The sequence below is a fragment of the Microtus pennsylvanicus genome, chromosome 5 (genome assembly GCF_037038515.1).
Source record: "Microtus pennsylvanicus isolate mMicPen1 chromosome 5, mMicPen1.hap1, whole genome shotgun sequence".
NCBI classification, from domain to species: Eukaryota; Metazoa; Chordata; class Mammalia; order Rodentia; family Cricetidae; genus Microtus; species Microtus pennsylvanicus.
The window spans coordinates 134,440,414-134,509,135 of NC_134583.1; the positions used below are offsets into that span (position 1 = coordinate 134,440,414).

Here is a 68,722-nt window from a genome sequence, read left to right on the forward strand (position 1 = left end):
TCACTTAACAAACCCTGAATTGTCATTGGGGCTTGTTAGGTGGGAAGCTCAGCTCATGTTGTGCAAACACTCAGTACACACTCCCTGTACACGCACATAATTCCCTCCAGGACGCACACATCCAGGAAAGTGGTGAAACAGCAGAACTTGGGACACAGCAACTTGAGAGCAAACGGTCCCATTCAACTCCAACAGGTATACAAAAGCCTTTGCTATAGGCTGTTGTTCCCAGGGAACTTAGAATCTCTCTGAGAAACTGGGAGAGACACAGACAGGCAGTGCATGGAGAACCTCAGCTCAGCATGTATAAAAGAGCCACAAAGTAATCATGGACGAGAACAAAGCCCTGTGGAAGCTGGAGGGAAGGCTGGGGTATGGAGAAGTTGTTTGAGCTGCGTCTTAGCATGTGTGGGAGACTTACTTTCTTATTTTATTTGTATATGTATGTGTATCTTGGAAAGTAGCCCTCAACCAATGTGGGGTTGGTGAAGATCTTTCCCCATTCTGTATGCTATCATTTTGTCTTGTTGACCGTGTCCTTTGCTTCTGAGAAACAGAAGCTTCTCAGTTTCAGGAGGTCCCATTTATTAATTGTTTCTCTCAGTGTCTGTGCTACTGGGGTTTTATATTTAGGAAGTGTTCTCCCGTGCCAATGCATTCAAGTGTACTTTCTACTTTCTCTTCTATGAGGTTCAGTGTGGCTGGTATTATGTTGAGGTCTTTGATCTATTTGGGCTTGAGTTTTGTGCACGGTGATAGATATGGATCTATTTTCATTCTTCTACATGTTGATATCCAGTTATGCCAGCACCATTTGCTGAATATACTTTCTTTTTCCATTTTATATTTTTTTGCTTCTATGTCAAAAATCAGTTGTTCATAGGTGTGTGGATTGATATCTGGGTCTTCTATTTGGTTCCATTGGTCCTCCTCTGAAATTTTTTATATATATTTCTAATTAAAATCTAATCACACCACTTCCCCAATTCCCTTTGTTCCCGCCAATCCTTCCTTGGTTCTCCCTCATCCATTTTCAAATTGGTGGCCTCTTTTTCTTTGATTTATTAGTGTTATAAACATGCAAGCACACACACATGCACACCCATATATATTATGTGCATACCCACAGATGCACAAACATATAAATATATATAAATACAACTTCTGAATCCTTTTTTTATCATTTATGTAATAAAAGGGCTGATCCCTCTGTATTGAGTAACCAGTTAAGGGGCTCCTTCTCTACAGTTATCAGTTCCCTGTAGTTCTTGGTATTAGGGTGACACTCCATGAGATTTCCCCCTTAAGGATTAGGACGTCTCTGGATATTGCCATTGTTAATATCTTATTTAGACTGCCATTTCTAGGAGATTCAGTTTTACAGCAGACTTTCTAGTCTTTTGGCTCTTACAATCTTTCTTTCCTTTCTCCCTGGATGTTTCTCGAGACTTATGTGTAGGTGATGGAGAAGCCTTGTTAGCCAATTATCTTTAAGAGGTGGGTCCTAGCTAAGGCGTGGCTTCCTGGAGCTTGGGAAAAACTGGGGCACAGACCAGGTATTTTTTTCTCTGTGTGGTTCTCCCGTGGCACAGCTGAACTTAGACTTTCTGTTTCTGTGGCGTGAGTTTTCCCCAGATAATAATAATGGGTAACAGAGTGGATACTTATGAGCTATTATTTATGGATAATTTACACTGGCATAGTTTTTTTGTATATCAATACAAGTTCAAATTGTATTTGTTATTACTGTTTACAATATTTGTACACCTATGCAAAGTTTTTCTGTCAGATTGTGTATATGCATGTTTCTACCTCTGTTTAGGACATTTTGTGTATTGATACAACTTTTAGGACATATTTTTATATTGTATTATGTATTATTCTTACCTCTGGTCAAGATACTTATACATTGTTTACATCTTGAGGTCATTGTCCTCATTTGCTGCACATTTGTTTCCAGATTACTTAATATTCTGACATAAAGTTTTAGTCTTTGAGTTATACAGGTATTAATTATTATAGGTCAATAATTGTTCGTGTTTGTTATACATATAGTCAGATTAATTAGGTTTTTTAGATATATAGAGATTGCATTCTGCCTAGATAGGTAATCTTCAACCACTTCAAGGATCTGTAGAATATGGCATTTAAATAACTTAGGGTTCTGTTGACATGAGACATGATTGCTCCTGAGAGCACCAATCTATTCCCGAGAGAATGTTGAGCACCAAAGACACTCCACTCGGAGTTTGTTTTCTTCTTGGCATAATTGGCCTTTGGCAAGGAACTGACAAACCTTGCCAAAATAGGGTAAGGGTAAGATGGTGCTAAAAAATTTCCTGCATCTGAAAATGGTCTGTCAGTCATGCTAGGCCTTAGCCAAAGGTGGTTGCTTCAACATTGAGATGAGACTTTGGGTGATTGTTCAGGTAGCCAGTTGTCTCAGTCTTAAACTGCTCACTTTGGAAGTTGCCTGATTGCACTTCTATCTCCCTTCTCAGGCCTTCGATGGGGTTGAAGATTAGATAGTCATAGTTAGCTTCTTCTTTTGATTTAGCCAAGCTTTTTTCTGATGCAAGATTTAGACTCTTTGGAATAGAATGTTTTTTAAAACATTTATCATGTGTTCCTTGCTTAATATTGTTTAAGTTGTTTGTAATTTTATACTTGGTATCTGTTCCTTTTGGATATAGCTTTGCATTGGGTTTGGATCACTCTTGTATCCCAGGCTGGCCTTAAATAACCTCCTGGTCCTCCTGCCCCCACCTTCCAAAGATTACACACACACACACACACACACACACACACACACGAACCACCATGCTCTGTTGATACGACCCTGAGGATTGAACTCAGGGACTCATGCGTCCAAGGCAAACACTTTGCCAGCTGAGCTCTATCCCCAGCAACTAGTTTATCACTAAGTAGGAACATCTGAGATGCACCTCTGTTGTTGCATATATAAACGGCTTATTTCTTTTTCACTCCTAACTCGTATTCCTGTGCATAGATCTATCACAATTCGTTATTCCATTGACCTTCAGTGAACCAGATCTCTTCCAGTCTTCTAGTCTTCGAGTAAAGCTTCCTTGAACATTTGTGAAAAACCTGTATGTGATCACATATCCCTTAACGTTAGAACATTTCATTTGTGTGTGTGTGTGTGTGTGTGTGTGTGTGTGTGTGTGTGTGTGATGCTAGGGATCAACTCAGAACTTTTCCCATGCTAGCCAAGCACTCAACCTCTGAACTACAGCCCCTCCTGCCTTTAATTTCGTAACATATTTAAGAAAAGTGTAATTTAGTAAGACGTAGTAGAGTCACAATGCTGTGCTTCACAGCACCAACCAAATGCTTTTTTTAATATTTATTTTTTATGTATACAGTGTTCTGCATGCATGTCTGCCTGCAGACCAGAAGAGGGCACCAGATCTCATTACAGATGGTTGTGAGCCACCATGCGGTTGCTGGGAATTGAACTCAGGACCTCTGGAAGAGCAGCCAGTGCTTTTAACTGCAGATTCTAAAGCATCCTGTAACTCTAGAATAGAAGTCCTTCCCTACTTCTAGTGTGGGCCAGCCAGCTGTCTGTCATGGTCAGAGACAAGTCTTTTCTCCCATTCCCATCTGCTGAATCAATGTACTGGTTTGTAGAGCCCAAACTCAGTATTTTGCGCATGAACACACGGTGACTCTGGAAGGGTTTTGCTAAGGGGATTGTACTTTATCTATGTAATAACCTTGGGCACTGGCGCATCAGCTTATTTCTGGTTTCTCCAATCTATTACCTTGGTCTGTCGTTCTGTCTTCACACTGTGCTCTTAATTCTTACAGGTTTGCAGTAAGAATCTTTTAAAAAATATATTTATATTTCCTTTATGTGTATGAGTGTTTTACTAGCATGGATGTAAATGCACCATGTGCATGTCCAGCGCATATATGTGCATCTTATGCGTGTCTGGTACACAGGGATACCAGACATGAGTATTGGATCCCCAGAAATTGTAGTTATAGCCAGTTGTAAGCTGCTATGTAGGTGCTGTGAATTGAACTTGGGTCCTCTGCAAGAGTAGCAAGCCATCTCTCGATCTCTCCAACCCTGGAAAGTTTGGTGTTTTATTTGTTTTTGTTTGTTGTTGACATCTGAATATTCTTTACCTTTCAAAATTGTTTTAACTATTCAAGGCTATTGAGAAATGTACATGATAATATGAATGAGTTGTGCACATCCACACACAGTGACTCACACACTGGAACAGGCTCACGTCTGTGCTCCTGCACACACAGTGACTCACACACTGGAACAGGCTCACGTCTGTGCCCCTGCACACACAGTGACTCACACACTGGAACAGGCTCACGTCTGTGCCCCTGCACACACAGTGACTCACACACTGGAACAGGCTCACGTCTGTGCTCCTGCACACACAGTGACTCACACACTGGAACAGGCTCACGTCTGTGCTCCTGCACACACAGTGACTCACACACTGGAACAGGCTCACGTCTGTGCTCCTGCACACACAGTGACTCACACACTGGAACAGGCTCACGTCTGTGCTCCTGCACACACAGTGACTCACACACTGGAACAGGCTCACGTCTGTGCTCCTGCACACACAGTGACCTATCTCACACACCCCTGAATTTGTCCATTAACTCTTATTGTGTCTGTGAACTGCTTGAGATTTTTCTACCACAGGATCATGTCATCTGGAAAGATATTTTTACTTCTCTCTAACCCCTGATGCATTCTGTTTCCTTTCTTTGCTCAGTGGCTCTGCATAGGGTAAATGCAAACACTTTCCTCTTGTCCTTGAGTTTAGAGAAAAGGTCAAAGTCTTCAGTGTTCTTTATATATTGAAAACAGAAGTAAATATCTTGGATTTGGTTGAAGGATCTTTTCTTTCTAGTTGACTGAAGTCTGTCAAGAAGTGTGGGACAGTGGTCTGTACCCTGTCACTTGTATTTTAAATAAACACTGATTGGTCAGTAGCCAGGCAGGACATATAGGCAGGATGACGAGGCAGGAAGTAGAAGCAGGGCAACAAGAATTCTGGGAAGAGGAAAGATTCAGTCTGCAGTCATTATCCAGACACAGGGGAAGCAAGATGTGACGGCCTTGTCAAGAAAGGTACCAAGCCACATGGCTAACACAGACAAGAATTATGGGCTAATGTAAGTTATAAAAGTTAATAAGAAGCCTGAGATACTAAGCCAATCAGCTTATAATTATGGTAGACCTCTGTGTGATTTCTTTGGGACTTAACAACTGCCAGAACTGGGCAGGACAGAAACCTCAGTCAACAAAGAAGAGCTATGCTGTACACAGGGCAACAGGACCAACCACTCTGCCACTGTCCTCTATAAATGCTCTTAACCAACCAGATTAAGCCATTGGTGATGTTTCTCAAGCTGATGTATCCTGGCTGATTTTTCCCTTACGTGCTCTCTCTGTTATTGAGAGAAGGCTTTTTAAGTCAGTGACTGTCATTTTGCTTTTGTTTCTAATTTAACTTTTTATTTTTTGTGAATTTCACATCATGCATCTCGATTCCATTCACCTCCCTATCCTTCACATCTGCCCTTTGCCCTTGTGACACCTGCCCCAAGATAAAACAAAATAAAATTTAAAAGATAAGAAAAAAAGAAAAAGAAACCTCTTATCACAGAAGCTGTGCTGTCACAGTGAGTCACATGATGTGCCATTTAGCACATTCATCGTGACTAGCAAGTGTTCACTGCAATGAGTCGTTGGTCTAGTTCAGAGCCTCTGGTTTCTGCTACACTATTGATGCTTGGCCCTCACAGGATATAGTTGTTGCCCTGTGTCATAGAGATCCTGCAGCTTTGGGTCTACAGGACCAGTATCTTCACGTGCTCCAGCAGATCATAGATGGAGTAGATGCTGGAGTGAGCCCGCTCAAAGCTCTGGTTCTGGGCCTGGGTGGCTGCTGGGTTGGCCAGTCCACCAGCTCTCCCTCATCCTCACCAGCAGTGTAACCTCTCCAACACTGCCCTTGCTAGCTCACCCAAGGCAATAAGCAGCAAGTGAGGCTACTTCTCCTGTTCTCACGCCCTTAGGGATGGCTCACACACACCTACACCAGCAGGGTCAGCTCTACTGTGTTGTCCAGACGAGGTGCAGGCCGCTCTCCTGAGCACTGCATCTGGTGAGAAGCAGGGACTCTCCTGACCTCAGGACCAGCTCCTCCACCTGCCACAGGCAGCCAGGAGTGGGTCAGGGAAGGCACCTCTCCCTTGCCCCTGCTAAGGTATGACAGATGAGGGGCAGGACCCACTCAGTTGGTGGGGGTCTGGGTCAACTCTCCTGCCTGTTTCAGGAGATGGAGGACAAGGGGCGAGGGTGCGTTTCATTTTGAATATGTTTATTTTATTTACATACTCAGGAGAGCAGCCTGCACCTTCTCTGGACAACACAGTAAAGCTGGCCCTGCTGGTGAAGGTGTGGGTGAGCCATCCCTAAGGGCGTGAGAACAGGAGCAGTAACCTCACTTGCTGCTTATTGCCTTGGGTGAGCTAGCCAAGGCAGTTTATGTTATTCCTTGCAATTCTGTTAGGTTTTGCTTCATGTTTAAATCTCTGTTATTGGGTACACATATATTTACTGTTATTATATTCTCTTAGCATTAATTGACTCCTATACTATTATAAAATGACTTTTTTTAATCCTGGATGGTATTCCTTGCTTTGAAATCTACATGTGATTCCTTGTGATTCAGGTTAACACGGTGTATTATACTGCCTTGGGTTTTGTTCATTTGTTTGTTTGTTTTTTTCTACCTGACCTAAAGTCCTCTGAGAAGAGAAAACTCAATTGAAGGAATGCCCCCCATCATATTGACCTGTTGGGTACATTTTCTTGACTAATGATTGATGTGGGAAGGCCCAGTCTATTGTGGGTGATAACAACCCTGGGCAGATGACCTTGACTTGTAAAAGAAAGAGGCTGATCAAGCCATGAGGAGCAAGCCTGTAAGCAGCACCCCTTCATGGCTTCTGCTTCCTTGAGTTCATTCCCCGACTTCTTTCTGTGATGGACGGTTACCTGATGTGTAAGCTGAATACACCCTTCCAGAGCTCTCCAAGTCACTTTTGCAATGGGATCTCTTAGACATGGGATGATTTTTCTTTTACTTTTGCTTCCTACACCTGTGTTTCTCCTAAGCAGCATAAAGTTGGATCTTATTATTTGATCCAATTTGACAACTTCTTACTTTGATTTCTGGTACTTGGACTATTTAGATTTTATGTGACTGTTGTAACGTATTATTGTTTTTTATTTTTCTCATTTGGCCTACCCCCCCCCCCACCCACACACGCATGTTTCTGTTCTCTTGTGAATTAATTGAGCACTTTTATGACTCTACTTCATCCTTCTAATTAGCCTGTTAAACTGTACTATATTATTTTTAGCCATTACTTTAGGGTTTATATGTTTTTAAACCTATAACAGCCTAAATAATAGCATATTAGTTCACAAATAATCCAGGCTCATTGCAGTGATGTAATCTCATTGCCCACCCCTAGCTTTTACACTGCAGTGTTGACAGAAGTTTCTGTCCTGCCCAGTCCCACAGCCATCCAGTCCCAAAGAATCACACAGAGGTCTACATTAATTATAAACTGGTTGGTCTAGTAGCTCAGGATTCCTATTAACTCTTTCTTACACCTTAAATTAGCTCTTTATTCTTGTCTATCTATATTAGCCACATGGCTTGGTAACTTTTATCAGTGAGGCATTCTCATCTTGCTTCCTCTGTGACGACTACAAACTGAGCCTTTCCTCTTCCCAGAATTCTCCTGTTCTGGTCACCCCACTTATACTACCTGCCTGGCTACTGGCTAATCAGTGTTTATTAAAATACAAGTAACAAATCTTTACAGGGTACAAGACCATTGTCCCACAGCAACTACTCATACCCATAAATAAATTTTACAAAGAAACTGAGCACTTTTGTTGCTTGTCTTTGCTGTGTGTGAACTGTCTTTTCTCCACTGTCTACTTTTGAGATGTTTCTCTGGTGACATGGTTTTGAACATCTTAATTTTGAGGAACCTCAGGGTATGTTACTTTTCCCATATCTTGTATTTCGTGAGGTTCATTGGATTGATTGGGTCTTGGTTTATAGTTTTAAGTTTGTAAAACTTTTAGAATTGTTTCTTCAATTTTTTTTTAATTTTTTGTCTTTTCCCCTCTTTTTAAGGAATCCCAGCTTCTTGCATACTGCGCCACACAAAACTGCTCCTAGTGCATGAGTTCTCTTTTTATGCTTTGGACTTTGCTTTGCTTATTTTGATTGTCCCTACTACTACACATTCAGGTCTCATGGTAATTTTCCTCTAAAATATTCGGTCTTCTCTTACAGCCTATGGTGTAGACCTCTCTGCCCCCAAGGTGTCATTGTTTTTGTCTCTCGGAGTTCACTCTGGGTCTCTCTAACTCGTGTATCTCCCGAGCTTTTGCCAATAACAGTAAATCTCTGGCATGTCTCACACCTGTGCCAGTTCAAGGTCTGCCTTGATTGATTAGTTATCCCCTGTATTATTGTCACGTTTGTCTGCCTCTTCTGCGTGCCCAGCTACCTTTGACCCGTTGCCAGGCATTACAAATTTTACCTTACTGGGACCAAATATTTCCTTATTCTTATAAATCTTGGGTTTCTTGGGAACAACGGGATCTTCTCGATGATTTGTTAGGCGGGTCTGGCATGGTTCTCAGTGCTCTACCTAACGTCCCATGAATTACAATCTTTTCCAGCAGAGCTGGAGGGAATCGGCATTTGTCTTGTCTTATGTGGGTGCTCTAATATTTTCTGTGACACATACACGTGTAGATTAATAGTCCTGGTATGTGAGGAAGTGTGTGTGCGTATGTGTGTACACTAAACATGCACACACAATTTGACAAATAAAAGCAGAAATACCTGCTGTGGAAATTTGGGTGGCAGAAGCAATAAAGAGGCTCCCAAATATTAGCTGTTTCATCACAATTCCTGGAATTAAAGGTAGCTTTCTATTATTATTATTATTATTATTATTATTATTATTATGTTGTTGTTGTTGTTGTTGTTGTTGTTAATGTTGTTATTGTAGTTTCTAAACTGTCTAAATGAAATGCAGGGACTACTTTCATTCAGGAAAACAGTGCTGTTAAAATTGTATTTAAGAGCACATTTTAATCTCACATCCCAGGGTGTTGGTCTGGTTTGCCTTGAGGTTCAGAAAAGACAGACCTTCCCAAAGGCTTAAAGCCTGTTAGGTGAAAATGGAGTCGGGGTTGTTTAATAAAGTGGCTGAGATCATGATATCCAGTCACGCTGTTGAGGCCCCTCTCCTGAACTTCCTTCTCTGAGGCCACCGAACCTGTTCTGGCAACAGAGAGATTAGTGCCTCCTGCCTTGTTCCCACCAGCACGTGGTCCTGCCTTGATTGGCTGTGCCAGAGGGTGATTCACACATTACCTCACTGTCAAAATGAGAAAGGAAACAAACTTTGCTCACACCGAGGGACCCAGGGCCAAACTGCAGAAACCGAGTCAGGCAGGTGTGAGCTGAATGAAGCCACCTCTAGATGCCAGCTGCTGCTTGTTCTACAGTTGGTCTTTCATTGGGGCTGGGTGGGGGAGCAGCTACTGTACATGTTCTTTTGAATGGTGGAATAATTTGGAGATAGATACTGTTTTCCAAGTGAAGCCATTCTTTTCTGAAATTTATGAGAGAACAAACTGAACCCTCTTCACTTTCTTTTATTAGGCAAACAATTTACATTTTATTATGGAAATGAAGTTCACAAACAAGATTACTTCATTAAATCGCCACCCCCTCAGCTTTTCTTCAAGGCAGTAAGTAATTGCTATAGTTTAACCAGCCTCTCACCAGCCTCCCACCAGCCTCAGGAGCAGTTGAGAAAAGTCCCTGCTCATCTTCTGAGGTTTAGCTAAACAGCAGAACCTTCTCGTTTTCAGACCTCCTGGAAAAGGCGGCTTTTCATCCTGTCCCAGAACGGGGAAAGGGGCCTGAGCCTCTCCTATTACAAAGACCATCAACACCGAGGCTCCATCGAAATCGATCGGTGTGTATCCAAACCAGGAAAACTGAATAGCAACAATGTGCCCAAGTCAAACGCTAAACAAGCTGCCCAGAAACTTGAACCTGAATCTCTAACAAAAAGAAGCCAGGGCTTCAGACCTGCCATAGGTTTTGTGTCTCTAAAAAACCGCCATAACAAACCGCGTAGGTAAAAGTGAAATAGCTGCTTCACACTGTGTGTCATAGGCGGTAAATCTCTAATTCCTGATCCTTCGATTGAGGACTTTGTCTCACTTAATTTTTTGATGAGAAAGAGCTCTTTAAATTCAATTTCATAGAGCCAAAGTGGACTTTAAGAAATATTTAGATAAACTATTCTTTGTCTTTTCTTCAGAAATCACGTACCAGAAATATTGGAAAATATAGTGATTTGTGGACTCAGGAATCCAACCCAAATGGAAACTTCTGAATTGAAATTCCAGCTGAGCAGAGTGTTTTCAATTACTGATGAAGCAGATCCAGAGTTATTTTCTAAAATAGAAAGAATTCAAATGAGATTTATGATGTGAACTAGACAGTCTTTAAAGGGTGGGTCAATGAAACCGTCAGTTTCATTCCTAATTTAAAGTAGGGATCTGTTTTTATCTTAAGTTGCTCTCTGTATCAGCCTGGTTCCTTTGTGTCTGTAGAAGCACCATCGTAGACGTTGGTATAAACAGCCCGGAAAAGATGCAGTCTGTGCAGAAGATGTTCAAATGCCACCCGGATGAAGTGATGTCCATCAGAACCGCGAACAGGGACTACTTCCTCATTGGCCATGACAGGTGAGGACATGATGAGAGCATGTCTGCTGAGTGTGAAATTAAAGCATTATAAACCATTATAAATCTATAGATGATGAACAGGCTGAGAATGGAAAGCAGGCTGCAAGCGCAAAGCAGCAGTCTTCAGTGTTCTAAAATGGTTTTGTGTGTGTGTGTGTGTACATCTGAGTGTGGCCTGTATGTGAGTGTGTGTATACGTGCCTATGCATGTGTGCGGCTGCACATGTGTGTATGCACATATGTATGGCTGTAGATGTAAGTATGTGTGCACATGTATGTGTATGACTGAACATCTGAGTGTGTGTACATGTGTTTGACTGCACATGTGATTGTATGTGTGCATATGTATGTGGCTGCACATCTGAGTATATGTGCACGTGTATGTGCATATGTGTGTGGGTGCACATGGGAATATGTGTGGACATGTGAGTGTGTGTGCATGTGTGGACTGCATGTGTGAGTGTGTGTTAATGTGTGTGTGCAATGTCTATGGCTGTACAACTGAGTGTGTGTACATGTGTGTGGTTGCACATGTGTGTGCATATGTGTGGTTGCACATGGGAGTATGTGTGTACATGTATGTGGTTGCACATGTAAGTGTGTGTATGTACCAGTGTGCATATTGTGTGTGGCTGCATATTTGAGTGTGTCCACATGTGTGTGGTTGCATATTTGAATGTATATATGTATGGGCATGTGTGTGGCTGTACATGTGAGGGTGTATGCATGTGTTGATTGCACATGTGAGAGTGTGTGCACATGTGTAGTTATGCATGTTAGTGTGTGTGTATGTGTGCATATGTCCATGGCTGCACATCTGAGTGTGTGCACATGTGTATGGTTGCATATTTGAGTGTTTACACGTGTCTGTGTGTGCACATGTGAGTGTGTGTGCGTGTGTGTGTGGACATGGAGGCCAGAGGACAACCTTGCCCGTCACTCCTCGGGAGCTGTCTACTTTGGTTTTTGGCACAGAGCCCCTCACTGGATTGAGTTAGGTTAGGCCAGAAAGCTGCCAGGATCCGCCTGTCTCTGCTCCGCAGCTGGTGTTGCAGACACTCCACCGTGCCTGGCTTTTCTGTAGGGATTAAATTCATATCCTCATGGTTGCGTGGCAAGTGCTAACTAAGCTTCCTCCTTGACTTTTAAAGTAGTTTTCAGAATCATTCTGCTAGCTGCCTATGCATGTTATAACTGTGGTATAAACAACAGGTTTCTAACCTCACTGTTCTGAAGGCTGGGAGTCAGAATGAGGAGTAGACATGGCCTCTCCCCTGAAGCACTGTGGACGGAAGGCTCTTTTCATCCCTCTCTCACGGAACTGCTGCTGGTCCCTTGGCTACAGCAGCCAAACCCTAGCTTTTACATGGTGTTCCCCATATGCACACATCTCTGGGTCAAACTTCTCCTTTTTTCGCCCTCAGATAGCAGTCTCACTAGCGTAGGAGGTATCTCTACAGTATGACCTCAACCTAACCAACTATTTCTGCAAGTAGTCCCTTTCTGCGCAAGGTAACAGCTGAGGGCTGGGAGCCGGAAAGACTTCGTACATGAGGAGAGGGTCACAAAGCAAGCCATGACAGTCGCTATCGCTCAGATGCCTTCTGTGAAAACCTGTGAGCTACAGGGAGGGACTGCTCACCCTCAAGGCATCTGCGGCTTTTAAGAGCAGCTCCTGTGGAATCTCCTGCCCGCTTATCTATTGGAGAGAGGTTAGAGAGGTTACCGCGTGGGAGGAGGCAAGGCTGAAGTCGAGCGTGAAGCCTTCGCGTGTTTCCAGTTGACCCAAAGCTGCAGTTTTCTTTTGAATTGCCACCCAAGACAGCAGAAAAGAAGATGGGAATGTGTCAATTTGCGCAGACGCACTTGCGTCGTTCACTTTTCTGTCTGCTGTGATGAAACACTGACTCCTGGGGACAGGGTTTGCTTAGCTTACACGTCCTGATTACAGACCATCATTGAGGGAGGTCAGAGGAGGAACTTAAGGCAGGGACCTGGAGGAGGAACCGATGCAGAGGCCCCGGGAGTGTGCTGTACTGCTCACTGACTTGCTCTCTATGGCTTGCTTAGCCTACTTTCTTAGAGCACCCAGGCCCATCTGCCCAGGGGCGGCACAGCCCACAGTAGACCAGGCCCCACTACACTGATATTTAATCAAGAGAATAGCCCCACAGACCTGCCTACAAGTCAACCTGATAGAGGAATGTCTTCAGTTGAGTTTTCCTCTTTCTAGATGACCTGTATTTATTTATGTCAAGTAGACAAAGAATGAACCAATACAACACTCTTCCTAAAAATGCATTTCCTGGGGGGGGGACGACCAGAGGACCAGAGGATATGCAATTGGGGCTGACAGGCAGAACACCTGGGAAAGCAGAAGCCCTGTCCCCATGTTCCTGCTGCTGTTTCTGAGTTTCCGTACTGGAGGAGTCGTGAGGGTTAATTCAACTGTGCAGATGCAGAGACAGCGAGGGAACAGTGGGCCAGGCTACTGCCTGGGGAAAGAGTTCTGATCTGTAGGCAGATGATCCCAAAGCTGCTCCGAGTGCAAAGAATCTGCTGGGTCCAGAACACGTGTGGGAGAGGTTGCTACCAATGTCATCTGAAGCTCTCTTCCTACCCTCAGGGAGACGATCAAAGACTGGGTCTCCTTCATGTCACCGTATTGCCAGGGTGCGCACGCAGCTCATCAGAACACAGAGGTAACTCGACATCACTAATGATGGCATTCAGGGCACCTGGACACTGCCTTCTTTCCTTAGAAACAACAGCGGCCCTTTCTTTCCCCTTAGCAACTGGTGCTAATACAAAGAATAAATGAGCGAGGACACGCATGCCCTTGCTACTTTCACAATTAACAAAAGGAAAAATACTTTTGTGTTTTGTAAGAGAGCTAAATTATATTGTCATTGTTGCGGCACGGGGAGTGAGAGTTAATGGCGGCAATTTTCATAGCAGCGTGCAGTATACTATTTTCCACCATTGTGATTTTAGTACATAGCCAGCTTCCCTTTGAATGGCTAAGTCTAGGGAGGCGTCTCAAACATTGTTTCCACCTGCCCGCATTGTAATATAATGTCTCTTGTGTCAGGTAAGCAACTGAAGGTTTTAATTGGCTTCATAAGGAGCTTTGTAAATTTCTCCCGGTCCTTTTTTAGAGCCTGCCACAGAAGGATCTTGGGTGTAACTACATTTATGGGTATATTTTCCATGTTGTTCCATGCTGACAGCATACACCCAAGAGAAGGAGAGATCAAGGCATGTCTCCCAGTAGATTCGATGATGAGAGAAGAAACGACAGGGCGTGAAGGGAGACATGATGGGGGGGGGAGAGGCTTGGGGGGCACTCAGGGCACCTGTTAAAGTTAGGCTAGGTGTCTCTGGGGACTTGTTTTAGTGGTACAGCCATGGCTAGGCCAGGCTGGGTGTCCTTGGGGACTTGGGAGCAGGAGAAAGTGTCATTGATAAGGCTGATCCTTCTCTTTGTATTATGACACTGGCCACTGGGCAGTGCAGCCGTCAAAGCCCTGAGGACCCTGGAGAAGGGACGCCCAGGTGGTAGTGGAGGGGATGACTGTAACAGGAGGGTGATTGCACTCTAACTGCCAAACGACTTTTGTCTAAGCAGGAGAAGCCTTCGCCGGGTGACAGAAGACCAGTTTCCGACCCCAGTCCTTTCTTTGGTCTCTATAGTGCTCCGGAGAATGTCGGCCTAGCATTGCCGAGGGCCAGTCTTCCAGACATGGTAATCCAAACCTCCTCCTACTGTGTCAGGACGCTGCAGCCGGGAGCGGCCATTGCTGAATAGAACCACTGGCTAGCAGCAGGCATTGACCTTGCCCATCTTTCTTCCTGGAGGAGATAGCTGAGGAGACAGGTCCCTCAGAGCAGTGTTTGCTATGTAAACACAAGGACCGGCTTTGACTCCCCAGAACTGGTGTGGTGGCACACCTCATAACTCTAGTACAGAGGAGGCAGGAGCAGGTGCATTCTTGGGGTTCTCTGGCCTGTCAGCTTAGCCGGCTTGGTGAGTTCCAGGCCAGTGGGGAAAAACAAACAAACAAAAAGCATACACACACACACACACACACACACACACACACAGAGAGAGAGAGAGAGAGAGAGAGAGAGAGAGAGAGAGAGAGAGAGAATGATTTCTGATCTTAATATTTATTCATACTTGCTCATTTCCCATTCTATAGGTAGGCTTTAACGCTTGTCTAGCTGATTCTAAAGATTTTAGTTCTGTTTTGAAAATCTTGACAGATGGCAGTTCCTTCCCTAAGTGTGGCCAGCAACCTCCCCTCCTTCCACACACAGGGCACAAAGTCCCCCAGTACCCTGTGATCTCCTGTTGCGCTGTCCACACCCTCAGGCAAGGTGGAGTTCCCTTGGCTCACCCCAGCTGTCTAACTTCTCATTCTGGGGGTCAGATCCTCTTCACTCCAAAGGCAATCTGTTTGAGGAAGTCAGATAGCATGCCTGCCTCCTGAAGGTCACAGAATTGTGCCCTCACGTCTTTGGGTTTGTTGTGTGTCTAGATTTGGCTATTCTCAGTAAACAGGCTGGGCAGTTTATTTCCCTGAAATCTGTTATTTCATCCCTTAGAGACACCCCACTGGCTCCTTTCCCTCTGTGGGTACCAAACACAGGCAAGGCTTCTCATTTTATCTAGCTGGCAGCTCTCCAACATTTTAAAAGCTTTTCCGGCATATCAACACCACCAGGCCAAATGCCTCATCTCAGCCATGAGGAAAACCAGTGGCCTGAAACAAGGCAGGCAGACTGACCTTGAACAAAACTCTCACTCGGAGGAACCCTTCCCCACAGAGGAGCCTTGTTGGCAGCTTTTACCTTTTCCCATTATTTATTCAGATCAAGTAATACTGTTTTTTTCAACCATCTCAAGTGAAAGACAACCATGTGTCTTGCTGGGATTTGTTATTGATGTTGTTGGTCCATCAGGAACCCTTCTCTCCCAACTCAGCCTAATCCCGCTCCCGAGTGCATCTTCAGCATCCATAACAGAACACTGCTGTACTCTAGGAGTTTCCAAACAGCAATAACAATTGGTTTCCCCAGCTCTGACAGTTGTGAGATTCAGGATCAAGAGAGGGATCTCATCTGGTAGGGGCCTTCTTGCTGGCTCATCAGGTGACCAGCAGACAGGCGAGCAAGGCAGAGGACAACCAGGGTGGAGCAGCCTTCCTCGTCTCAGACATGGCATTCAGGAACATGCTATCATGACCTGACTATCCTTAAAGCTCTACCATCACTGCTCTAAAAATGACATTTCAATTTCAATGTGTGTTTCCGAGGGGAACATTCGTATCACAGCAGAGAGCTTTGGGATAGAGAAGTGGACATGACTTAAGTATGTAGAGATGCGTGTGGGCTTCTCAGCGGGGCCAGTCCTGAAAAACTCATAATAAATGGAAAGCAGCATGAGTGGAAAGTGCATCTACCACGCCTGACTTTCTGAACACCACAGCTCAGCAACAAACATGCAGTGCAGGGTCTGCTGTTCCCCGGTGACTGCAGGGCTGTCGAGGAGCTGTGGCCACTGATGCCACCAGACTTACAAAAAACTTATCTTACCCTTATTGGTGGCCCACACAAAGACTATAGTTCAAAATCTGCAGTACAGTTCCCACTGAATGTGTCTTGCATTTGTATTTTCTCTATGAGAGAAAAAATCTGAAAGTTGAACCATCCTGAATCATGGTATCCTATCTATCTATCTATCTATCTATCTATCTATCTATCTATCTATCTATCTACCTAACTAACACACACACACACACACTTACCTTCCATGGAATTCCTAACAAACATTCGGGGCTTATGCAAGGCCTCACCACCCAGTCTTGTTCCTGGAGTAACCAGATTGCACTCATAACAATCCTTAGGCTACTCAGAGCAGCTGCCTTCGTGGGGTATCTGGTGTCTGTTAGGGGAGGGAAGGCAATAATTAGTTGCTCGTATCTACCTCACCTGGAAACCTATAATTCACACTGTCACGGAGCCAACACTACCTAATTGCACTGCTATGGAAACAGAGGAGGCACAACACAGAAGAGGAACCCTGGAGGTTCAGTGACTCTGGGCTGATTGCCCTCTCAGAAGCTGCTGAGATGACAGGAATGAGATGGGGTGGAGGCACCATGACAAAGCTCCATGCCTTGTCACGCCTCTCACAGCAGAAAACTTCTTGTTCTGAGTTGTACTTCTCCACAGTTGAGAAAAATTCCAGACATGAGCTATGCTTAAACATTCACACCATTAGAGGTGACCCAGATTGAAGAGGCAAGTCCAGTGTGTGGGTTTCCGCATGTCGTACTGAAAGAGACTGCGACCTTGTCAACGCTACTCATCTACTAAAGCTTTTCTAGAAAGGATTGGTTTAATTTTATTGAAAGAAAGGAGGGAAGGAGGGAAGGAAGGAAGGAAGGAAGAAAGGAAGGAACTCATTAATTCCTTTTGCATCTTTCTTTCTCAGCATTTAATACAAAATAGTCTCCAAGAACTCAGGCAAGATCATAATCATCATTATGAAGACCATTTATACTCAGAACCCCCTCAAGACACAGAAGAAGAGAATTACTATCAGACTCCCCGAAGCATCCTTTCAGAAGTGAGTGCCCACACCCACTCATCATTCATCTCTTCACCACGTCTGCCGAGCCTCTGCCACACACTGCTGCTGGGACAATAGGCTGAGATCAGGAAGGCACAGAGGTGAAGCTGGCAGAGACCAATGGCTTGCTCATGATGCTGGCACCAGCCTAGGAGCAAGACACATACCTATAGGATGCCTGGGTAGTACCAGGGGTGGGAAGAGGAAGCTGGTTTCCAGGTCGAAGACCAGAGAAAGTTCTACAGAGGAGGTGACATTTGAGAACTCAGTAGATAACGTTTGGAATTTAGTAGTCTTTTTGTTTCCTGGACTGGAAGGAAAGGGGTGACAGTCACTGGGTAATCAGCTGTGAGTGTGTGTGGAACAGCCTATTAATAAGCAGATGCCCTCCGGGGTGCTAGACACTGCACTGTGCCCAGCATGGTGGCTCCAGTGACGAGTGGGCCTCATGGTCTCCACAGTTCAGAGCCCACAGTCTCCATCACCAAAGATAATGCCACACAAAGAGGCATGCAGTGGTCTAGGGTCATCAGACATAGGGCAGATTTTTCTCTTTCCACTTGAGTCAAAGCAGGCTTCAGGGACCCCTGGCATCTGCCATGTCTGATGAATTGCTCAGGTAGACAACACTGCAGAGTGTGTGAAGGAAAGGCAGAGTAGAGAATTAACAGGACAAAAGACAACCAACCAGCCTGTGATGGGAGAACCAGCCAGCCCATGACGAGTACTGGATTTCAAGCCAACTTCACTCTGTGAGAAGCATAGAGACAAAGAAAGCTTCTAAGCAGGGAAGTGACAAAACACGGATTGACTTCCTGGAACATTGGCCAAGGAGTTATATGTATGTTAGCCACAGACAGAAAAGGTGGAATGAGGTGGTAGACAAAATTAGGGGAGCAGAGTAGCATCATCTCCAAAACTGGGGGGTTTCTACCAGATGACGACGTTATAATTTGAAGATGCATGCTGAGGTCAAGTTGGTTATAGAAATGCTAAGTCACAAGTGGTTTGAACAAGCTGTCCATCACAGTGAAGTTCTCAGAGCCCCTGGTACCTAGTTCTGCATTGTAAGCAGCCAAGTGCATAGCACAAGGCATGGCCCATGATTTCTTAAGCATAGAACACTTTCTTTCACCAAGAATACTTCTGCATTAGTGTTCTCTAGGGCAACCAACCAATCAGGTGTGTAGAAAGGAAGGCTGTAGACCCCTGTGAGATATGGTATCTGGGGAAGGAGATAAAGCTGTACAACAGCTGGCAGGCAGGCTGAGGTGATTCAGGAATATGGGGAAACAACAGGACTTCACCGGGCAGGAGAAGAAAAAGGCATGTCTGGCGAAGAAGACCACACGAGCGTGAGGTCTGGAAGAGAGCCTTTGGTGAGGAGACAGATGCACATATGACTGGCTTGACGGGAAGGCGATGCTCCACTTAGAAGTCAGTGGTGAACTAGAGAGGAAGAATCCGTGGATATGAAGAGAAGTCAGTGGTAAACTAGAGAGGAAGAATCTGTGGATATGAAGAGAAGTCAGTGGTGAACTAGAGGGGAAGAATCCGTGGATATGAAGAGAAGTCAGTGGATATGAACTAGAGGGGAAGAATCCGTGGATATGAAGTCAGTGGTGAACTAGAGGGGAAGAATCCGTGGATATGAAGAGAAGTCAGTGGATATGAGCTAGAGAGGAAGAATCCGTGGATATGAAGAGAAGTCAGTGGATATGAGCTAGAGGGGAAGAATCCATGGATATGAAGAGAAGTCAGTGGATATGAACTAGAGAGGAAGAATCCGTGGATATGAAGAGAAGTCAGTGGATATGAGCTAGAGGGGAAGAATCCATGGATATGAAGAGAAGTCAGTGGTGAACTAGAGGGGAAGAATCCATGGATATGAAGAGAAGTCAGTGGATATGAGCTAGAGGGGAAGAATCCGTGGATATGAAGTCAGTGGTGAACTAGAGGGGAAGAATCCGTGGATATGAAGTCAGTGGTGAACTAGAGGGGAAGAATCCGTGGATATGAAGTCAGTGGTGAACTAGAGGGGAAGAATCCGTGGATATGAAGAGAAGTCAGTGGATATGAGCTAGAGGGGAAGAATCCGTGGATATGAAGAGAAGTCAGTAGTGAACTAGAGGGGAAGAATCCGTGGATATGAAGAGAAGTCAGTGGATATGAATAGAGGGGAAGAATCCGTGGATATGAAGCAAGAATTACCTCCAGTCTTTGGCCCAATCAGCTTCCGAGGTTCCATGATAGAATTAATCCCCTGGAGGAAAGGCTCAAGCAGTGAATGACTAGGAATGGGCAGACAGGAAAATCCAAAGCTTCTCAATAGAATGCATGTCTGGAATGGGACCCAAGAGCTCCCAGGAAGGGAAAACAGGCTTTGAATCTGCCAGAAACTGTGGCTCCATCTCCCTTGGTTAAGGCCAGGTGATATTCTCTGAAGAGCGGCTGTCCTTGCGATGAAGATGTGTGATTCTATTTTAGAGTAGTGGGAGGTGAGGAGGGGCCTGGCCGGTGGCAGACATGTATCCTTACATCTTCTTTTCATGCCTTTAGTTGAAGAATATTGCTGACTCCAGTGATTCCGATGACTCCATTGAATCCAGTAGTCCAGACCAAGTTTTCAAGAAATCTGAGAGCAATTACATGTCAATGAGATCCTGGTGAGTGTAAATGCCTTCTAAGTACTGCTATTAACTAACCTTTTTTTTTTTTTTGAGACAGGGTTTCTCTGTGGTTTTGGAGCCTGTCCTGGAACTAGCTCTTGTAGACCAGGCTGGTCTCGAACTCACAAAGATCCGCCTGCCTCTGCCTCCCAAGTGCTGGGATTAAAGGCATGCGCCACCACTGCCCAGCATAGCTAATCTATTTTTAATAGAGCAATTACCACCAATTCAGCGTGTTAACCTTTGTGTGAGGATATATGCACATACATACATACATACATATGTATGTATGTATGTATGTATGTGCATATATGGATAATGTGTGTGTGTGTGCACGAGCACTTATGCACGTGTGGCGTTGACATGAGCCATAAGGCACATGTAGAGCTCAGAGGGCAACCTTGGGTGTTGGTGTCCTCATCTTCTGCTTTGTTGGAGTCATTCTCTTGTTGTTTGCCACTGCACATACCACATGAACTGGCCCGTGAACTTCCTAGGATTCCCCACATCCCATTTTGCCATGGAAGCACGGGGATTGGAGAAATGCTACCACGCCTGGCCTTCCATGGGCCCTAGAGAGCCTGCGGCCCTACTGTTTACAAGGCGAGCACTTTACCCACCGAGCCGTCTCTCTAGCCCACAGTTCATTTTTGCTTCAAAGCATCACAAAGACTCCGCTCTGCACATTGATTGATTCAGGTCGATGTCCTTTATCTGAAATGCTTAGGATTATAAACATTTCTGGTTTCAGAATTATTTCTTTTTTCAGATTTTGAAATGTGTGCATATCCATAATGAGATGTCTTGTGGAACAGAAGTCATCTAAATAAAATACATGCACGATTCATATTTCCAAATGTACCTTATATATATAACCTGATGATAACCTTAGGCAAATGTATTTGAAATTGACTTTGTTCATGAAAGACAGCGTGATGGTGTGGACTTACTCCACACGCGGCATCTGTATTGTCAGGTAGCATTTCAGGTTTCAGATGCTCAAGGGACGGGCATTCAACCTGTGGACTTAAGAGAAAGGAATGTGGCGATGGTTTTTTCACCCACAGAAAGCCACCTGTGACATCAGGACACTTCTGTCTTGAGAAGTCTTCTGGGTTTTTGGATTTTATGTCTCTCATTCTCTCACCCTGTTTTCCCAACCCTGTAAAATGTTATTTCGATTCCAAGTCCATATTTAGAAAGAAAGCTTGTTCAGTTTGACTCTGCCTCTGGTGGGATTCTGATGGCTGAACGTGTTCCAAGGCTTTGTTAGTCTTCTTACGGCTGTTAGATGACAGGTAGAGTGGAAAGCTGCCACCGTGGGTGCTTAAACAGACCCTTGTTCAACTTCTTATACTCCAGCTTCTTCAAACAATCAACCCCTGCATCTGCTGATGGCCAAGCTGAAACCCAGAGCTCTCCGGAGACTCCAGAGCAGGCAACTTCTCTGCAAGAACTCGGCACAGGGAGTTATCTGTATCTTTCACTTGCTGACCTGGAAGCACAGACCGCAGAAGACAAAACGGGGTCCGCCTCCCTAACTGTTGTGAAATTGTCTATATTACTCAAGTAAAGCCCTGATTTCTAAAACTTTGTGGGCCCTAAGAACAAGACAGATGCCTTGAATGCACTCAATTTTATAAATTTCAAAGTAGTTCCTGAAAATTCCCAAGTCAGACAAGCATGGCAGGCTTACTCTGTGTGTCATTGAGGCTGTGACTCTTCTCTGGTGTTGTGACCATAGACAGTAAATGATAGAGTTGGAAGAAGAGTGGTCCCCAGGGGTGGCCCTCCCAACAGTTTTTCCCTTGGCTAGTCTTTCGGGCCCTAAAACCTGGACCACGCTGATCCAGCATCAGCATGCATCACCAGCCTCACGCACTAGGGTCGTGTGGGCAGGCAAGCCTCCTGAGGTGCTGAGCAGATGAGAAGGGGAGAGTTTAGGTCCTAGGTGACGTCAAGGGCACCTGACAAGATAGTTGCGATTTTTAGCTGTTTTCCATGCCCTCCTGTATGAAATAATTTCCAGAAAACAAACATGTAAATTGACTGGATGGAGATGGTTATAATCCCACTTGGTCCAGTTTTGCCTCCTTCTGCTGTCTGCCAACCACTACCACATGCCAGAGGGGCAGGAAGGATTAATGAATGTCTTTCCGTACCTTAAATTCCTATTTCTTTCTTGGTATGTTTTGGGCAAGCTTTAACTGGAAAATGTCATCTCAGAAGCAGAAGGCCAAAAATACACTCTGAAAGGATAGCTCAGAGCGAGGTTCCGTCGGCTGTTTGACGCGACTTACACAAATGTTTTCTGTCCCAGCAATGTCCCCGACGAGAGCCAAGTGGAGACTCTGAATGTGTTCCTCACTCCTCGAGATGCCATCGACTATCTTGCTCTTGTAGAAGCGGCGGGACGGATATGGTAGGTGGAGCTTTGAACAGACATCAGAGATGAAACGGCACCCTCGTTCTGAACACTGCATCTGACAAAACCAACGGAGCACCAGGGCTGCTGTTGCCAGAGAGAGGGCTCGCCAGCAGAAAGATTATTGTTCTAGAGGAGGTCAGCTTTTGAGGGGGTCTAAGAGAACCAAAAAGTCCAGGACTCAGGATGTTTCTGATCCTTCAAAGGAGAATGGATGGCAAGGGGCTGGTCCAGGCACCACGGAGTGAATATTTAAAGAAGGAAAGAAGAGAATGAGGTTATAAGATCGAAAAGAAAAAAATATATATGCGGGCCTAAGAGTCCCACACCCCACTCAAATTTCTATTCCAAAGCACAAGCACAAAATTCTGTGTGGCAAATATTTTTTGTTTTGCCTTTTGAGACAGGGTTTCTTTGTAGCTTTGGGGCTTGTCCTGGAACTCACTCTGTAGATCAGGCTGGCCTCGAACTCACAGAAATCCTCCTGTCTCTGCCTCCCATAATTACTATTTATCTAATTCTACATCCTCTTAGACTGTGACTGGACATGTTGGCACAGGCCAGTAATCTTAGTTCCCTGGAATAGACCTCAAGGCCAACCTGAGCTTCATAGTAGATTTAAGGCCAGCTTTAGCTACATAATGAGACGCTCTCCCCTCCCCCATCTTAAAATAAATAAGCCAACATGTTTAATTCATTTTGGTGGAAGACTGAATTTTTACAAGGTAACTCTTTAATATAAATAAGATCCCATACTGCCAGAACTTTCCATTTTTACAAAATTTTTGTAATTTAAGACTGCTCAGCCTATGGACTTGTCTGTGACCAAGCTTACACATCCGTTCATTCATCCACTTATTAAATATTGACTGCAGCTCTGTGTGCTCAGTTCTGGCAGGTGTTTGTTGAGCATCCTGTTTTCTTAGAACTGTGCAGTTATCAATTTTTAAACAGCAGCTAAGGAAACAGAAAGGGAGTTCTGTACTCCCAGGTCATAAAGCCAGATGAAAAGAAGAGGCCCGTGAGTCAGTAAATATAAAAAGTACATCTTATTCAGAACTACAGTTAAAGTATTCCCACCGTGCATAATTATAAGTCCTGGGACAGGAGAGATTAACTACAAGCAAAACAAGGGACTGGACTTGGCAGGGCCTTGCGAGGGTGATTAGCTTGGAGCAAAGCTTCTGAGGGAAGGGAGGCAGGGAGGAAGTTAGTCCAGACAGAAGGAGAGGATTGGCTTCCAATATGGGGCAACTTGGCACAGAGTGAGGTAATCCCACAGGCCCCATTCCTGCCCCCACAAGGAGCCAATGAACTCTGCCTCACTTTCTTGTCGGATGCTGTGTTCCTACTGCAGTGTGGCTCAGTGGGAAGGCCCTCCCCGACTAGGGTGCATATTCTGCCATGGAGACCATATCTTGGCTGTCAATGACCTGAAGCCCCAGAACCTGGAGGAGGTTTCCCTGTTTCTTACCCGCTGTAACCAGAAGGAGGTGAGTCCTATGAACCAGACCAGGCCAGATCAAGTCAGGGCCAGGAAGAAGATCCAGCTCTGGGAGGAAGTCTGGGAATGACTCAGGACATGAATGAAATTTTGTCTTTTGTTTCAAATGCTACTGGGGAAAGCACTGGGCTAGGAGAGAGGGCTCAGGGCTTTTGACCTCAGGCACTGTGGGGTGCAGAAACAGTACCTTGACTCAGACTAACTTGCAGACTGTAGATAGCCCCTTTAAGCAGTCTGTCTTGCCTTTCTGTAAAATTAGGGACAGTGATTGCAGCAGTTGTTGAAGAACAAAATGATATAGCATGCTAACATGTTCGTAATGTCCCAGACACAATTACTATGGCTTTGCCTCTACCTGCAGGGCCATGTGACATGGAGTGGCTCACTTTCCTGAATGTCAATTTTCTCATCTAATAACTCTCTGTATGGAGTTATTATTAAAAACCAAGATCATGTTACACACATGTAAATGACATTCCTGGGTAGTATAGTTTTCATATTGTTCATTCCTTCTAAGCCAAATTTATTTCTAGCCCCGTGACCTAGGGAAGGCCGCTGCCTTCTCTGTGTTTAGCTTCTTTGCTCTAAAGCAAGGAGCAGAGCAAGGGCTCATTCCTCCCTATGGTTTCCAAACTGTGCTTCTTGGATCTTTGGACTGTGACTAGGGAGAAAGGAGAGGAAGGGCTCAACATGTGCTGCTTCTGTTAGGGACATTCACATTTGTCTTCTATTAAATAGATACATCTAAAATACTGGACCACACCTTTAACAGATAGATACATCTAAAACACCAGATCATGCAGTTAACAGATAGATACATCTAAAACACTGGGCCACATAGTTAACAGATAGATACATCTAAAACACTGGACCACACAGTTAACAGATAGATACATCTAAAACACTGGACCACACAGTTAACAGATAGATACATCTAAAACACTGGACCACACAGTTAACAGATAGATACATCTAAAACACTGGGCCGCACAGTTAACAGATAGATACATCTAAAACACTGGACCACACAGTTAACAGATAGATACATCTAAAACACTGGACCACACAGTTAACAGATAGATACATCTAAAACACTGGACCACGCAGTTAACAGATAGATACATCTAAAACACTGGGCCATGCAGTTAACATTCTTAGAAAGCATAGAACCTTGACTTGAAATTTCTATAAACAGCAACAGTAATGGGAGTCTGTGGTTATGTGTCATGCGTATTAAGGACTCAGTTTGTTTCTTCTCCATCATTCCATAAGCCTGACAGTTGGAGAAATTCTTATTGTATTATCTAAAAGGGTAAGGCCAGTCAGGCATGTGTCTAAGGTAGACACAAAACTAGTTAGTGGCAGTGCCAGGGTTCATCATTCATCTGTTCCCTCGCTATTATTGAACATCTCCCTACTCTCTACTAGCTACTGTTGTGCTCTAAGGCTACAAAGGTGGTCTCAGCTTACACATAAGTAGCTCACAGGTTAGCGGGTAAAGCAAGTATCGTCAGCAGTCTCAGAATACAGTGTGTGCTCTGGGATGTGAGCCGAAAGTGTTGGGGGAGACTAGATGGGTCTTCTGAGGATACCCTCACAGCAGGCAGTGTTTGGCTTGAGTTCAATCCTTGATAGGAGTTTTCAGGGTAGATAAGAGGTTGGTTTGAGGGATCTAGCCCAATAGTCTGGCAACTTATAATTCATGGCTTCTGCCAAAGGTCCATCCTACAGCCAAAGGGTGAAGAAAACCATGTGCAACTTCTGGAAGTTACTATTATTTTGGCCCAAAGATCCATACATGTGCTCAGCAATCAAGAAAAGTGTTGTATTAGGCTGCTTGTTCATACCAGCCACCCAGAATTGAAATAATCACACAGATTATTATTTAAAACACTGTTTGGCCCATTAGCTCTAGCTTCTTATTAGCTAACTCTTATATCTGAATTTAACTCATTTCTATTGATCTGTGTATTGTCACATGGCTTACCTACTAAAGTTCCTTCCGGCTCCAGCAGGACTACATGGCTTCTCTCTGACTCTGCCTCCTTTCTCCCAGCATTCTGTTTAGTTTTCCCCACCTAGCTCTGTTCCCCTATAGCTCTGCTATAGGCCCAAAGCAGTTCCTTTATTTATCAGTGGAATCCCACATCAGAAAAGGGGTTGTGAGCAGACACACATCTAAATCTCCACCTGGGCGCTCACATATGCACCATCATGACAGCCATTGTAGACCTCACCTCTCCTGTGCTCCTGCTGTCTTCTGCATGCATCTGAGAACAACTCCCAAATAATACTGACCACTATCAACCCCCACCAACGTAGGTCTCAATCCCATCAAACGACCTTTTCACAGATAACCTACGTATTAGATATGTATATTACCATTCATAACAGTAGCTAGATCACAGTTATGAAGTAGCAATGACAATAATGTTATGGTCGGGGTCAGCACACATGAGGAACTGATTGTAGTAGAGGGCTGCATTAGGAAGGTTGAGAACCACCGGTCTAGAGGAGTAGAAAACTCTCTTTCCCACCACTCCTGACTTCTTTCTTTTATGTGAAAACAGATGGCCAGTCCTCTTTTAAAATGCAAATACTTGTTTCTGGAGAAGGGCATGTGGGAGCAAAGGCATCTCCTGGGTCTGAGCCAATGGCATCCACCTTAGCCACAGTGCAGAGAAGGGGGAGGCAGGCAGAGGGAGGGGCTAGAGACAGTGAGAGGAAAGTGAGACAGCTTTTTAGAGGCAGAGGAGATGGTGTGTGTGTTTAGAGGGATAAGAAATGCGAGCTGCAAGAGAAACGTTCAATTTCCGTTTCCTTCTGCATTTGGCTGGGGCTTTCCTGGATGGTGGTCTCCTTTGGATACACAGGGTTCTACAGGCCTTTTGAGCTACTGATCCTCTGTGGCTGTCTTAGTAAGATTTCTACTGCTGTGATAAAACACCACCGCCAAAACAACTTGGGAAGGAAAGGGTTTGTTTCTCTTACACTTCCATCACAGCCCATCACCAAAGAAAGTTAGGGTAGGAACTGAATCGAGACCATGGAGGAGTGCTGTTTACAAGGTTCCTTCCAAAACCCTGCTTTCTTATAGCATCCAGGACCATCAGCCCTGGGACATCACTACCCACAGTGAGCATCAGTTATCAATCAAGAAAATGTGCTACAGACTTGTCCATAGGCCAGTCCCATGGGGGCATTTCCTAACTAAGGTTCCCTCTTCCAAAGTGACTCTAGTTTGTGTCAAGTTAACATAACACTAGCCAGCACAGTGGGTCATCAGCCCTTTCCGGAGCCTGCCTAGAGGCTTAGGCCTGTGGATGTCAGAAAATCAAAGTCTGTGTTCCGCTTGAACATACAGATCACCTGCAACTGCCTTTGGCTCATCGTTCGATTTCTTTCAAAAACAGATTCAAGAGGTATGAAGGACGGGATCCTAAGGATACTCTGGTCATTTAATTATCTCCTATCTTGTGTCCTAGAAAGTGAAACTCTCCATTGGCCGGATCCCACATTCAGAGAAGTTCCATGCCCCCTCCTGTGCATGCCCCTTAAAATACCAACAGGGTTTGCCAGGGAAGGCACTGAAGAGGAGTCCGGCCATCAAAAAGACCCAGAAAGAATCAACTGGAGAGTAATCTGCCTCGGGCCCATGGCAGCAGAAGAAGGATGGAGCCCTGGATCATCATGATCGGAGACAAGACAGAATCCTACTTGAGTCACTGTACTGTCCTAACAATGGGGGTCACTAGCCCCTCTGTGGCTGTTGCATTGAGGTCACATGGGGTAATGACTGAGGAACAGAGTTAGAATGGAAGGCCTTATTATCTGAGACTTGGCATCAGACACGGCAGGCATCGATTGAGTAAATCTATGGTCTAATTAGTAGTACTGTGTGCTTTCTGAGGTCACAATTGCTTCTTTGTTAGGAATTAGAATTATTCATTCCAGGGAGGCAAGAGATGAAAGTCTGTAGCTGTCCTCGCAGACACTTCCTGTGACTCAGCAGCCCAGGGGCCGTCAGGCCAGGCAGAGTTACTGGTGTTCTTACCAGGCTCAGTAGACCTGCTTTCTTAAAGATGTGGTAACTATTTTGGAAGCTAAGGAAGTTTGGTGCTGTATCCAGCCAAGAGCTGCTTGCTCCAAATGTAAACAGGAAACTATGTTTATATGTTCTTAATTGATTGGTTTATTACCAAATTAGTCCTGTGAAGTCAAAGAACCAAAGGCCTTTTAATCAGGAAAGCAGGAGCCGGCAGCTGAAATCTAATCAGCTTGGGGAATGTCGGTACAGGGGGGCGGGCGGTCAAAGGACACATCTCAGTAGACTGTCCTTTCGCGTGGAAAATCGAAGGCTTTGAAAGCTCAGTGATATTCAGTCTTCATGACTCGGAGCTCAGTAGCTGTAAGGGCAGAACCAAGAATCTAACCCAGCTTTAGAAAGAAGAGCCCCTGACTTCTGCCTTGTATGTGGGTTTAGATTAGTAAAGACCTTTGGCACGCAGGAGAGACATTCAATGTATTTCATTTTCTGTTATCTAGATTGTTGCCAGTATAACATGTATATATGTGTACAAAACATATGAAATAAATAAATGTCTATACATAAATATTTCAAATCTCATAACTAAAACAAAAAGAAGAAGAAGAAGCCATTTCAGTGAGGAAATAAAGAACCGTTAAGGTAAAACTGCCTGAAGCCATCTGCGGGATGAATTCCTGGGCTCTGAAATCCAGCTGTCCTCTGAGGACCCAGGGGTCGATCATCCACCCAGCTTACAACAGCGCTGGGTGGGACAAGTAGACAGGACTGCAGGTCCTTCCCAGTACACTGTCCACCCACCCTACCCCAACCCCAGAACTTACCTCCTGACACAGAATGGAGGGTGAGGACCACACTCTGGGTGCTTCTCGGCATCTGAATGGCACTTTCAAGGGCTTGGACTGAGGAACCCAGGTTTCTGTTGTATCATCCTAGGGGGTCAGTGGAGACCCCAACAGTCTACAGGAGAGCACAGAGCATGCGTTCATCCTAGGGGGTCAGTGGAGAGGTCCCCAGTCTATAGGACAGCACAGAGCATGCGTTCATCCTAGGGGTTCAGTGAAGAGGTCCCCCCAGTCTGTAGGAGAGCACAGAGCATGTACTCATCCTAGGGGTTTAGTGGAGAGGTCCCCCAGTCTGCAGGAGAACACAGAACATGCGTTCATCCTAGGAGGTCAGCGGAGAGCCCCCCCCCAGTCTGCAGGACAGCACAGAGCATGCGTTCATCCTAGGGGTTCAGTGGAGAGTCCCCCCAGTCTGCAGGACAGCACAGAGCATCCCCTCTTTCAGGAAAGGATCTAGTTCTCAGTAGTGCTGAGAAAACAGACGGCCACCCACCTGCCTCTAACAGGAGCCTGAGGAGAGCATCTGGCTCCTCTCTGGCTTCCTCTTCTGTGAAGAGCAACTGAACCAGGGCCTGGAGGAAGCAGCCTCCTGACTGAGCCCAGGTATGTGCTGCTGGTGGCTGGAATGGACAGGGGAACCCATTCTATGCCATTTTCTGTGCTGCTCCTCAGAGCCCAGGTCCTCACATCCTCTGTGCCTCCCCTTCCCCAGAGCTGGAAACAACCACGTGCTCCTAGTGCTCAAGGTCACTTCTTTATCCTAAGAACAACAGTGACCACAAGGAGAACTCTAGACCTAGGAGAGGTATCTGTCCTTTTCTGTCACCCAGGTGAGAATACAGCCAAGAATCAGCTAGAAGAAGGCCAGAAAAGCCATCAGGCCAGGCCTGACAAAGACAGTACCTTGTGGTCAAGTTGGCCAAAGAGAAGAGCACACTCCCTGCTACCAACAGATGCGAGCCCAGGAAGCCTCAGGGAAAAACCCATCTGTGATCTCCTTCATTGATGTCCATACTGACCACATTTCAAGTAAATGGCTGTGGCCTATGCTGCAAAGAAACTGGTCCAGCTGTTCTTAGGGAAGATAGCCCCTCCTGGATCTGCTTAGACAGTGAAGGAGAAAATAAGGGGGGCTTCGAGCTGTTCTTGGCTGTCTCTTTTTTGTCCATGTCCCATCAACTTGACTTAGCTTAGAGTCGCATGAGAGGAGAGCCTCAATTGCGGGATTAGATTGGTCTAATGTGGGCGTGTCTTTAGGGGGACCGTCTTATTTTTTTCATTGATGTGGGAGGGCCCAGCCCACTGTGGGCAGCACTAGGGGATTGTCTTATTTGTTCATTGATGTGGGAGGGCCCAGCCCACTGTGGGCAGCGCTAGGAGACTGTCTTATTTGTTCATTGATGTGGGAGGGCCCAGCCCACTGTGGGCAGCACCATTCCCTAGGCAGCTGGTCCTGAGCTGTGTAAGAAAGCAGGAGCTTGTAAGTGAGCCAGCAAACAATAGTTCCTCCATGGTTTCTGCCTTATGTTTCTGCCCAGGCTTTCTCCAATGATGAACTGTAAAGTCCGTGCTAAAATAAATCCTCTCCTCCCTGTTGCTTCCTGTTGAAGTGTTTGATCACAGAGGCCTCGGTCTGATGTGGCGGAGGAAGAAGTCAGAGCTCAGAAACAGGAAATGATTTACTGAGGGTACCCCAGCTCCATGCTGAACCCATGCTTCCTCAACCCATACCTTCTCTACATTATGGCATTTCAGTGGGACTTTGTCTCTCAGCTTCCTACTGGGTGCCTTGGGTCTCCAGACAGACCGCAGGGGTACCCAGAGGTTTTCATTTGGTTCTCTCTGCTGAGATGAAAAATATTCAGAAGGAATTCCAAATAACAGCTGGTTAGGAAGGAGAATGAGCGCGCAGGGCCAAGGCCACGACGTCACACTCAAGCTGTTGACATGTCTGCATTCCGGGAAGGTTTCTTTTCTGTGTGGAGAGCAGAGGACCACGTTTACGTGTTTGTGTGTGGTACATGTGCACACGTGTGTGCCAGGGAGTGAAGACAGATGGCTCTGTCACTAGTCTGCTCCTTCTCTTCAGGGTGTGTGCCAAGTGACTTTCCCTTGGGACGGTGAGAAGAATAGAACGTGATAAACGGACCTCAAGGCTTTTGGACTCAGCTGGATCACATCAGGGTTCTTTTCTGAAGTTGGACTGGTGGCACATGGACTAAGTAGCACATGTGTTTTCTTGGAAAAGCTCTCCAAAATGTTGAGTTACTGAAATCTTTGCCGAATGACCGACAGTCCCATGGGATCTTGGGGCCCTTCTCCAAATCACTCTGACTAGATAGTTCTGGAAAACTTGGCACTCACAGTGCTAGACCCTGGGACTGACTGACCTGCCTGATATGGTAGCCACCAGCCAAATGTGCTGTTTGGCCTAAAATTAGTTAAAATTAAATACACCTAAAATTCCTTATCAAAGCACTAGCCACATTTGGGGTATTGATAACCTTTGATGGTAATTAACTACAATATTAGATAACACAGAAACAGACTTTTTCCACCATCATAGAAGGTTCTAGCAGATACTTTTCCCAATCTTATGTCCCAGGAGAAGAACAGTTACATCTTATTCACCCCCATATTCCCAGCCAATAAATACAGTGAGCGGCTTATAGCAAATGCTTGTTAAACACATGCTAATGAAAGAAACCACTACAATTCATAGTAAGTATTAATTCATAAACATTATTCAATTTTGATATTTTAAAATAAAATATTAACATCCCTAACCCTGGTAACATTGGCTATTCTTTTTTCTTTTATTTCTGTCTCTCTCTCTCTTCATTCTTGCCTGGTGTCATAGAATTAACTTGAAAGATCAGCTATAGGACTTTTCCATATAAGTTGTTTCCTCAATAGTTAGTAAGTTTATGTGGAGTTGGCAGCACACTTGGGAGTTGTTATACAAACAGGAAATCAAACAGAGTGTCTACAACTCTCCAGCAAACTGCTGACCACAGTGAAGAGAAAGACGAGTCTATATGATCTCAGTGCTAAGGTCATTTTCTTTTGAGGAGCACCAATGTATAAGTCTAGGTTTGGAGTTGTGTTAATTATAGTTGCTCCAAATTTTGAGCATTTCCTGGCATTCTTAGCTCCTCTTTGTTTAAGTGTGGACTTATAAAACAGATATCAGGGCTTGTTGCAACTGTACACATGCTAAGAATCAGCAGTGCATGGTGTCAGAGGTTTTTACATGGACATCAGTGTTTAATCCAGGGTATTATGGGATGTTGATTTGGGACTTGAGGGCAGGGTGATGGTAAGGTATTGTCATGTATTTGCCTCTTGGCCTCTTTTAAATGATAGACGAGCGTTACAAGTAGAGGGCCCCCTGTTTGTCCCAGCTGCCTGGCTAACTTACACCCGGAATAACCACACAAAAACTGTATTAATTAAATTACTGCTTATCCCATTAGCTCTAGTTCCTTATTGGCTAATTATTACATCTTAATTTAACCCATTTTTATTAATCTATATATTGCCATGTGGCAGTGGCTTACTGAAGATTCTAACCAGCATCCATCTCAGGAGGAGGATCCATGGCTTTCCTCCTCTGCCCTTCTTCCTCCCAGCATTCAGTTCTGTTTTCTCCACCTACTTAAGTTCTGCCCTATCAACTAGACCAAGGCAGTTTCTTTATTCATTACCCAATGAAAGCAACACATGAACAGAAGAACCTCCTACACCAGACGAGAGTGCCAGAAATATGACTGGGAATAAAGCTATTCTTTAAAAACCAGAGGCCTACAAATTACCACACTGTGTGGTGACAGAGGCATTCAGAAAGGAAGGAGGCCACCGTAAACAGAGCGCTAATCATGACTCACACTGCTGCGTGCCTTCTGTATGCAGGGCACTCTCCACACACTCTCCCCAGTCCTACAATGGTTCTATGATGTCAAGACTGCCTGCCTCAGAAGCACAGAGAAGGGAAGTAACTTACCTGCTCCAGGTATGACTGGCGAGAGCATGGCAGAGCTGGGATTCAAACCAGACACCCTGGATCTGGAGACCAGAGCCTGACTGTCCTCACCGGGAGACCCATGGAAGAGAGGACACATCGCTGAAGCAGAGGGTACACAAAGGAGGGGGCAGAGCCAGAACAAACCTGCAGCGCACTTTCCAAGGCTTGCCTAGAGTGACTCAACATTTGGGTGGGCCTCTTGTCTTGGTAACATAATCGTTTTCCCTCATTTTATCCAGGAGAAAGTAAAAAACCTACAGTTTTTACCCCTAGTTTTTACTCAACAATTAGAATTTGACCAACGCTCCTCTTATGACAGGTTTATATGTTTTATAATCATCCTTTCAGATGGGCCTGGGTCTATGTGATGGTCATTAGTTGGCCACTAACACATCTCCAGCGACAAAAACGTTAGGCTGTCCTCAGGGGAGTGAGGAGTAACAGGGACTCTGATTCTGTAAACCTCATTCCCACACGTGCTAAGGCAAACAGGCTCAGACCTAACTAAGAGACGAGTGTGTCCTCTCACCCAAATCCAGTGTCAGAAATACAAAAGCTGTGAAGAGGACTCCTTTGTGGCTGGTGTGGAAAAGCAGCGTCGTAGATAGGTGAATTCTGAGAGAGCCCGAGAGGGAGTCCTATATCTTAGTGGATGAGTAGAGTTTCCAGAGCCCCCGTGCACAGCCACGCAATGCTAACTACAGGGTGGAGAAGGTTCTGGATGCTTTCCAAGGATCTGGAAGCTTCCTGGGAAAAGCATCCCTGTCTAAGAGACAGCTGCCCCCTTGCTTTTTTTTTTTTTTTTTTAATTTTCGAGACAGGGTTTCTCTGTAGCTTTTTGGTTCCTATCCTGGAACTAGCTCTTCTAGACCAGGCTGGCCCCGAGATCCACCTGCCTCTGCCTCCCGCATGCTGGGATTAAAGGTGTGCGCCACCACCACCCAGCTGCCACCTTGCTTAATAAGAATCCTTTACCCCTTTACAGACAACAGTTCTTACTCACTGTATCTTTAGATAAAATTAGCCAGGGCTGGGGAGATGGCTCAGTGGTTAAGAGCACTGGCTACTCTTCTAGAGGACCCAGGTTCAATTCCCAGCACCCACATGACAGTTCACAATGTCTATAACTCCAGTTCTGGGGGATATGGTGCCCTCACACAGCTATGCATGCAGGCAAAACACCAATATACATAAAAATAAATCTGGGCGTGAGGGAGAAAAATTAAAGTAAACTTAAGAAAATAAGATGAATTAATCACATTAAGCAGGGATCCCGTGGGAAGGTTGCTCTGTAGTAGGTACAGATGGCTGTACGAGTCTTAACTTGGAGCTGAAGGAAAACAGAAGATGACGGAAAGAACTGGGAAGCAGGTTCTGTTGGGCAGAGCTTCCGTGAAAGTGTGAGGACTTGAGTTCCTTCCCTAGAACCCATCTGGGTGTGGAGGTGTGAGTTCCCAGTCTCAGCACTAGGCAGGTGGGGACAGGCAGATCCCTGGGGCTCTCTGACCAGCTCGCTAGCTGCTTAGTGAACTCCAGGCCAGTAAGAGACGTTGTCTTTAAAAAGGCAAACGTCACTAGGCAGTGGTGGTGCACATCTTTAATCCCAACACACAAGAGCCAGAGGCAGGTTCAATCTCTGAGTCTGAGGCTAGCCTGGTCTGCAGAGCGAGTTTCAGGAAAGCCATGACTGCACAGAGAAATCCTGTCTTGAAAAAACAAAAAGAAAAGCCAAATGATGGCTGAGGTGATCTCCTGTGCTACACACACCTGTACCTGCATGCACAGACAGATACACGGAGAAATAGACATGCACGCACGCACACACACACACACACACACAAGTGTACTTGCATTCACACAACACACATAGACACATAGTCAGACACAGATACACCTAGAGAGAGAGAGAGAGAGAGAGAGAGAGAGAGAGAGAGAGAGAGAGAGAGAAAGAGGAAACCTTTCAAAGGCTAGAACGCAGAGCTACATCGCAGCGAAGGAAGAAAACATCTAGGCTCTCTTATGAGATAACAATTCCTCCACTCCTCCAGAGCTGGGCACTGATGACTGGCCTCCGTGCTTCTATTGCTAGTGTCTCCTCAGAAGCTTTCCTCTAGGAGAGCAGTCCTTAACTTTCTAATGCTGCTGTGACCCTTGAATACAGTTCCCCAGGTTGTGGTGACTCCAACCATAGAGTTATTTTCGTTGCTACTTTATAACTGCAAGTTTGCTATTGTTATAAATTGTAATGTATTCCAATGGTCTTAGGTGATTCCTGTGAAATGCGTCCAGTCCCCAAAGGGGTTGAGACCCACAGGTTGAGAGCCGCTGCTTTAGGAGCTGCTGAGAAACCTGTCTGCTGCTTTAGTCTTACACACTTAAGACCGCTAGGATTTTCCTGTTCTCCGAGGGAAAGTAACACACTAATCGGATTTTCAGTCCTCATAAGCCATCTTTCGGTCCTATCTTACCACACACTTAACACTGTGCTTAGAAGATCTTCAGAGTTTTCCTTGAGGAGCCAGGAGCCCTGGCATGAGCTAAGTGGAGAAGGTGGGGGCTCCGCAGCAAAGGGGGAGCTTCAGAAAGAAACTGGTCTCCACCACTGCAGATGGTTGGCAAGGTGCTGTCACCAAGCCAAATGCTGTCATCTCGTTTTTCTTTAATTAATATCTCACACTTCCAAACAAAGTGTGCGAAAATACAAGGGACTCTGCCAAAATTTCCCCAGCTTACATAAGCCCTGTTCACGCAGGGCTGGGGATTTATTAGTGCTGAGAACACTCTGATGGAATCGGCAGTTGCTGTTCTGGATACACTGACCTGACTCTGGTGTCACCATCAGTCTGAGAAGGGGACCTCCTTCACAGAGCTCGTCCTGGCTGTTAGAGATTCACACATTATGCACGGTCATCAAAGAATTTGCACACATACATCCTCATCCCTGTGCTCCCTTTCTCCCCGCTGGAGAAGAGTAACTCTAGAACTCTCTGAGGTCAGTATGAAAGGAAAAATAAAGGGAACATCATTGCTATGTGGAGAACATTTTCGATTCAGGATTTATTTACTTGGCAAACACCAGGCCCAAGAGTCGGCTCAAATGTCATGCTTCTCTGTCCAGGCAGAACCGATTGCCCCATCCATGCTTCTGCGTCACTTCCTAGGCCGCTCACCATGTGGAATTGGTTCCAGGATCCCCAGAAAAACACCCAAATCCAAGATGCTCAAGTCCCTTATATAGACCAATGCGGCATTTGCATGTAGCCCTACACACATGTTCTGCATCTCCTCTGGGTCACTCATAGCTAATTTAATGTCAGCGCTGTGTACATAGTTACACTGCCCGGTTAGAGAATAATGATACGGAAAAATGACTGTGTTCAATACAGACATAATTTTTCCCCAGATCGTTCCAATCTGTAGTTGAACCCACAGGTGTGGAAGGTTAGCCTTATCTGCTATTCCAAGCAAATCTCTAGGCCCTTTGTGATTTAGAAAGCTTTATTTTGGTCATTCTTACATCGAAGATTCTTGAAGCACGCTAAGAATAATAATAAGTGCCTATTAAGCCGGAGTGAAAACGATGCCACACTTCCGAGTGCAGCATCACTCGTGGGAACCAATTCCGTGTGTTCAGGTCCATCGGGCAGGGCTTCAGTTCAGGTCACGTAGACAGATGGGTGCTTAGAGCCTGGCAGATCAGAACCTCTAGGAACGGGGTCTTTCAAGTATCTACTGGGCTAGAAAACAATTTTTAAATATCGTTTCCTTCCATCTCCTCATGACTTTCGAGGTGAGTGATGTCCACACCACCCTACAGGAGAGAAAAACCAAGTTCAGAGAGGTCAGAGGTTGGGTCACTGTCTCCAGGTCACAGAGTCAACCCCACTCACTCACCTGCCAAGTTCATGTGATGCCTGATACCACAGTCTTCCAAGGTCCTAATGGTTAATCTGCCACTTAGTTGTTTCCTGACCTGGAACATTCCCGGTCTGGACCCAATTACTGCTGGGTGGGGTTGGAGCCCTTTTTTGAAAAGTGGTAGCACATTCTTTTAAGAACCCTGGTAATTCTGAGCCCTTTCTTTCTAACTCCACTCAGAGAGCCATGACTAATTATGAGACAAGCATTATGTAACGTAAGAAATAACACATTCAAAGTGCTTAGACACAGCCTATAAACTGTGAGCGATGCAGGAATTGGGAGAAAGAGAGCTTGCCGGTAAGCTAAGAGAACACTCTGATGCGGACAAGGCTCACACAGGGACGGACAACAGACACGCCTGGGGACGGAAAGACACACAGGGAGCATGCAAAGCTCGGGACACCGCTTTTATGTGGCTCCCAGTGTGTTTGAGGTTGAGGCGAAACTGTCTGCATTTTCCTGTAGGAGGATCTACATTTGAAGCAAATAAAATGATTTGCCTAGGATCCACGGCTGAACAACTGAGCTGACTCTGTGCTTCAGCTCACATTAGGCAGAGGTGTTTGGAGAGGACTGTGCAAAGCCAGGCGGCTGCAGCAATCACCAAGATCGTACATCTGCATGAACACATTTCCCCTATTAAATATGCAGAGATGCAGAGGCCATATCTTCTTAAGACATTTTTATTTGTGTGTGCATGTGTGGCCTGGGGGAGCTGACGTGTATCACGTACATGCAGGTGTCAGTGGAGGCCAGAAGAAGGCGTGGCAGTCCCCTGACCCAGGAATTAAAGGAAATTGTGTATCACCTAATATGGGTGCTGGCAACTGACCTCAGGGTCCTCTGAAGGAGTGGGAAGCATGGGGGGTTAACTGTGAGCCGCGAGAGGAACTACCCTAAGGCTGGAGAGTTTTCCAGCCCCTCTCTACCCCCAGAAGAGCAAATCTGGCTTGTGTCACCCAGGCTTCTCTGGGCCGCACCACATCATCTTCGCTGACGTCAGCAGAGGTCACACTTTCTTTGTTCTACTCTGATGTCAGCATAAAACGAAGGGGCTTTCCTACGCCTACTTTTCTTCCTCTTTCTAGGTTAATATCTAATAACTTTTAACATTAATCAGCTATGTTTGTTACATGTGGGGAAGGACGAGAAGATGGCTTATGACTGAATGGGAAATTTATTTCCCTAGTTCAACTGACAAACGGGAGTTGGGTGGAAGGACCTACCTGCCAGTAATGTTTCTAGAAATATGTTTCCTGGGGTCTGTAGGAGAAAGATAGTTCCAGAGCTTCTGTGGTATAGTAAAGTTTATTTAATTTAATTCATACAGCTTCGAATTCTCTTACTATTTTGGATTCAGTCTCTCATGTACTTATTGGTATTCCCTGCTTCTTCCTTCCAGGTTTTAAATCCTTTGCTGATTTCTTTGAGCCCTTTAGTAATAAAGCATGACCTATTATTACATCAAAAAGCTTTAGAACAGAGGCTTCGATTTTCCCTCCTCATTAGTCACCCTGATGCCCCTGAGGAAGTCAAGAAGGAAAGCTAGACTCCAGCACGGAAGTGACGTCATCTGTGCTGTACCGCCCTCCAGGAAGTGGAGCAATCCAGAGCTCTGACTGTGGATTCCGGGTCTGGAAATGACCAAATGCCAATCTAAGCTTTTGTTACTGGTGCTTTTAGTTTAAAAACAAAAACAAACAAACAAGGAAAGCCAAAACCCCTCCTCTCTAATGACCATGACTTCTCCCTCCTTCCCGTGCATACTTATGCATTTGTGTATGTGAGTGCATATGTGCTCTGGTGTAAAACCCAACACTAAACTATAAACCCCACCCGCTGAAGGACCAGATAACATCCTGGGATGCTGGGAGTTGTAGTTCTTGACAAATAACAACAAAGCTTTATGGGAAAGTACGGTGGCCTACGTGTCTAAAGAGCACACAGCTGGAAGTCCTGGGGAGTGGTCCTGAAGTCCATCTTGGTCAATATTTAAAGTTAATAAAAGCTTGAGTCAAATATGGCTCAAAAACAGTGGAGCTGTTTTTTTCTCTGGCGACTCAGAATTAACACAGGCTGAGGGAAAGTTCAGGTGCTGGTCCTCACCTACCTTGTTTGAGGCGGGGTCTCTTGTTCACTGCTGTGTCCCAGGCTAGCTAGACTGCAAGCTTGTCTCCACTCCCAGCTCACTGGAAAAACATTAGCATCACGGGCGCATGCTACGACACCTGACTTTCACACCTGGTGTGAACTCAGGACATTGTGCTGTGTGGCAAAGGCTTTATGTACTGAGCCACATCCTAGCCCAAGCACCTCTTCTTGGCACATCCACCTCCACACCCACTTATATTTCTCAGTAATGGCAAACAACAGTCAAGATGTCACCCAATTGTAAAGCATAAACTCACCTTCAAGGGTAGACCCTCAGTTACGTGGTGATGGGAATCAAACTATTTGGTTTGTTATTCTGAAATAAAAGAAGAAAAAAGGACAAGTCTTCTTTGATAGGAAAGTTCTGGGTTCCAAGGCTCCAGACGTGAAAAGCCCTACTAGAAAGAGTTGTAAGTCTGAACTCTAAAGAGTTGCTTAAGCAGCCTTGGTGAGGAATCTGGCAGCACTCTCTCCAGCCTCTCCTCTCTGACTGCCAGCTCTCTCTGCTGCCCTCTGGTGGTATAAGTCCTGCCAACAAGTGCCGGCATGGTGCAAGTTTAGCCAGTGACCATCATCCAACATGGTCCCTGAAAGGCCCTTGTATTAAAACGCTTAGCAACCATAGTATCTTGTTATGGCGTAGAACTATGTGAGAAATTATGCAGATAGTGTTTTATTTGAAAATGATTGGAAGCAGGGAGGAATTGCCCAGAATTTTTCCATATGCTAACTGCTTTTCCCCCAGGTCTGGAAATAAAAACAAACCTAATCATTCCAACAGTACTGAATAACAGTGTGTTTACCCATTCCTTCCTTATGTCAGTTCTTTCCCAGATGCACATATGCTCAGAAAAATAGAAGCTATGGTTAGAACCCAAGTTGTCAGCTCCCAATGCAAGTATATGTACCTACTGGGTACAAGGCACTCTGAAGACACACAGAAACATGACCCTTCTATCCACGGGAATTTCTGGTTTTGGAAATTGTCTAGAAGCACAAGTTTCTGGCTGCAAACAGTCTCAAGGTTTGGAAAACAAATCAACATCGGAGCTAAAATCCCTTCCTGGGGGCTGGAGAGATGACTCAGTGGAGAAAAGGCTTGCTGCTCTTGAAGAGGATGGACTTTCCAGTACTCTGTACTGGCCCAGCCTCCTCTAACTCCAGCTCCAGGAGACCCAGCGCCCTCTACTGGCCACCACAGGCACCTACGCACATATGGTAAACACATCACCACCACCACCACCACCACCATCACTCTTAAAAATAATAATAAGAGAAAGAACACCCAAAAGTCCCATTTATGGTTTCCAAATTGATGACCAGCCTCTACCTGAATTTGGAAATAAAATCTAAGCACTAATTGCTCACTATCCAGGATGTGGATACTTCACCCCGTAGTTTTGGTGACTCCTGATACCTGAGGAGAGCCATTCGCTCCACACGTGTTTCTTACCGAGCCAGCAGCAACGGACGAAGGAAGCTTACCGCTGCTCTCACGGCGCTCCCGTGCTGCTGTCAGAGGGATTGCTGTGGATCTGCTTTCCATGTTGCTGTGTGCGACTACATTTCCTACCGAATTCCTGGAGAATTCTTATGAAGTGACCTTCCGAGTTGAAAATAATTCTTTCAACAAACGCATACTGATTACTGCTTAGCATATCATTATTTTAAAATCTATTCATGCACTAATGCGAAAATCAAGTGCACTCTGGGTTAATGCAGGCATTGTAAGTTAATCATCCAAAAATCTAAATGCACAGGGCCTGGTAGCCTGTGCCTATCATCCCAGCACTTAGAAAGTGGAGGCTAGTGGAAGAGGAATTCAAGGCCAGTCTTGACTACATAGCAAGCCTGAGACTAGCCTGAAGCAAATGGGCCCTATCACACAACGAAACAAAACAAAATTTTTAAATGCATTTAACAGACAACATCATAACCTTTTATGAATTTGCTGCTGTTTCCGAGCTCTGAGTCTTGCTGAGCCATGGCTGCTGTTGCCAGGATAGTCTTGGCTGTCGCTTTCTGACAAACGCCATCTCTTGAATAACTTGTTTTTGTCCCGAGAAATACCAGTCCCATATGTACAACTCTTACAAATGCCCCAAATATTTTTCACTTCATAATTTTGCTGCATGTCTGCAAGGTAATTGGAATGGACCAAACATCTTTTGGATGTCAATGGCTCTAGAATTTCAATTCCAATAATTGAAGCACACTGCTTGGAAAAGGCAAGGCAATGGGGGAAAACATAGAGGAAACCATTTATGAAAAGAGCTACAAATGAATCAATGAATTCAATCGAATGAGGCATTGGTGACCTGTCATCAATTGAATGAGGCTTTGGTGACCTGTAATCAATCGAATGAGGCTTTGGTGACTTGTAAGCCAACATCTAGATTTAGCCCATCCCTCCTGGGTGACTCATTGTAGGTTCTGGCAGGTTTGTTAAATCACCCTCTCTCTGAGCTTTAATCCTGCTCTCCAAATTTAGCTCTCCCTCTCAAACAATTTGGGGATACTTAAATTCAGTCAGTGTGCTGGGTCTCTGGAAGTAAGCCTGCTTAGTCCGAAATAGAACCCAGGTGCTCGGTTGCACTTGAGGGATGCTTTTTGGGCCGATCCCAACACCAGTCAAGAACTGTGCAGTAGGTGTTTACTCTTCAATATCAGGGGGCACTAAAAGGACTTCTTTCCAGGTATAAAATGATTTTGGCAGGAAATTTTTACATCACATCATTCCTGCCCATCTCTGTCCTGAATGATCAGATCTGGCATGCTGGTTAAGTTCAACATTACAATATTTGCAATTTCACGGACAATAATTTAATCATCTAGATCAAACAGGGCTGAGTGAGTGGAGCTGCTCGCAAATTATCTCAAGATCGCATCTCCCAGTTTGCAGTTCATTTCTCTAGCTGTGGAAATAAATGAGTGCACAGTATTTTCTCATTTGAAATCAGACAATATGAATAAAAAGAAACCAAACCTGCCCTTTCTCTCATTTCCTTGTACTTTGGTTTTTAATTGATGCACAAATATATAAAAGTTGAACATACTTAAAAGCAGCCATGTAATGGTCAATATGTGCTGATTCTTGTATAATGTTTAAATCATTGTAACTACCCCTCTCTAACATTTATCAGATCTTTGTGGTAGTATTTTTTTCCAAAATTCTTTCTTCTAGCTGTTTGAAATGTTCGATACACAGTAAGTACCAAGAGCTTTCCTAATCCTCCCTGACTGTAACCTAGAACTCACTCATGAACCCCCTCTCCTCTCTCCCTCCTCTCCTCTCTCCCGGTATCTGGTAACCACAATTCTCCTCTCAAGGGCACGCGTGAAAGAGTGCAGTGTCTCTTTCTGTGTCGAGCTTGTTACGTTTAACATAGTGATCTCCTGTTCCATCCATGCTGCCACCAACTATTTCATTCTTCTGTATTGCTGAATAAGTATTCCATGTTGTACCACGCTTTCTTTACACGTTCGCCAGCTGATGGACACTTGGTAGACCCCTTTCTTGGTTGTTGTAAAGAGTGTGCTGATGCACGTGGGCATGCAGCTAGCTCTTTGCCGCGGTGACTTAATTTATTTTGGTGGTATGTCCAGCAGCAGGATGGCCGGGTCATTTGCTAGTTCTATTTTTAATTTTTGAAGAATACATTTCTTCTTTTTTTCTGAGCTGTATTTGTATTTATGAGAGATGTTTTTAAGGTCAGTAAATTTAGATCCTCTACTCGAGAAAAGGATCATATTCCATGATTTAAAAGAGTGGGTTTTCCCCAATAGAAAGAGAGAACACTCATCCCACACAACACTGAGAAGTCATGATGCCTTAGCAAGCATGGAGGGCTTTTTGTTTGAGTGTTCACAGCATTTTACTTTAATCCAAAGGAAGAGGCAAAAGCAAGCAAGCAAAAAGTTGGTGTGTCTTCTGCTCATTTGTTTTGTTTGTTTTGCTTTGTTTTTGTTTTCAAGACAGGGTTTCTCTGTAGCTTTGGAGCCTGTCCTGGAACTAGCTCTTGTAGACCAGGCTGGTCTCGAACTCACAGAGATCCGCCTGCCTCTGCCTCCTGAGAGCTGTTTTAGGTTTTGGTGGAGTTTGTTTTGTTTTCCCCAAGGAAGAGCACAGGGTTTCCTTCCCACTGGGCCTATCAGGTCACAGAGCCTCTCAGGTGCAGCTCCTGCTGCAAAGTCTCCAGCATCCTACACCAGTGATAAGAAGCATGCCAACAATCCCAAGAATAGGCATGCCACATTTTCATTTGATTGGCATATTTGCCAGAGTAAGTTTCCTGACCTAAAGACTTGTAGGAATCTCTTGGCAACGCTGAGTTAACGCTTGTCTCCTTTAACTGGAGTCTTTGAAACATCTTTTTAACTTACTTCCAAGAAAAATCAACCCCCTTCCCACTCATTTGCATTACTGTCTGTGCAAATGCTTGTAATTTGCACACAACAATGTGTGTGTGTGTGTGTGTAAAGTATATTACATATTATTTTCTTATTCTAAGAATTTTCAGTTTCCCTCAAGACTGGACAGAAATCAAATCTCAAATAAATTGCCTTTTCGTCTCCACGAGCCAAGAATGCAGGCCTCTGGTCTCTCTATCTTAGAACTCAGTCTTAAAACTCATGGTAAAGGAATGCTAAGTTTATGAGAATATTAATGCAAAAGAAAAACCCACCTTTTAAATTATACATTTTTCATAGCTCAATTTATTTTTAGGATTTGTTTATACAACAGCTTATAATATGAAATGCGATAAAATAAAAGCATTGACTTAGTTTAGGTCAGATTCCTGGTTAGTCCTGAGGACAATCCTGAAAGCTTGCAGAGAAAATAATTGATTTCAATTTTTCTTAAGCCATAAAAATCGCATTGAGTTGAAATGGGTTGTGTTAAGAGCATGAAATGAATGGGAGCCCTGGTCTAGATATGGAGAAGTTGAATGCACATTTTTCATAATTACATTTAGCTCCACACTGTGTGTTCCTGTGAGATTTGACTGCTGAGATCAGCGGACTCAAGCCTAGCTGCTTATTAGAATTCTTTCACAAGCTTTTCAGAAAAATACCAACGGCCCTCCCCAATCCAAAACCAATCAGATCTTTAGAGGGGGACTTAACCGTCAACATTGCAAATATCCCATATGATCTTAATACATAGGCAGGGTCGAGCATCCCTTGCAGGGTCCCACCTCAGGAAGCAATTGGTAGAAGCTACCGGGACAACTCAGGTGGTAGTGCACTTGTTATGTGAGCAAAAAGGACCTGAGTTGAAATCCATGGCATCCATGTGTAACAAAGGTCTGGGGTCCACAGTGCGAGTCTATAATCTCAGTTCTAGGGAGACAGAACCCTGAGGCCCATTGGCAGCTAACGTGCCCACCCAATATATTCAGTGTTCAGTGAGACACTGTCTCAAAAGATGGAGAAGTAGGGAGTGATTGAGAAAGACCCCAACATTATTGACCTCTGGCCTCCACATGCCACATTCATGTAAACTCATACAGGCATGTACACACACACACACACACGATTGATCACATGGCCTGGTCTGGAAATTGCCATTGCATATCTACAGCCAGTAGACAGCAGTAGAGGGGAATAAAATGGCTTCTTTTATTGTTTTATTAATAAAAACAGTGGGTCAGATATTAGGGTAAAACCTGGTAGATCCACAGAGCAATGGAGAAAATGATCAGCGACCTTTGCCCTCCAGGCTTCACCACTCAGAGTCCCATGCATCTCTTTGTCCTCTCCTCCTTCTCTTGTGCATCATCTATTTCTGTGGTCCACTCTGGCCAGCTGAATGTGGACCCCACCCTCCCAATCAAGGCCCAACTCCATTGCCCGTCTCAGGGAAACCAAACAAACAAACAGAAGCCAACCCACCAGGCTAGTTGCCAGGCTCAGAAACCCAGTGGGTGCACAACAAGCACCAATAGCATCTTCAAGGACTAAAGAACTTGTTACGTCACTCTCAAGGCTGCAGTGTTTGGTTCTTTCCTGAAATTTATACTTAGGTCTGATATTTGGAAGGCTCAATGTCTGCAACCAAGGCAAAGTATTTGAAAGGCTGGAAAAGGTCACAGAAGGGGAAACAATCCTGGAACAAAAGATCATTCTTCCTCAAAAATTGCTTTTATACAAAGATACTAGGAAAACATGAATTCATTATCTGCTGTCTGTCTGTCTGTTCATTTATCTGTTGTCTGTCTAACCTTCCTTCATTTACTTCCTGTGCACATAATGTTTTGATATATGCATAGATCAAGCTAATTAATATATTCACCACCACACATAGTTGTCTTTTCTGTGATAAGAACACTTAACATCTACTGTTGGCAAATTCCAAGTCTGCTATGAATTATTATCAGCTATAGTCACCATGCCATAGAACAGATCTCCAAATTTGTTTGTCTTGTCTACTCAAACCTTTGTATCCTTTAGCACATTATAATTTACCTGCATCTCATCTGTCTTAATTCTCTATGCTTTCATCATAATGAAGTTAAAAGAGCCATAGAATTGGAAGTTAGACATATCTTGGATCTGAAGAGAGATGGCTCAGTGGTTAAGAACACTTGCATCTCTTCCACAGGATGCTTGCTCAGTTCCCAGCAGCTTCATCTGGTGGCTGTCTAAAAACCCCAGATTCAGGAAAGCTGATGCCCTCTTCTGGCCTTCATGGGAACCGCACACACATACAGACATATAAACTGAAAAATGTTTAAAACAGTACAACCTTAATGCATAAAATATATTATTTTGAAGTTGATGCCCATCAGTTTCAGGGGAGTTTAGGGGGAAAGATGACGGAAATCCAAATCTCTTTCAAGATTTTCAGAAGCACCAGGTTAAATTTTTAATTTTAAATTTGCTTTGGAAGCTACTCTCTCACCTTTGTAAATCAGTACAGTTTGTACCATATTCTAAATGCTTTTCCTTGCACCCATAGATAAGAGTCGTTCTCATTCCTAATCAAAGAAGCTTCGTTCGCAGCAGACACAATTACCAAGATCTACAACTGATCAAATGCAGAGAACAAGTGATCATGGGATGCTCAGTCCCCACTGGGACATCCACAACCCAACCTCTACAGCTGAGGCTCAGAGAACATCATTGAAGAGCGCAAGGAAAGACTGGAAGAGCCAGGACCAGGATCCTGCTGCTAGATAATGTCCTCTAGACAGGACAAGGGTGCAGCAGTCATGACATTTCAACAATATGGCTACCTAAACAAGACCTGAATAAAGACAACACCAGTTGACATTCCAATGTGAATGGGAAAAATTTCACAACACCCCATCTCTAGATAAAGAGCTACAGAAAACCAAAGGCTGATACAAAAGAGAATCAACCCATGAGCCCCTAGGCTATCCAATACCAAGTGGTCAGCTTTAAACATAAGTACATAGAAGAAACACTAAATGGGCACAGTAGGATTTTTGTATGTATGTAGGCATCAATAACAAGTATAGGCGTGAGGACCCAAGAGCAGGTCCTCCACTTCCGCACGAAAAGCAGGCACAGCACCTTGCATGTGTCATCCCAGCACTGGGGAGACAGAGACAGGAGGATACCTGGGACTGCTGGTCAGATCTTGCAGCAGGCAGTCTAGTTAAATCTGTGAGCTCTGACCTCAATGAGACCCCTACGCCATAAAGGTGGAGAAGCAATTGAGGAAGACATCCAACACCAACTTCGTCTCTTTCTCTCTCTCTCTCTCTCTCTCTCTCTCTCTCTCTCTCTCTCTCTCTCTCTCTCTCTCACACACACACACACACACACACACATACACACACACACACACACACACAGAGAGAGAGAGAGAGAGAGAGAGAGAGAGAGAGAGAGAGAGAGAGAGAGAGAGAAATTTTGCAATACAAGAAATGTTGGAGTGGGAAGGTATATTGGGGACTGTGTGACCTACTGTTCTCAGCCATGGAGTGAGCCTTAAAGACCCAATGTTACTTGATAGAGAAATGGAACATTTTCCTAGACCTTCCAACTCTCAAGGCTGTTGAGTAGATCAGAAGAAAACACAAGAAGCTCACAGAAGACCAGTCGGAATGGCTGACAGTGGAGAGGACTGAAAGATGGTCTTCTCTTCCTGTCCCCAGACAGGTTCCTGATAAAGAAGGGACACTGGGTGACAAGTCTGAGCAAATGCCATAAAAACCCAAGTTTCGGCATTTGGGGAGTTATAAGCATATGCCGGTGTGTGTGTGTGTGTGTGTGTGTGTGTGTGTGTGTGTGTGTGTGTGTGAAAGTTTATCTATCTCAACCGGGCTCCAGTATTGGCTTAGGAAAGAGGGCAGACTAGTTCAACAAAGTAGCAAGGGACTTTCAGGTCCTGGTTGACTGAGACTGACTGGGGTAATGACCCAATGCTGATGAGAGCCATAAACAGAGCGACCACTTTGCAAGCAACCCTCTTATGATGTAGCAACTTGGGGGCATCTGGCACTTGGAAATCTCCAGGGCTGGATATCAATTCCAATTACGTGGCTTGATTCATGATAAGCAACCTCTGAGGTGATAGAGACCATAAAACAATTAGGGTTACTAATCATGTCTCCCTGGCAGGGAACTCTTCAGTGTGTACTGGCCCATGCCCAGGATAAGGAGCGGAAGTGAAACAGCTTTGGGGGGTCAGAGTGGGAAGTCCCTCGACTCTGAGGACTGCACTGAGCCCTAGAAATGGGTCTCAGGTGCCTAGTGCTTATTGTGCAAAAGTCAAATCTCAGATAAAGACAGAAAGACCATCCAAGGCTGATACACAAATTATCTCAGTGGATTTATACATTACAGACAGAGCCAAGCCAGCCCAGAGGAACTGAGAATTTGATCATAGGTTAGGGACGTATTAATGATTCTTCTTCCAATGGGCGCTTCCAGTGTTCATGACTGTTGAGCAGCTGTGCTAGGATTAGGTAAGCAATCCAGAACTGAACTCTTCGGGCTTCAAGATCAAGCTAGGTCTCTTTCCTAGGAGCAGATGTCAACATAGAATAAGTGGCAGACGAGTTTGCTAGGTGCAGACAGCAGCCAGAAGTGGAACATTGCCATGTAGGGGAGAGAATGAAGAAAACCATGCTTGAATGATCACAGGGCCTAAATATCATTTAGATGCCATTGCCTATGGAGTTTTCTGAAGGCATGAAGTCAGGGTACTACAAGCAAAAGCCAGCGCCATCAAATAACTGTCAAGGGTCCTCAGGAAGGACCATGCAAACCAAGCTCTCAAACGGCCACAGGCCCAGTCCAACGGTCACACACCTAGACCTGCCAGAGAAGGGCCAAGGCTGCCATGCCAGGGTTCTTCAGGATGAGATTTACAGGGGTCTTTGACAGAATATTCTGTGAAGAGTGTGGCAGTCTGGGACACTGCCTGTACCTGCTCTGTAGGAGGTACCCAGCATGCAGGAAGCTACCCACCGCTCAGTGTTCCCCCCCCCCCCAAGAAATGAAGACTGTTAATCCACTTTATAGAAGGAACCGAGACTTGGGAGCTAAACGCCCTGCCACTGGGAGGCAAGCACCCCACAGAAGCTGTCTGATGCCCCAGGTCTTGACTCCGACAGGCTGATTTTCTCTAGGGTTTTATTCTGATCCGTTGTCATTTCTCCTGGGGTGTTCTTGCGGCCATTGTAATCAGCAGCCCATTTTCACTTTGGGCCCAGGTATTGCCTCCCCTCCCTGCATCTTCTCCTCCCTCCCTTTCCCCTCCCCCATCTTTCAAGAGTGTAGAAGTTCTGAGGTCATTCCTCTATTTAGTTATAATGAAATCCTGAAAGAAAGAATAAGCCACAAGCTTGATAAGAGATTTTTGAGTAGGAAGTAGCAATATTTTGACAGCAGAATTAGAAAGAATAGAATTCAAGATAAACCCATTTCTGAACATCTTATAAAATTTAGAGACTCTTCATCCCACCAGGAGCTTTACAGGCTAAAAGCACGAATGAGTTCAGGAAAGCCGCCTTCAACTTCCAAATGGACAAGGGAAGCAAGACCACTGGCCACATCTGAGGGACATCTCTGAGCTCTTGGAAGTGACACAGCCTTGGAATCACATCTTCGATGTTAACACTCGGGGTCACTCTCATACTGGCTGATCACAGGCCAGCTTAACAGGAAAAGCTTTTGTCTGTTTTTAGGTCCCAGGATGTAAAACATTCGGCTATTTTAGGACTTGATTTACTGCCATTTCCATCCACTGTTGTCATCATCTTTTCCTGTGTGGCCCTCCGCTAACGTGCATCAGGCACTGTTGGTCCTTGGGGATCTGGCCCCTTCCCACTCATCTATGACCCCCTTGAGCATCCGTGATGATGGGGTCCTGTGCCAGCTAGCTGACAGCTGCATGCTCAGTTATCCTCCACGTGTGGTCATTGCTACAAGTATTTATATAAATACTTTCAAAATAATATATCATCTAATCAATTAATTAGCATCATAAAAAGTCAAACCAAAAATAAAGATAACAATAAAATATGGATGACTATTTTTTCTATCATTTTTATTGCAAAATTTGATGAATATGTTTGGGCCACTGGCAGAACCCTGTGATGTTGGCAGGTTCCCTCAGCGCACGGCCCAGTTTCCTCGCCAAACTCAGCCAAGCCCTTCAACAGCACCTGTGTCCTACGTGCCCTGCCCTACATCAAAGGCTCCAAGCTCACCCTCAGCAAGACCCTCTCCACACCCTGTTTATTCCTCACAAATGCTCTCTTCCTCTTCCTTTCCTGGCTGCAGCTTCCTCATCTGCCTGCTCTTAAGAAAAAACAAAACAGCAAAAGTGCGGGGTCAATACACAAGTAGTATTTATCAAAACCTAGGCTTGAATAAACTGGGAAACTCCTTAATTTATCAATATAAACTTGATTAGAAACAGAGTTTTCTCTGTAACTTATTTTCAGTAGATGTTCAAGACATGTTACTGACCACTTAAACACTTTGACTGTGTGTGAAATAGCGGCTGTTGGTAGTTGCACTCACATAGCAGTGTGCTGTGTCAGCCACTCGGCTGGACTCTAGGGCTGAGCGTCTTTCCAGGATAATGGAAATATTAAAGGTCATGGACCCACAGCCTTTGCTCTGTAGGTGTCCTCAGATGGGGAGGAGCTGGGCCTTGAGTGCGGAGAGACATACGCTGTGCTGCAGAGTCCCGAGGCGCCCTAACAAGCCCTTCTCTGCTTCCATTTTAGGTGTGTCTCTTGTTCTAACATCACTTTACTGGCGCTTAAGCTACTGGGGGCTGCGACTCCTCCTCATTCTCCAGGGACCCACTTGTTCGGCTGTCCACCACGTGTGCAGACTCTCCTTTCTGTCTTGGTGTGTGCACCCACATGGCTTCACTTCCAGTTGCTTAGAGCTAGGCAACACGCCCACACTTCTTTCCTGATGATTCAAGCGCTACAAAATGGCTACATTTTACCTTTTTCAGGGGAAAAGAAGCTGTGAATCCATATGTTTTTTTTGCACTAGAATCATCTGAGGCCTTTCCATTTTAACACAAAAAGGAAAATGCCTGCAAATTTCTAATCTTGGTTCTGCAAACACTGACTTGAGTGGCTGCCCTCCTCCTCCTCCTCCTCCTCCTCCTCCTCCTCCTCCTCCTCCTCCTCCTTTTCCTTCTTCTCCTTTCCCCTCTTTCTCATTAGAGTCCTTGGTAACTCTGAGACTTGAGCTCTCTCTGCTTATCAAGCTGGTTAGGGAAATGCAGGAGGAATCGGAGTCCTTTTTGAATGGACAGATTCTGCAAGAGGTTGTGGGATGTATTCCAGATGCCTTGGAACCAGATAAAGGCGATGCTTGGTTTTAAGGTCTTATTTCATCATGTAACTGCCATTTTCTCTCTTTCTTGTCCCCTTTCCTCTTTTTCCTCTTCCTTTTCTCCTCCTTCTCTCTAGTCCCTCCCTTCTTCCCCCTCCTCCTCTCTGCTCCTCTCATTTTGGCTCATTCATGTATATATTCTCTTTCCCTCCTGGTATGCAATCCATCAGGTAGCTATTTTTAAGACGAAGCAGCCACGGAGCAAATGCTAGCAGAGCTTCAGAAAGTCAGGGGACCCCTATCTCCAGCCCTAGCGCAGGTTGGGAATACATTATCCATCTTATTTTTAAAGATGAGTGTGGTGGGCACGATGTAAAACAGTGGAAAAATTCAATACCACACCACAGCTCAGATTCCAGCAAGAAAACATTCCTCCACGCCCCACGCCACCCCCACAGCAGGAACAGGCACACAGACTGCAGTCTACTGTCCTCCCAACTTCTAAATCTTCAGCACAAGGGAGAAGCTGCCACAAGACTCAGGGAGTCAGCGCGGAGAGCTCCCGGAATTACCAATATCAGTAAGAGGGACAGCTCACACCCAGGCCTTTGAAGCTACTTTGGGGGAATGTGAGGGCAGGAAGACCATTCTAGATTTGTGAGCACAGTGAAGCTATTGACAAGCCAAGTCTTTCATTCTTTTATCAGAGAAGCAAACCAGCTGCCCTATTAGACGTGTGATGGCAATGGATTAACAACATCCTCTCTCCCCAAGCCAGGGCATGGAGAAGCCTCCAGGGACCCTTTAGAAACAGAGGGAACTGCTCATTTTCCTTAGCATTTAGCTGTTGGAATGGAAAAACAGGAGCTGCATAAACAAGCAAGCCATCCTTAGTGGGTTTGAACTGTGGCCACATGCACCCACAGTTCCTTGCTGTGGACAATGCAGCCCTAGATGAATCATGGGGAGGAGTGGGACTTTAAAAACCTACTCTCCTTTCCAAAAACAAGCAGCTCTGGGTGCTCCCACTAGGCACTAGACCCGTGTTTGCCTGCTAAGGAGGGAATTCATCCTTGCCATCTGGAAAACTGGCTATCCCAAGACTGTGGAGGAATCTTGAACACATGGAGAGAACGGTACACTGAAGAAGTCTCCTAGGAATGGGAGTGAGCAGCTCTTACACAGGGCAACATTTGCAAGTTCTGACTCTCACATCTTCCCTCATGCCTTTAAGTAGCCTTTGCAAGGTTGGTCGCTGGTTTATTCTGTTTCCAGGAAAGGGACAGATCCTTCAGAAGTCACCAAAGTGGCTCAGTAGCTCAGTCAAAGTCAGTTCATGTATGACAGCATTAAACTGAACTGTAAACTAGCATTTGGCTGCTGGTGTGATGCATAGGAATTACCATTTATTTGTGTCGATGAATTGTTTATAAAAATGAATATTCTGCAGGTATGCATTCTCTTGGCTAGCCTTTAATGCATAGAGATCCGCCAGCCTCTGCTTCCTGAGGGCTGGGATTAAAGGCGTGCACCACCATGCCCGGTTGCATATATGGATTTGTTCCATTCTGTGAGCCCAAGAGATGCTGGAAATGCTGGCTAACTCTCAGCCTTTCATATGGTCCCCGGCGGGCTGCTCCATTGTAATGAACTCTTTGCATCATTTTATGGTTGCTGTGACCACGCTGAGGTAAACACCAGCGTGAGAAAAAGCTTCTGCTGTTACTTTGCCTCTGATACTCCAGACCTAAGCAGGAGAAAGGTCTGTTCTTCCTGGTACAAAATCGGTTAGATAAGTAAATATTGAGCCACACGTTGAAATATGTGGTTCTGGGACTGGAGGGCTGATCAGTGGTCAAGAGGGCTTGCAGCTCTTCTAAGTCATCCAGGTTTGTTACCAGCCATGGCAACCAGTAACTCATAATTGAGGAACCTGGGTGCAGGTCCCAGCACCCACCTAAATGGCAGGCACAGTGGCATATGTCTGTCACCCCAGAACAGGGGACAGGGACGAGCAGATGCTGGTGCTCGCCGGTGAGCCGGTCTGAATGCTGTGCTGTACATAAGTTCAGAGAGACTCGGTCTTAAAAAGTAAGCTGCAACATGACAGACAAAGACAGCTGGCGTTGGCCTCTGCCCTCCACGCATGAACATGCATGTTCACACATACAGGAACACATCCTTAGACACGAGCACACACACACATGCACGCGCGCACACACACACACGTGATCTTTTTAAAATATGATGAATTGAAAGAAGAAAAAGAAGGAAAATAAAAATCTGTACTCAGGAAATAACTGTGTGCTGAGAATATCCTTGGCCAAGAAAATTTGGAAAAACACACGATCCAAATATCAATTGCTAATCAAGAACATGATGAGAACATTATTTTTAATTTTAATGTTGTGAAACCTTTTTACCGTTCTCTACACTGAAAGAAAGTATGTGTTTATCCTGGGAGAGACAGAAAGGGCTCACAGAACCTGTGGGTGTGACCTAACACAGGAAGTCCGGGTCGTGTAGAAGCCACGTTCTGAAGCAGCGTTGACAGGGAGCAATGGAAAAGCCTCCCCACTGCCAAACAGCTATTGGAACCCTGATAAGATGGTGACAATTTAGCAGTGGGTATGAGTCAGAGACTTCTTAAAGTTAGAAGCAGGAAAACAAACAAACACCTTAAAGAAAGACAATGTGGTATATGGGCCAATCAGTGTCCCTAATTTCCTAACATAGGCTCCAGTCTCCAATGCCCTGTGCATCTGGCCCGGCCCCGGCAGCAGCAACAGTCTGGGTAGCTCTCAGAACTAACCTCAGGGCTGTACTGACAGTGTTTCTTACCGTCCCCTCCCCCACACTTCACTCCCTCCAGTCCTACAGCTTGGGAGGTGCCTGGAGGTCCCGTGCTGTCCTCTGTCCTCAGCTTTGTCGTCAAATACTGTCCACTGTTTGACCAAGTGCCGACATGATGATGCAGTACATCCAAACCAAGCTCACTGGCCTCCTCCACCAGGGCCCTTCCACTGCTCAGGGAAGACTGTAGAGATTGCATAGCACAGGCAAATCAGCCGGTCTTGCAAGCCCCAGCCGTCATCCAGTTCAGAATGCACCTCAGCTGTGCCGGGTATACGCCGGGATGAAACAGCAAACAGGGCCAATCTGCCTTTACCCTCGTGGAGCCGGGGTCCTGGACGCTGGCTTCCTGGCTTCCTTACTCCAGCCAATCCGGCTAACTCTCTGAGCCGGCTTTTGAGACCCTCCTTCTTTCCAACTGCCGCTGCTGCTTTCTGCTTCTGGTCTCCATGGTCTGGATCTTTGCTGTCTCAATAGCTTCTCAGCTTCTCACCATTTCACAAGTCTACTGAAAACCAATTTTATCACACCGCCTCAGCTCAGCATATTTCAATAGCTCCTCCCTCTTTCCCATAAGCAAAGGGCTGGCCAAGGCTTATGGACACCCTGGGGCAGAAGCTTCAGCTGCGTCCTTCAAACATGGTCTTCAGCTGTCCATTCGTTGTGATTAACCAAACAGCACTCATTCTGTCTTCAGAACGGGGCTATCTACTTAGGTTGCACATGAGAAACCATCCTGTGTATTAACTATAACTTATCTTCTTTTTATACATGTACTCCACACTTTAATAAATGACATTTTTGCTCTATGTAACAACATGCCATGTAACCTTTTAGTTTTCATATTGTGGATATCCTTTCTGTCTCATTAAGTAGTCTTCAAGCGTACCACTTGACACAGTATTTACTTTTAAGTGTGGTATTTTCCAAAGTTATATAGGCACAAGTTAAAAAATCAAGTATTATCAGAAGACATAGAACAATAAACAGTATCATCCTGTAACACCTAGAACAATACACAGTGTCACCCTGTAACACCTAGAACATTAAACAGTATCATCCTGTAGCACGTAGAACAACAAACAGTATCATCCTGTAACACCTAGAACAACAAACAGGATCATCCTGTAACACCTAGAACAATACACAGTATCATCCTGTAGCACCTAGAACAATACACAGTATCATCCTGTAGCACGTAGAACAACAAACAGTGTCATCCTGTAACACCTAGAACAATAAACAGTATCATCCTGTAACACCTAGAACAAACAGATCATCCTGTAACATCGCTCCGTTTCAGCCCTGGTTCCCAGAAGTAGCCATCTAAGAACATGTTAGATACTGTGTCTCCTAACTTAGCTCTATGCTTCCAAACAATATGTGTATGTTGGTCTTAAGATTCATTTATACTTTGTTAACTTCACAGTATGATATACTTCGTCATTCAACAACTAAATTATGCTCCCCCACCATGCACTAGACATTGTCCAGGAATTAGGGATCTAGCCACAGGTGTGAGAGACAAGGGCATTCCATCCACGGAACTTGAACTCTTAGAGAGAAGGCGACTGGAAAGTGCGGTGCTGAGCAAAAGAAGCTAACATGCTGCTGGGTTGTGTGCAAAATATTCGCCATTGATAGAAAGTGGATAGACTGGCTTTCAACAGAGTAGCAAAGAAATGTTCCTCTGAGGTGACATCTGAGTTGAGCCCTACGTGCTGAGATATGCCTGCATCGTGAGACACTGGGGTGGAAGGGAAGCTCTGTGCATTGGAGGAAGGTCTGTTCTGGGTAACAGAGACCTTACAAGAATGGCTTAGCAAATGAACGTTGCATTTGCTTCTTACAGTAGCCTCAGGACAGACTAACCAGGGCCCAGGCTCCCTCTCCCTTCTTACTCCATGTCTGCAAATCCCTGGACACCTCAGCATGAAGTCTAAAGAGTAAGAAGAATAGCAGAGGAGCAGGGCATACTTTTTCTGTATGGGTGCCAACTCTGAAATTTCCCATCTCTTCTGCCTATGTCTTTTTGGCCAGACCTTAGTCACATTGACGCACCAAGCTGTAGGAGATAATTGAAATGCAGTTTCTATTCTGAGCAGCCACGCACTAAGCTAAAATTTGCTTCCTGAGAAAGGAGACTAGGTATCAGGGGCCGATTCATTTTGTATCAAAATAACATTATTTTTTGTTGATTTTATTGAGCTATACATTTTTGTCTACTCCCCTCCTTATTTTCCCCTCCCCTTCAACCTTCTCCCATGGTCTCCATGCTCCCAATTTACTCAGGAGATCTTGTCTCTTTCTATTTCCCATGTAGATTAGACCCATGTATGTCTCTCTTAGGGTTCTCATTGTTGTCTGGGTTCTCTGGGATTGTGGTTTGTAGGCTGTTTTTGTTTGCTTTATGTTTAAAATCCACTTATGAGTGAGTACATATGATATTTGTCTTTCTGGGTCTGGATTACCTCACTCAATATGATGTTTTCTAGCTTCATCCATTTGCCTGCAAATTTCAAGATGTCATTTATTTCTTCTGTGTAGTACTCCATTGTGTAAATGTACCACATTTTCCTTATCAATTCTTTGGTCAAGGAACACTTAGATTGTTTCTGGCTATGACAAACAATGCTGCTATGAACATAGTTGAGCATATGTCCTTGTGGTACAATTGAGCATCCTTTGGGTATATACCCAAAAGTGGTATTGCTGGGTCTTGAGGTAGGTTGTTTCCTAATTTTCTGAGAAGTCACCATACTGATAACCACAGGGGCTATACCCAGTTTTCACTTCCACCAGCAATGCAGGAGCATTCCTTTTATCCCATATCCTCCCCAGCATAAGTTGTCATCAGTGTTTTTAATCTTGGCCATTCTTACAGGTGTAAGGTAGAATCTCATAGGTGTTTTGATTTGCATTTCTCTGATGACTAAGGATGTTGAACATTTTTTAAGTGTCTTTCAGCCATTTTAGAGTCCTCTTTTGAGAGTTGTCTCTTTAGGTCTGTACTCCATTTTTTATTGGATTATTTGTTCTTTTGATGACCAATTTCTTGAGTTCTTTGTATATCTGTCTGATGTGGGGTTAGTAAAGATATTTTCCCATTCTGTAGACTGCTGTTTTGTCTTATTGACTGTGTCCTTTGCTTTACAGAAGCTTTTCTGGTTCAGGAGGTCCCATTTATTAATTGTTTCTCTCAGTGTCTGTGCTACTGAGGTTATATTTAGGAAGTGGTCTCCTGTGCCAATGTGGTCAAGTGTACTTCCCAGTTTCTCTTCTATGAGGTTCAGTGTGGCTGGCTTTATGTTGAGGTCTTTGATCCATTTGAACTTGACTTTTGTGTATGGTGATAGATATGGGTCTATTCTCATTCGTCTACATGTAGATATCCAATTATGCCAGCACCACTTGTTAAATATGCTTTCATTTTTCTATTTGATATTTTTTGCTTTTTTGTCAAAAATCAGATTGTTGTAGGTGTATGGATTAATATCTGGATTTTTAATTCTGTTCCATTGGTCCTCCTGCCTGTTTTTATGCCAACATCAGGCTATTTTCAGTACTGTAGCTCTGTAGTAGAGTTTGAAGTCAGGGATTGTGATGCCTCCAGAAGTTCCTTTAACCTGGGTGTTTTGATTTTCCATATGAAGTTGAGTACCGTTCTTTCAAGGTCTGTGAAGAATTTTGCTGGGATTTTGATGGGTATTGCATTGAATCTGTAGATTGCTTTTGGTAGAATTGCCATTTTTATTATGTTAATTCTACCTACCCAAGAGTATGGGAGATCTTTCCACTTTCTGATATCTTTTTCAATTTCTTTCTTCAAAGATGTAAAGTTCTTGTCATACAAGTCTTCCACTTGTTTGGCTAGAGTTACTCAAAGATGTTTTATACTATTTGTGGCTATAGTGAAGGGTGATGTTTTTTCTGATTTTTTTTCTCAGTCCATTTATCTTCTGTGTAAAGGAGAACTACTGATTTTTTTTAAGTTAATCTTGTATCCTACTACATTACTGAAAGTGTTTATGAGTTGTAGAAGTTTCTTGGTAAAATTTTTGGGATTGCTTATGTAAACTATCATATCATCACCAAACAGTGAGAGTTTGACTTCTTCTTTTCCAATTTGGATCATTTTTGTGTCTTATTGTTCTAGCTAGGACCTCAAGAACTATATGGAGAGAGTGGACAATCTTGTCTTGTTCCTGATTTCAATAGGATTGCTGAAAGTTTCTCTCCATTTAGTTTGATGTTGGCTGTTGGCTTGCTGTATATTGCCTTTATTATGTTTAGGTGTGTTACTTGTATCCCTGCTCTCTCCGACACCTTTATCATGAGGGGATCTTGTATTTTGTCAAAAGCTTTTTGGCATCTAATAACATGATCATGTGATTTTTATTTTTCAGCTTGTTTATATTGACAGATTTTTGTATGTTGAACCATCCCTGCATCTCTGGGATGAAGCCGACTTGATCATGGTAAAAGATAGTTCTGATGTGTTCTTGGATTTGATTTGCGAGTATTTTATGTTGTATTTTTGCATCAATGTTCATGAGTGAGATTGGTCTGTAAGTCTCTTTCTTAGTAATGTCTTTATGTGGTTTGGAAATCAGGATAATTGTAGCCTCATTAAAAACCACTTGGCAATGTTCCTTCTGTTTCTATTGAGGAGTATTGGTATTAGTTCTTTTTTGAAACTCTTGTAGAATTCTGAGCTGAAACCATCTGGTCCTGAACTTTTTTGGGGGGGAGGGGAAGACTTTTGATGATAGTTTCTATTTCCTCAGCAGTTATAGGTCAGCAGCTATAGGTCTATTTAATTTGCTTATCTGGTCTTGATTTAATTTTGGTAAGTGATATTTATTCAGAAAGTTGTCCATTTCCTTTGTTTTCCAGTTTTGTGGAGTACAGGTTTTCAAAATATGACCTAATGATTCTCTGGATTTCCTCCATGTCTGTTGTTATGTCCCCCTTTTCATTCCTGATTTTGTTAATTTGGATTTTCTCTCTCTGCATTTTGGTTAGTTTAGATAAAGGTTTGTCTATTTTGTTGATTTTCTGGAAGAACCAACTCTGTGTCTTATTTTTTGTATTGTTTTCTTTTTTTCTGTTTTGTTGATTTCAGCTCTCAATTTGATTATTTCCTGCCATCTAGTTTTCCTGGGTGAGTTTGTTTCTTTTTGTTATAAAGTTTTCAAATGTTCTGTTAATTCACTAGTGTGGGATTTTTCCAGCTTTTTTTATGTAGGCATTTAGTGCTATAAACTTTCCTCTTAACACTGCTTTCATTGTATCCCATAAATTTTGGTATGTTGTGTGGTCATTTTCACTGAATTTTAAGAAGTCTTTAATTTCTTCCTTGACCCATTGATGCTTCAGGTGAGCATTGTTTAATTTCCATGTGTTTGTGGGCTTTCTGGAATTAGTGTTGATGTTGAATTGTAATTTTAAGCCATGGTGATCTGATAAGATACGTGGGGTTATTCCAATTTTTTTGTATCTTTTCAGGTTTGTTTTGTTACCTAGTGTGTGATCCATTTTTGAGAAGGTTCCATGAGGTGCTAATAAGAAGGTAGTATTCTTTTATGTTTGGATGGGATGTTCTATAGTTGTCTGTTAAGTCAATTTGAGTCATAACATCTGTTAGTTCCATTGTTTCTCAGTTAATTTTTTTGTCTTACTTACATGTACAATGGTTAAGGTGGGGTGTTAAAGTCTCTCACTATTAGTGTATGGGGTTTAATTTGTGATTTAAGCTTTAGAAGTGCTTCTTTTACTTATGAGGATGTCCTTGTTTGGGGGGCATAGATGTTCAGTATTGAGATTTCCTCTTGATGGTTTTTTCCCTTGACTAATATGAAATGTCTTTCTTTGTTTCTTTTGATTTTAGTTTGAAGTCTATTTTCTTAGATATTAGGATAGCTACACCAGCTTGTTTCTTAGGTTCATTTGATTGGAATTTTTTTTTCCAACCCTTTACTCTGAGACAATGTGTCTTTGAGGTTGAGGTGTGTTTCCTGTATGCAGCAGAAAGATGGATTCTGTTTTTGTATCCAATCCGTTAGCCTGTGTCTTTTTATAGGTGAGTTGAATAATATAATCCCTTATATTAAGGGATATTAATTACCAGTGATTTCTATCTCCTGTTAATTTAGTTTTCATTGTTGGTGATGTTATTGTGTGTTTTTCCCTTCTTTGGGATTTACTGCTGTGAGATTATCAATTGTCTTTGTTTTTGTGGATGTAGCCAATTTCCTTGGGTTGGAGTTTTCCTTCTAGTACTTTGTGTAGGCTGCGTTGGTGGCTAAGTATTGGTTAAATCTGGTTTTGTCATGGAATATCTTGTTTTGTCCTTCTATGGTGATTGAAAGTTTTGATAGGTATTGTAGTCTGGGTCAGCGTCTGTGGTCTCTTAATGTCTGCATAACACTTGACCATAACTTTCTGGCTTTTACTGTTTCCAATGAGAAGTCAGGTGTAACTCTGATGGGTCTGCCTTTATATGTAGCTTGGCCTTTTTCCTTTGCAGCTCTTAACATTCTTTCTTTATTCTGTATGTTTAATCTTTTATTATTATGTGGCAAGGGGACTTTTTTTTGATCCAGTCTATTTGGTGTTCTGTAAGCTTCTTGTATCTTCATAGGCGTATCTTTCTTTAGGTTGGGAAAGTTTTCTTCTATGATTTTGTTAAATATATTTTCTGTGCTTTTGAGTTGAACTTCTCCTTCTTCTCTACCTATTATTCTTAGGTTTGGTCTTTTCATGGTGTCCTATATTTCCCAGATATTTTGTGTTAATCTTTTGTTAGATTTAACATTTTCGTTGACTGATGAGTCTATTTCCTCTATTGTATCTTCAACGCTTGAGGTTCTCTCTTCCATCTCTTGTATTCTGCTGTTTATGCTTGCATTTGTGGTTCCTGATCATTTTCTTGTGATTTCTGTTTCTATAATTTCTTCGGCTGTGTTTTCTTTATTGTCTCTATTTCCTTTTTCAAGTCTTGAGTAGTTTTTATTCATATGTTTGATTGCTTTTTCTTGGTTTTCTTTAAGGAATTTGTTGATGCCTCCCAATTTTTTGTTTGTCTTTTCCTTCATTTCTTTGAGAGAAGTTTTCATTTCCTCTTTAAGGGCCTCACACATTCTCCTAAAGTTATTTTCTAGATCATTTTCTTCTGCTTCATCTCTGTTTGGTTGTTTAAGTCTTGCTGTTGTGGGGTCACTAGTTTTTACTGGTGTTGTGTTGCTCTTTGTGGTGTTGCTTGTGTTCTTACCTTGTCTACCCATCTTTTCCTCTGATTGGTGTAGTTGGGGCAGTCTGTGACTCTCGTGATCAATCTTCCAGGTGCCAGTGGATCCAAGGATCAGATGGTTGCTTTTCATGGTGCAGTCAGGGCCACAGTTCTAGTCACCTCATTGATTATACCATAATCCTGGAGGTTTTTGGTGCTCCTGGGGTTTGCTCTGTAATATACCATAATCCTGGAGGTTGCTTGGTGCTTCTGGGGTTTGCTCTGTAATACCAGGGGTCATTAGGGCCTGCAGCCACAGAGATTGCATGCCTGGGGCTCTTTTCGTTAAGGTTGTTGCCTTGGGCCTGCTCTTGCGATTCACGCCTGGGTCCCACAGAGGTCTCTGTTTCCTACCTACTCCCTCAGAGGTCCCAGACTTGTATCCAGACCCACAGAGGTCCTGGCTCAGGCTTATCCTTCACAGGTCCCAGACTCGTGCCTAGACCCACAGAGGACTCTGGTTCCTACCTACTGTCTCAACGGTTGCTCCCTTGTACCTGCTCCTGTGGAGTTCACTGACTCAGGCCTGCTCCGGCCTAGCCAAAATAACATTATTTTATGTAGAGGAAATATTAACAACAAAATCTTTGATGAAGTTAAAAATTTGTTTTAATAAGAAAAATAATTTGGGGTTATTGATAATTGTACCCCTTAGGGTGAAACAGCAAGAAGATCAGAATTCAAGGTTAGTGAGTTCAAGGCCAGCCTCTGTTGCTTGGGACCATGCCAACACACACACACACACACACACACACGGGGTTGGGGGGGAGCAAACAACAGAGCGAGCATACCAACATCACCAAAGGGAGAGGAAAGGAGAGTAGGGGTATGAGCAGGGCAGTCTGGTTTTTGCACCTGCACATGCATGCGTGCTCCTGTGCCCAAGTGCAAGCATGCATGTGTCACAGAGTGCATGCAAAGGTCTGAGAGAAGCCTCAGGTATCAGTTTCCTCCTTCAGTTTTTTTGGGACAGATAAGGTCTCAGCCCCATTGTAAACACCCAGCTAGCTGGCCTAGGAACTGACTCCATCAGGGTAGGAGTGCAGAGATTACAGGTGGCTGTTATAGCTTCCAGCTTCACATCAGCTCTGGAGATCTGAACTCTGGTCCTCACATTTACATGGCAAGTGCTTTTATCCACAGAGCCATCTGCAGCACAAGGGACTTCACCTTTATTTCTACCACAACTGGAGCCATGAACAAACTTTCAGCAGAGAGCTAGCAAGACCTTCTTCTCCATATCTCCCTCTTTCTCTGTTCCTCATTAGCATTAGTAAGCAGTTCTTACTACTATTAAACCCATCACTGCTTACATCACCATGAGTATGTCATCACTGTTCGTTATGAGGGCAGTATTGTGTGAAGTTTGCTTCAAGTCGATAGCTGTTGGTTTGCACTTATATAATTACGCACACAAACACAACACCAGACCATCTATCAAATCAAATACTCTAACCAGTTTGCTTGTTTGTTTTGTGTGGTTTTTTTTTATTCCCTTTCAAGATTTGGCTGTAGATCTTACCCACTAATGATGAGTATTAATTCTCTGGTCCTTTGAACCTGCTCATTTATCATAACTTACTATCATGCTAATGAATCAGGATAGAACGGGAAACATTAATGTAATCTCTCCAGCAATGAAACCAAAATCCCATTAGCACCATTACTGAAGTATCTTTGACACTAACTTTGACCTTGTAATAATATGTATTGGTAATGCACCTCCCAATTGTCATTTTTGAGAAGCAACAGGAAAGATGAAAATTACTTCTCTTTTGTCAGGTGTCATTTCTGGGAATTGTGACTGCACACCAGAAGGGGACCACAAGGTGGCTCCGATCTAACAAGACCCCACTCTTCCCCATCACCTCCTCTTGGTTTTGCCCTCACCTCTCCGGCACAGAGCTCTCTCCCGCAGTGGGTTAGGATTTTCTGTTTACTTTGCCTGTTCTGCTGGCCCTTTAAAGGCTGGTATCTGTCTCCCACCTCTCACCGCTTGAACGACCTAGCAGACATTTAAATATTTCCAGGCTGTGTGTCGACCTTCTCCTGAGAGAACAGTTTTGTTGGCAGCCACCTGGGTCTTTTTCAGAGATATCTGCCACTCTTCCCTCTCCTCTGCCTTGTGAGTGCCCTGGACTGTACTCACATTTACAACCCATCTGGGATGTCACCTCGCTCCTGAAGCTCTCCCTCAGGAACCTGCCTCTGTCAGCAGTGTGTCTGAACAGAACCAGCACTGTGTAAACCTTTCCCAGATGAACACATTAAGCCACTCCCTGAGCATGCCAATTAACTATGCTTATGCTATCTAGTAATTTTTTCAAGCTTATGCTGCACAGTTGAAAAGGCACTGCTCACTGCCTTCCCAGGCTATGAGCAGATCTATAACTGAAGGACGTTTAATGTTTCTCAGCTGTTTACTCGGCTCAGCAAGGATAATGTAGCCAAATCCATCTGTTTCCTTTCGTCTAGGGATTTCAAATGTTCACCAAAGAACTGTGCTAAACTTCTGACAACTCCTGCCTTTTCTTACCTGTTCTTCGTCAAAACTTGTTAGGGATTTTATTGCATATTAATAAATTTCAAAGACACAATCTGGAACCAGTATAGAGCGCCTATGTAAACAGTTTCAGAGTCTCTTAGAGCAAGAACATGTTTCTTGGCTGATTAGTCCCAGCACACGAGAATAGCTGGATTGTTTAAAACTCTGAGGTTTTAGTATCTTTGTTTGAAAAACCCGATCTTGGCCAGGAATAATATGATTTAGAGCTAAAGAGGAACTAAATCTGCTATCTGTTTAGTTATGAAATATTGAATTATGTAGCTTCCAGATACTGTCTTTGATAGCATGCTACAGCTGGAAAGTATAAAAACTGGATTTTTTTTTATATATTCACATCAACATCATAGGCTATTTTTAAAGCTACTGGTCATACCATTGTGAATTTTTAAACCCACTGATCCCTAGTACCATTCCAAGAAGTAATTGTGAAATTGATTGTGTATTGTGTCTACAACCATTTTACCTGTATTGCAGACAGCTACTTCATGACCCCCCAGAACTCCATTGTGCATTATACTATCCTACTGGGGCTGGAGCAATGGCTCAGCAGTCAAGAGCATTTGCTGCTCTTGTAGAGGACCTGCGTTTAGTTCCCATCACCCACATGGCAGCTTACAGTTGTCTGTAATTATAGTTCCAGAGGATCTGACGGTCTTTTCTGACCTCTGCAGATAGGAAGCTGGAGTGATGTGTGTGTGTGTGCGTGCGCGAGTGCATACATGCATGCATGTGTGTGTGTGTGTGTAGATAGACATATATTTTCAGGCAAATACTCATACACACAAAAATGTTTTTAAAATAAAATTTATCCTATTATTAATTTAACTTGTTCTTATTGGACCAAAATTGTAGACTTTTCATTGTTAAACATCATGATCTAACAAATCAAGACTAAAGGAAAAAAAAACAGGCAGGACAGAAACCCCTGACAACAAATGGTACCCACATGGAAACTGCATCTACATAAAGACCAAGAGAGCTTGGGAAACAATTCTAGATGAAAGGAATAGATTTAAGCATGGCTTATTGATAGCAGCAGTTTCTTGAGTGGACTCTGCTTGCTAGAGGCAAGTGCTCTCATTTAAGAGGGGCTTCCTGACTCAGCTTTGGCTATAAAACCTTGCAGCTTTTTTAAGATGTCCTGCCATGAAACACTTAAATGGTGTTAATGAAAAGCTGACTGCGTGCTTTTTGGTTTTCAGCCATAGCAGGAAAAAAGCTGTGCCATTTTAAAATGCTGGTTTTCTGGGCCATCCAGCCAGTGCAAATGCTGACTCTTTCAGGCAGGAGGTCCAGCTACAGAGCTTTTGAGTGTGGTTTGTGAGGAGACTGCTGTAGCTTGCTTGCTGGCAGGGACCTTGAAACTCCATAGAGTTGTGGCAATAAACATGGTTATAGCCGGTACCTCTGCCATGAGGCTGGAATCTCAGAAAGCTAAGAAATGGGCTGGATCTAGCTGTCAAAGCCACAGCTTTAATCCTATCCATATTGCTTAGTAAATTAAAGACTCATATGGTCAGAAAATGAGAGATATACAGTAAAGAAAGATTCAAAGACAAAGAAAACCTCTAAATGTTTTACACTGTATTAAAAATATATGCAGGCTTGGGAGAGAAAAGAAAAAGGTTAAAGTCCTTAAAATAAATTTAAAGAGAGAGAGAGAGAGAGAGAGAGAGAGAGAGAGAGAGAGAGAGAGAGAGAAAGTGTGTGTAGTTGGGTGTGGTGGCACACACCTTTAATCCCAACACTTGGAAAGCAGAGGTAGACGGACCTCTGTGAGTTCAAGGTGTGGTGGCATACATCTTTAATCCCAGCACTTGGGAGGCAGAAGCAGGAGGACTCTGAGGCCAACCTGGTGTACAGAGAGAGTTCCAGGACAGCCAGGGCTACACAGAAAAACCCTGTCTCAAAAAACAAAAACAAAGCCGGGAGGTGGTGGCGCACGCCTTTAATCCCAGCACTTGGAAGGCAGAGACAGGCGGATCTCTGTGATTTTTAGGCCAGCCTGGTCTATAAGAGCTAGTTCCAGGACAGGAACCAAAAAGCTACGGAGAAACCCTGCCTCAAAAATCCAAAAGAAAAAAACCATAAAAACAGGACATGGCTCTCCTTCCATAGATGAAAGATGTCATCTTCATCGTCATCATCATCAACTGACTGGGACCTTTGACCTTTAGTCCTTTGCAGGTTGACACTGTGACTGATTTAGCTCGTTTACATGTTTATCTGCTTGTCCCACGCGTTGTGCAACCAGAGCTCCGGCCTCCACAGGAAGTCTGCCATAGTTCTTGCACAAGAGCTTATGAGCAGTTTAATATCATCTAACAGCAAACTAGAGTCACGCTCTGATGCCATCCTGTGACCCTAAGCTTTCGCCTTTCACGTTGAAATATCGCAAGCACTCAGACTGATAAAACAAGTTGACCTTACTAAAAGTTTTTCCTTGAAAAATGTCAGTCACAGTTGGGACAAAGCACATAGCATTCTCAGGTGCCTTAAATCCTTATGTAAACTACTATGGGTCTATCAGAAGCTAAAACCACAAAATTCACTCCAAACCATACAAGTAGTATTTACATAAATCCAAGTTTGATTTCAATCAAGCAAGCTGTCACCCACGGACTATTTGCATATTACTGCTCCCAAATTATTTTCATATAAATTTTCTCCCACCAACTGGATCATCATCAACCTCAGGGACCCCAGTGTCACTTCCCAGGGGACAGAAAAATCACCGGACCCATCATTCCCTCTCACATGTGCTAAGTCACTGAGAATGAATACCTTCACTCGAATCTTGGCTTTTGAGAAAGACTGAATTTGCAATCCTCTCGCCTCTAGAGTAGCTGAGATTTTTAAGCCAGACTAAGCTGACTTATCTCCTTAAAAATGCTTATTCTCTGACTTGTCCCTAAACCTCATTCAATTTGGAGAATACCTACTTGAATATACTGAAAAAATTCACCGTATATTTAGTTTCAATACATTTTTATTTCCAGTGGGTATTCCGGAATAAGCCTATTTTCACAGGAAGGATACATATAAAAGAATTTTGAAAACCCATTCTTAAAATGTAGATGGATTTTTGTCACGGTTTATTTGAGGTCCATTCGAGCATTTATCATTTATGAGAACTGTCTGGGCCAGACACTGCAAGGGACTGTATCCTCAGATGAATAAAACATGAGCCCCAGCCATAGGTATTTGCAATGCACTATGGGACAGATCTTAGAGGGACCAGGGCTTTGGTGCTTCAGGAAAACCTGCTACCAATTAATGCTCATCATTCTTTCTAGAAGTTCAGTGAAATTCTAGCTTCAGATTATAGCACCGATGTTCTCATATATACTAAGAACAGAACTATTGAAAAGAATCCCTCGCAAATCCATTTTTAGTCCTCTCGGAACAAAACAGCATAATTAGATGCTGTGGATGGGGGCTGTGCTGAGGCTAGAGAGGATTCTAAGGGAACAGTTCCAAGAGGGGACGCTCGTGCTCAGAAGCCGGCAGGGCACAGTCAGCTTTGGGAAGGGGTAGCTCTCTGAACTCTGGGCCCAGAGCATTTCTCTACCCTACTGGGCCAGCGCTGGATGTTTAAGAAAGAGAGAGGGGAAAAAAAATCAATTCTCTGCTATTCTGGCTTGCATACATTTTAAACACTCCATGACAAATGTTTTATGAATTATTTAGCTGTAAAATCATGGGGGAGAGCATGTTACTATACAAAGAGACTATGTCCTTTGTGGGGCTAGGGTTGATACTAACGGAAGCGGAAGCGAGAAGATGAAAGATAATCACAACTTTTAATGGCTGCCAGGTCAACATGTCCTCTTACTCAGACGGGATTAACTTCCACAATTCACCTTCCCATTGTTCAGTGATATCTGCTGATTTTGCTGCCATTCAAATTATTTTATTAGCATCTTTCTAAAATCAATATCAAATGAATTAAATGAGATCAGATAAGTTGCATACTGGCCAATTAATTATTTTAAGACAGATCACTTTGGAAATCGATACCAGAAATGATTCTCTTCTCAGTGTCTTAGCAGTTATTGATGGCTCCTTAGAGTGAATGATGGAAGTTCAGGCTGTGCTTGGTCCACAGGGTTACAACTCAACAACAGAAGGAGCACAATTCAAAACAAGTGTCCTAGAGGGCAGTTTCCTGTAGAGGCCCACGGTGAGTATAGAGGAAGGGTAACGGACTTCAAAGGCACTGACCATAAGGGACAAAGGTTTTATCTATATCATATCAAAGTCTTCAGAACTAGCAAATTCTTTCAAGGACCATGGAGAGTCCGAGGCCAGAAAACACTACAAAGGAGCTGTCTGAGGAGTCCCACGTGCATAAAGAAAAACGCTTCCCTCTAGATCAGCTCAACCCCTTCTCCTTCTCAGCCCCTTTTCAGAACGGTCTGAGCTGTGGCTTATCTCTTTTGAATGGTGGTGGTTCTTTCATTTCATTTCACTAAACAGTTGGAAATTAGAGAAGACCTTGCAAGAAACACAGGGCGACCCATCCTGTGCCTCGGCCAAGTAAGAGCAGTGGTAGAAGGCTCTCAGGCTGGAGGCTGGGCTGTGCAGTGAGTTCAAGGCCAGCCTGGGCAACTTACTACACCTTTTCTCAGAAAAAAACAAAACAGGCTTGGGATTGTAGCTGGATAGCAGATCACTTGCCTAGCACACACCAAGTCCTAGGCTGAATCCACAGTAGTACAAAACAAAACCACTGGGCTCCATATGCTTGACAGAGCTGGAACATTTGGTGGAGGCCATGATCTATTCATAAAACAGTATGCTATGACCCCAGAGTGGATTTATGCTTTGCAGCGATAGCACAAACCATGCCAACCTACCCGAGTGACGTCTGCACAAAGGACATTACTGCAGAGGGCTACAGGCTGGGACTGCTCAGGAAAGGGACACACCTGATTTTAAAAGATAAATGTTACAAATTATTGAGAAATACCAATAAAAATGATGGGCTGAAGATGACAGGTTCAGGTACAATATGCATCATCGGGGGAAACAAAGGAAGAGGAGGAGGGAAAACAATTCTAGGAAAAGACAATAAAATGACTCTAATGACTTAACCATGTCCCCATGTTAAAAATGCCTATAGAGGATGTGA

General features: G+C 44.0%; 1 protein-coding gene across 2 annotated transcripts; it reads left to right on the forward strand.

Annotated features, from left to right (window-relative positions):
* Positions 1-10,749: 10,749 nt before the first annotated feature.
* Positions 10,750-28,667, forward strand: Plekhs1 (pleckstrin homology domain containing S1). Of its 2 annotated transcripts, none has more exons than XM_075975125.1 (9): positions 10,750-10,876; positions 13,503-13,578; positions 14,502-14,621; positions 17,376-17,510; positions 20,073-20,179; positions 21,545-21,751; positions 22,503-22,604; positions 23,965-24,100; positions 27,597-28,667. In XM_075975125.1, the coding sequence occupies exons 1-9, from the start codon at positions 10,782-10,784 to the stop codon at positions 27,750-27,752; spliced, it is 1,134 nt and encodes a 377-aa protein (XP_075831240.1). In that variant the 5' UTR covers positions 10,750-10,781; the 3' UTR covers positions 27,753-28,667. The 2 variants fall into 2 exon arrangements, with proteins under 2 accessions (XP_075831240.1, XP_075831239.1); XM_075975124.1 differs by having other exon boundaries at positions 10,751-10,876; positions 14,505-14,621.
* Positions 28,668-68,722: the final 40,055 nt, after the last annotated feature.

What these genes read in the sequence shown, in the direction of transcription:
- Plekhs1 (XM_075975125.1), top strand. Translation starts at nt 10,782, where the DNA reads ATGCAGTCTGTGCAGAAGATGTTCAAATGCCACCCGGATGAAGTGATG. An exon ending in TTCCTCATTGGCCATGACAG is followed by an intron (nt 10,877 to 13,502) that starts GTGAGGACATGA and finishes TCCTACCCTCAG; the next exon opens with GGAGACGATCAAAGACTGGG. An exon ending in CCCGCTGTAACCAGAAGGAG is followed by an intron (nt 24,101 to 27,596) that starts GTGAGTCCTATG and finishes CTTGTGTCCTAG; the next exon opens with AAAGTGAAACTCTCCATTGG.